Source organism: Silene latifolia, chromosome 8 (genome assembly GCF_048544455.1).
Source record: "Silene latifolia isolate original U9 population chromosome 8, ASM4854445v1, whole genome shotgun sequence".
In the NCBI taxonomy this organism is placed as follows: Eukaryota; Viridiplantae; Streptophyta; class Magnoliopsida; order Caryophyllales; family Caryophyllaceae; genus Silene; species Silene latifolia.
The window spans coordinates 74,479,743-74,551,831 of record NC_133533.1 but is presented as its reverse complement, the minus strand read 5'-3'; the positions used below and the strand labels follow the sequence as shown (position 1 = coordinate 74,551,831).

The 72,089-nt window shown below is 38.7% G+C and overlaps 2 protein-coding genes and 1 non-coding gene across 3 annotated transcripts; all 3 read right to left on the bottom strand.

Moving 5' to 3' along the window:
- Positions 1 to 10,926: 10,926 nt before the first annotated feature.
- Positions 10,927 to 11,033, bottom strand: LOC141597636 (small nucleolar RNA R71). Its single transcript, XR_012522860.1, has one exon. It is a non-coding gene; the product is annotated as a small nucleolar RNA R71 (small nucleolar RNA).
- An 18,185-nt stretch (positions 11,034 to 29,218) lies between these two features.
- LOC141595369 (uncharacterized) lies at positions 29,219 to 30,968 on the bottom strand. The gene is made up of 3 exons (XM_074415334.1): positions 30,256 to 30,968; positions 29,806 to 29,962; positions 29,219 to 29,662 (listed from the first exon to the last, which is right to left on the bottom strand). The coding sequence occupies exons 1-3, from the start codon at positions 30,966 to 30,968 to the stop codon at positions 29,219 to 29,221; spliced, it is 1,314 nt and encodes a 437-aa protein (XP_074271435.1).
- Positions 30,969 to 46,955: 15,987 nt separating this feature from the next.
- On the bottom strand, positions 46,956 to 48,708 carry LOC141594416 (uncharacterized). Its single transcript, XM_074414461.1, has 2 exons — positions 47,316 to 48,708; positions 46,956 to 47,227 (listed from the first exon to the last, which is right to left on the bottom strand). The coding sequence occupies exons 1-2, from the start codon at positions 48,217 to 48,219 to the stop codon at positions 47,184 to 47,186; spliced, it is 948 nt and encodes a 315-aa protein (XP_074270562.1). The 5' UTR covers positions 48,220 to 48,708; the 3' UTR covers positions 46,956 to 47,183.
- Positions 48,709 to 72,089: the final 23,381 nt, after the last annotated feature.

The following is a 72,089-nucleotide window of genomic DNA, read 5'->3' as shown; positions in this document are numbered from 1 at the left end:
AGGAGAAAATGTCTCCTTGTAGTCGATCCCTTCTCTTTGAGTGAACCCTTTAGCAACGAGTCTTGCTTTATGTCTCTCGATGTTGCCAAGTGAGTCTCTTTTAGTCTTAAAGACCCACTTACATCCAATGGTTTTTACACCACCAGGCAACTCGACGAGATCCCAAACTCGATTAGCCGCCATAGAGTTCATCTCATCTTTCATAGCATCCATCCATAAGTTTGAATCTGTAGAACTTATGGCTTGTGAAAATGACATAGGATCATTATCAACTCCAACATTGCAATCCGATTCTTGTAGATATACTTCATAGTCGTCAGGAATAGCCGATCTCCTCTCTCGAATAGATCTTCTTAATGGAATTTGTTCAACCTCACGGTGAACTTCTTCCTCATTGTGATCCACCCTATTTTGATCGACATTTTGTGGAATTTCGTATTTGGTTGTTGAACTTGCGGTCGATCTTCGGGACCGTGATCAATAACCAACCCGTCACTTAAAACAGAGGTGAAGCTTCATGTTGATCATTTTCGTGTTCAACTTCTATAGTACTCCCACTGATTAAGTCATTCTCTAGAAATTTTGCATTTCTAGATTCCACAATCCTGGTACTATGAGACGGACAATAGAACCTATAGCCTTTGGACTTTTCGGCATATCCAATGAAATGCCCACTAATAGTCCTTGGGTCTAGTTTCTTTTCTTGTGGGTTGTAAATTCTCACCTCAGACGGACATCCCCAAACGCGTATATGTTGCAAACTCGGTTTCCAACCTTTGAATAACTCAAAAGGCGTCTTTGAGACGGCCTTGGAAGGAACCCGATTTAATATATACGCAGCCGTCTTTAGCGCATCAACCCACAAAAATGAAGGAAATTTAATATTACTTCTCATACTACGCACCATTTCAATTAATGTCCGATTCCTTCTTTCTCGCTACACCATTCGATCCTGGAGAACTTAGGGCATAGTGTATTGGGCAACAATCCCATGCTCTTGAAGGAATTTAGCAAAAGGACCAGGTGCTTGTCCATCCTCGGTATATCTACCATAGTACTCACCACCTCTATCCGATCTCACAATTTTAATGTGCTTACCACATTGTTTCTCTACTTGACCTTAAACAATTTAAAGGCATCAAAAGCCTCGTCTTTGGAACGAAGTAAGTAGATGTACATGTATCGTGAATAATCGTCAATAAAGGTAATAAAGTATTTCGGATCATTAGCGTTCATGTCCGGACAACAAATATCCGTGTGTATGATTTCTAATAGGTCAGAACTCCTCTTAGCACCTTTCTTAGATTTGTTAGTTTGCTTTCCCTTAATGCAACTAACACAAGTATCAAAATCGGTAAAGTCTAAAGTACCAAGTACCCCTTCCTTTACCAATCTCTTAACCCTCTCAATGGAGATGTGTCCCAATCTCCTAGTGCCATAACATAGAGGACTCCTCATTCATAATACTTCTTTTTAAACCAGTATTAACATGCATAGTTTTTTGAGTGGTATCATTTTGTAAATAAAGACGATATAAATTATCGGACAAAGTACCATGACCAATAACTTTAGAATTTCGCAAATATCGAAACCAGATTCGAAAAATTAAAGGTAAATCCAAACGGTACAAGCCTTGAAATTGAAATTAAATTCGAGCAAAATTCGGAACATAAAATGTCTTTTCCAAAACCAAAACAAAACCACTACTCAAAACTAAACTGCATGTCCCTACGGCCTCCACGTTCGAGCCTATCTGGTTTCCTGAATAGATAGAGCTTTCACTTGCCACTGGTTTCCGCAGTTTGTCATACCTGCAAGGTATTCGAAACATGGATTGTAGTACCAGAGTCAATCCACCAAGTATTATGAATAACATTAACCATATTAGATTCATAACAAACAAACGCATGAAAATTACCTTTCTTTTTAAGCCAAGCCTTGAACTTTATGCGCAGCTTTCTTCATATGTCCCTTCTTTTTACAGAAGAAACATGAAGACTCCTTCTTAATGGTCGGCTCAACAGACATCTTACCCTTTCCCTTATCCTTATGGTGACCCTTCTTAGTACTAGATGATTCTTTATTAGTACTAGTAGTTAGGTTCACCTTTTCGCCCTCCTCCAACAACAACCTACCCTCCTCTTGAACACACATGGTCATTAATTCATTAAAAGACCATTTATCCTTATGTGTATTGTAAGAGATCTTAAAGGGGGCATATTGTGCTGGGAGAGAACACAAAATGAAATGTACCAGGAAAGAGTCAGACATAGTAACTTCCAATACCTTAAGTTGGGCTGCAATATCCCTCATGCGCATGATGAAATCACGCACTCCATTAGTGGCATTGAGCTTCAAAGAAGTGAATTTCATAATTAAGGTGCTTGCAAAGCCTTATCGAAGTTTCGAACTGTTCATCTATTGCTTTAAGAAGGTCTCGAACTTTAGTATCTTTGCTCGACGGAACCTCGGATACTAGCACACGCTTTTGTCTTTATGAACATCGTGCAAATATAGTTTGATTTCTCCCACTTTTCACGATGGTCTACTTCATCTGGTGTGCTAGTTTTGTTTATCTCAGCCGGTTCCTCGTGTTGTATAGCATAATCGAAACGCGTGAATCCTAAATGCAATAGAACTCTTTCCTTCCACACCTTAAAATTATCACCAGTTAATTCAGGAACGTCTATTTTGATATCAAAGGAACTTCCAGGTAAACTTGCTGCAAATTTTAAATATACATGCTTAGTAACCAAAAAATTGAGACTTAACATTATCACAACTTACCAATGTAAATTATGCTTATATGAATCTAGTGACATAAACTTGCCTGTGGGCTAAAGTCTACTCAAATTAGATGCATAAAAATAAACTTTATGATGAAACTATCAAATTATATTCATTTCTCAACTCCTGTGGGTATATTAAGAAACATAATTCAATATAACACCCTAATTAATCACACAAATATAATAAGATTCCTGTGGGTAAGTCTCATCACATTATGTATAATTAATTACAATAAAATGTCTAGTTTCCACATGTGATTTCGAATAAAATTTAATCAATTAGAGATGCTGTGGCTACTCCCTAACTAATAAATTTAAAATCACTTGACATTTAAACCATTAATCTATATACTCAACTTATGTATATATGAGAAATTATATGACCATAATAAACTTAATTGGTCTTCAACGATAGTTGTCAAAATGCGGAATAATTATCGATGCGCACAAACAAATGGAATAATACGGTACATTAAATAACATATGCAGGGATAAGGAACCCATATATCGATGCAACCAACAATTAAATAAACAAATAAGGTGATATACACTCCACTGAAGCATGCGGCAACCAAGCAACCTCAGCAGCCAACTACACAATTAAAATAATGCATGTCCCTATGTGGTGGGCAATAGAAAAAGCAAACAACAAACACGGACAAGCTGTACTCCATTTAATTAAAATAAAATGCATAAAGCACTTTCTACTTTTCCTACTTTAGCATGAGCCAAACAGACGATTAATAAATGGGCTAACTTCATCCTCTACCTTCGTCTTTCTTCATTAAACCCAGAAAAAACCCAACACAAAATTACCAGATTTTAATGGCCAAAAACGGAACAGATTTTAATCAACCCACACAACCGAGTATCAATATAAATCCCAGAATCCGACAGAAAACGAGAACATCAAATCATCACATATCAATCGACTTTAAAAATCAAGTCGGAAAATTAACAAGCAAGACAGAGGCGATAAACTCGCTCTGATACCAAATGTAAGTTCTTTATTCTTAATATGCATGTTTAAATTACTGAAATAAACAAACAATAAACTGAAAGCGGAAGCGATAAATTAAGATCGAGAATTAGCACCTCCAGCCATTGCTTATGGATTCTGAATGACTTTAAAAACCCGATTTAATAACCCGTCTCCGATGTAAACCCGTCGCCGTAAAACACCGTATGCTTTTCTGACTGATTTCGGTTCCAAACCCTCCTTTCTCACTAATTTAGATGGTGTATAGAATGCTTAAGAGAGAGTAGATTTGGTGACCTTTATCAAATGTTATCACGTTTCTTTTATCTTGTTTTTCCCATCAAAAACAGTTTCTAAGTGACTAAAGAAGTGGGTGGTGGTGGCTGTAGAATAGGAGAGGATCATGGGTTGTTACCTTGATCATGGGTAACTTCCCACATAAAATGGACCACTTAATTATCTGAAAACTGAATTTAATTATTTACTAATTAATTAAATAATAAAATATTTTAGATATTCTAACAGCTACATCAAATCTCATCCTCACGACTGTTGTTTTCGTGGGTGAAGGTCGTGGCGACGGCGGCAGCTAGACGGTGGATTGGGGCTGTCGAGGGTAGCTCGTGATTTCCCCGATGTCGTTTAGTGTGAACACAGATGTTGCTGACGTCGTTAAGGGTGATCGGAGACGTCGCCGATAACTTTTGGGCTAGATTGTGACTTCGTCGGCGTGGGTCATGGTGGTGTCGGCGACAGGTGGTTGTGGTCTTGGACTCATGGTTGTAGTCAGTGTTAGTTAGTGAGTGGTTGAGGAAAGAGTTTGGAGAGAGTGGTTGAGGAAAGAGTTTGGAGTGAGTTGTTGGGATGAAAATAAGAGACGTGCGAGTGAATTTATTAGAATCCGAGCCATTCATCTTATACCTTCATCCAAGGGTATATATGCGTTCTCACCGTTCTCACCAGATCCTAAATCTATATATATACAACACCGACTTCAACGAACCAAAATTTATTAAAAAAAATAACAGATTTTAAAGATCTGAAAAAATGGTGAAAAAAAGAGAAAAGGCGGTGGCGGTCGGTGGGCTTGGAAGAAAGGAGGTCGGAGGAGGGAGGTCGGGTGGCGTTGTTGTTGCCGTTGTTGTTGTTGGTTGCATCGGCGAGAGATGGTGGGCGTGGGGTGTCGCGGAGGTTGTGGGGCGATGGTTGTCGCTGGTTGTTGTTGGCGTTGTTGTGGTCGTTGTTGTTGTTGGTTGATGGAGGAGGGAGGTCGGGTGGTGGGCTTGGAAGAAAGGAGGTCGGATGGTGGGCGGGGAAGAAGGGAAGGAGGTCGGGTGGTGGTGGGCCGGGGATAAGGGAGGTCGGGTGGTGAGGGTGATGGAGGTGGAGTGGTTTTGTTTTAGTTTGGGTTTTTTTTTTATGAACTTGGTTTTTTTTTTGTTTAGAGAGGGTGGGAGAAAATGAGAGAGAAAGATGAATGTCAGAAATGAGAGAGGATGAGTGAATGAGGAAGTGAGTTGTGAGATTAGAATGGTGGAAGAGTTGTACAAAATTAGGTAGAGTTATACACAATTAGGGAAGGAGATTAGGGAGGGAGAATTGTGACCCTTCAATGAGATGTAATCTCATCCTTTCATCCCTTTCATCCAAGGGCTCTTATAAGGACTTAGGGCCTTATATGACATGAGGACCTTAGAAGAACTCTTCTATATATATATATATATATATATATATATATATATAGGATCCGGTGAGAACGAACACTCGGTGAGAACGAAATATAAGAACAAAATTAATTAAAACCCCTCACGTGTAACTGCCAAAAATAAAACCCAAATCTATATAGGATAAGAATACTCTCACATTCCTGATCATCACCACTAGTACCACTCCGGCAACCCCACTAACAGTAACTCCGACAGCCTCCACCGACACGCACCCTAGAATCCACCACTGACATTCACCATCGCAGCCTTCACAGTTAATTTTCACCATAACCCCTCAATCCGTAACCACCCCTCATCTTCCCCCATCATCACCTGTTGCCGCTAAGGGTGACCCGCAACGCCGGTGAACCATCAGATAACATTGACGGTGGTAGCGCAACTCCGACGACCAGCCCTGAACACTCGACTATTTCAATGCATCTACACTAACTTTTGATGTATCTCACCACTATTTTAAGTTATCTTATCATATATACACAAAATCAGTTACTCCCTCCAATTCACTGTTTTCTTCCCTATTTCCTTAAACGGATTATTCAGGTTTTCTTCCCCTTTCTTATTTTGGAAACTTTTTACTCTTATTTTATTCATTCATTTCTCCATTATCAAACCCCACCCAACTTTTACTCTTATTTTATTCATCCCTCTCTCCTATCACCATACCCCACATAACTCACAATTCCTTATTTAATTCCCAATTATTCATTCCTCTCTCCAATCTACAAACCCCACCATCTTTCTTTATTCATTTTTTAACTCCCTCCTTAATTCTTGTGCCCCAAAACAAAGGGAAGAAAACACTGAATTGGAGGGAGTATTAGGTACATTAAAATTGGATTGAGATACATTAATCAAGAAATCAGATACAGTAACTTTCGTTTAAATCAAATTGAGTTTAAAGTAACCAAAAAAAATCAAATTGAGTTTAAAGACGAGGAAGAACGTGATGGTCCCATGCCATCGAATCCAAGAGACTAGCCTTAAACACTTGCCTGCGAACTCGCCGGCGCACGCTATCCTAAGTCGTCATCGACAACAAACCACAAGGTAAGGTCTGAAACCGTCATCGACATCAACCACCATCGTGAATCTCCAACCTGTTAAATCTCCGATAAGTACACATTGCAGATCACACTTCAAACTCCAACTTCTCTAAGCCCCAATCTTCATCTGCTTCTGCCGACGGAAAACGGGTAACGAACGACGAATCTCTCATTCTCGATCACTCACTATCGGCAATTTGGGATGTGGAAAGGGATAGGTGAGATGCGGAATAGGGATGACGACGGTGGTGGTCTCTCAGCCAGCGTCTTGACAACGGCGGTCTTTAACGGAGCTCGTGTCGGCGATGGGTGGTGGACACCAGATTCTGGTAATGGTGGTAGAATGAGATTTTGGTTGGGGGGTACTGTATTGTTAATTGATTATAATGAGGTTGGTATGTCGGTGTTGTTAATAAAATGGGTAATAACGTGATAGGGTCGTTTGTTGTTTGTTAACAATGGATTAGGTAGTTTGTTCAAACCATTCTCACCGAGTGATCATTTTCACCGGATCTTGACTCTCTCTCTCTGTCTCTATACACACAGTATTGATTACTAAAAAAAAGCTTTTTTTATATTCACGATGCTAGTATTTGAGTATTTTAAGTATCTGATTCGTTGCATGTATACGTAAAATAAGAAAACTATAGAAGCAGACCTGATTATGTTTTATTAAATAAATTAATAATTTATTTACTTAAAATATGACTTCAATTTCTTACCGAAAAAATTATCTTCATGCATTGGTTTTATTTATCGGCTGTTTCTACATCGTTCTTATAATATTCTTTATTCAATTACATAGGACGAACACCAAAGAAATTATACATTCTAGATAACATATGAACTTATTCTTAATTAGATATATACTGATATTAATTAAATAAACAGTGCTTTTGTTTCATTATTTAGTCTCTTTGTGATTTCTATTAATATTACTAATATTTGGTTTTAGTACATATCTTATTCAGTGTGTAGATCAAGGTATTTCGTATTTACTAGATTGCTATTCAATATGAATCTACTCAAACACGTTGCCTCTTACTCTCGTGCAAATCAGACCCAAATGAAAAACCATTCACTTTTACCAACGGTTACTCGAAAAGGTAAATATCATTTTACCATAAACATTTACAGATTATGAAAAATTATTCGACTAATTAACAACACAACTATAAATTAAATCTCTCACTTAATCAAAATGTTTTGAACATGTTTCAAGGTTTTTGGAATCCCTCTCATCAGCCAGGCATTCTTTCGCTGCCGTCAGCTCCCTCAGAGAAATCGTGGAATCTATACATTTAGAGTCCAAGGTCAAGTGTATCATTTCATTAATGACATCTTACGACTGAAGAACGCCCTAGATATATCCAACTATATTTCTTTTACACAGACCAAGAACTATGGCATAGACTCCAGATTTCTACAGAACGTGAACAAAGTGTTGTACGTACTTTGATGAGAATTATAGCGATAAGAATCCATATACTCAATTTTTTAAATCCTTAAGGAATGTTGGCATAGATGAAGAAAGTATGAATTGTGATAAAATCGGATCTGATGTAGGATCAAAGAACGCATAATGCCCCTACGACATTGCACGTTGCAGCCATTTGGGTTGACGATGAAGATTCATCACAACCTCCTCGACAAGATGTCGTCGTATATGCTAATTCTGGAACGAGTCACCAAATATTACACTATTACGGTTTCTATGATCCGTTATAGTATCCTGTTTGGTTTCCTTTTGGCGAAACAAGATGGCATAGACGTATCTACAGAGTTAGTAGTAACCCTAGACCTCGTCCTAATCCCCTAACTTTTTCGATAAATGAAGTTCTTATACAAACTACATACGATTTACTTGATAGCGAGGACAAAGGCTTGTGCTCTTTCATATCTGCTTTATGTATTTTTACAGTAATTGATGCGACCATAATTGGCGCATATTTAGCCCCCGAATTACCATTGTTTCTATGCTTTTTAGTGCCTATTTGGGTCATTTCTTATCTTTAGTTCTTTGTTTTGCATATTCTTTGAGATTTTGATCCCTTGGTAGGAAAGGAGTAAGAATCTTGCATTTTCATGGCAAAACAAGGCTAAATTGATCATATTCAATGACCAAGCATCAAGGAGAGACAAGACTAGAAGGCCTTTGTACATAGCATAGTAGAAGAGCATTGTTGAGAAAAGGATCCTTGAGTCCCCAAGGAAATCCCCAAGGAATTCATGAAGAAAAGGGAAGAAAAAGAAGAAGGAAAGTCTGGCTTTGAACTACAATCCGAACGGATTGTAGGGAATCCGTCCGTCCTCACCAGTCCGAGCGTCCTCACCAGGAATCCGCTCGGATTCCCCATGCCCAATCCGAGCGTCTTGTTCCTTGATCCGCTCGGATCGTCCATCCTGATCCGGCCGTCCCGACTCCCGGCCGCACGGATCACAAGACAAAGACAGCTTTCGTTCTTCAAGCTACGAAATGGAGAAGCCCTTCTCTCGGACAATCCCGGAGGCTCCTTGCTCAACTTAAAAAGTGTAATTACTAGTTTAGCCCTTAGTTAACCCTAATGCATCCTCCCTAATTTCCACTATAAATACCCCATTAGTCTAATTAGAGGAGCATGTTCTTCTTATCAATAATTAGAGTAGTTAATATCAATCAAATCTCTCTTCAATATTGTAATCAAATATTAATCAAGTTCTAATCCAAGTTTTAGTTCCTTAATCTCTCTCTAGTTCTTCATTTATTTTGGGTAATTAGAAGATTATTGGGTTTATTGGGAGATTGACAACCTTCCATCAATCATCAAGTTCTTCTATTATTCTTGCTTTATTATTGGAATCATTAGTAGGTATAATCTCTTAATCCCTTTTTAATTATTGCTAATTACTTTCATTTATTCATCATGTTTCATTATGTTAGTATGATTGACAACCTTTCTAGCATGATCAATATGATAATGAGTGAGTAGTCTCTTAGTTAGGGTTTAATGGGTGATTAGGGGAAACCAACATGGGGAATGATTCATGCTTAAATTAATATGCTTTCATATCTTATTTGCTTGCTTGTTTTGATCTTAATACATGCACATGTTATATTTGATGAAATGCTAAGCCTATGAATCCTTGCATTTACTATCATCTTCTATCCTTTCAACTTGACTTGTAAGACATAACCCAACTCGAGTCTTGTTAGACCATGCATGTGTTAAGTAGGGAAGATTAAGTCGACTTGTAGGTGTTGTACAATCCAAGAGATTCGGCTCCGGACCCAAACTTTCCTAGGATTGTAAGATATAACCCAACTCAATCCATCACAACAATAATTGCTTGCTTATAATTTGAGAACATGTTTGTATGATCATATCCCATGATTCCCCTATGAACCCATGACACCCTAGTGCTTTTAATCAATTGTTTACACCCTTATTTCATTTACCTTGTTAGTTTATTTTCATTGCTATTTTAGTTTAGTGACCTTCTACATCAACCCAATTTGTGACACCCCTAGACACCACTAGTTACAATAGAATCTTCATTTCAATACCCGTCCCTTGGGATCCGACCTTTACTTGCCTCTTTACTAATTGTAGAGTTGTTTGTGAAGTATAAATTGTGTTTTGTATCGACCATTGACCAACGACCACATATGCTTAATTGTGAACACCAAATGGCTCCGATCAAAAATGGCGCCGTTCTTAGGGACGGTGTTTAATTGATTTAAGATTTCTTTTATTGTTTTTAGTTGTGTCTTTTTCACCTTGGGAAGTAAAACTCCTCAAGGTTTGTTCTAATTGTTTTCTAGTTGTTTGATATTTTGCATGTCTAGAAGGTTACAAAGAGATTTGTTACCTTTTGACCGTGAAATCGAAAGAACCTTGACGAATAATAGGAGACTTGTTAGGAGGAATTTGGGAGGTGTGGGTGAAGTTGTTCAACCCACTAGTGAGTTTGTCAATCCTTTCGCAATAGAAGGAGAAGAGAACCCATTAAACAATACCACACAAAATCCACCTACAATGCCTAAATTCTCGTCACACTCTATACCCACCGAGGAGGATCTACCAAATGGTACTCCTACCCCGCAACATCTTACCGGAAACTTTATTGCCAAGTCCGCCTTCATTCAACTAGTTGAGAGGAGCCAATTCGGGGGAATGCCTAGTGAGGACCCTCATTCTCATATGGAAACATTTTGTGATTATTGTGAAGCTATCTCTCAAACGGGCGTGACTCAAGACCAAATAAGATGGGTCTTATTTCCTTTTTCGTTAATCGGCACCGCAAAGCAATGGTTGAAGGGCCTTGATAAGGCCACCCTTGGAATAGATTCTTGGAAGAAGCTAGCTCTAGCTTTCTACAAAAAATTCTACCCACCGGAGAAGACCAATATGCTAAGAGCTCAAATTACGGGTTTTAAGCAAAGGGATGAAGAGTCTTTGTATGAAGCTTGGGAGCGGTTCAAAGGTATTTGTCGCTCATGTCCTCACCATGGACTTAGCGAATGGTTTTTAGTGCAACAATTTTGGAATGGTTTATATGAAGATTCAAGGAACATTCTCAATATGGGATCAAATGGAATGTTCACCGAAGTTGATGACAATCAAACATGGAACAAGATTGAGGAAATGGCGGTCCATAATTCGCAATATAGTAGGCCTCGCAAGGCTACTAGAGGAGGAAAGTATGAAGTGGACACCGTGACTCAATTGGGTGCTCAACTTAGTGCTCACATTGACACAATCAACTTGAAGTTTGAACAAGCTATGGCTAGACTTGAGGAAAGCTCAAAATCATCAAAGCACCATGTCAATGCCATGACGGCATCCTCATCAATCCCAAGCGGGATATGTGAGAATTGTGGAACCTTGGGTCATGACTCAAGTGAATGTAGGGGAACAACCGAACAAGTCAATGCTTTCCAAGCTTACAAAAGTGGCACCCCTTATTCAAATTTTTACAATGAAAACACCAAGTTCCACCCAAATCTCTCATACAAGAGCCAAAATGTCCAAAACCCTCAAACTACATACACTCCACCACCCATGAGAAATCAAAATCAAAGACCCTTTTTCAATCAAAACCAAGGCTACCAAAATCAAAATCCATACAATCACCACAATGACCAAAGTTTTGATGTCCAAAAAGCGGTCATTCAAATGCAAAAAAATCAACAAGAATTCTTCACCCAAATGCAAAAGGATAGCCAAGCAAAGGATACCACCATCAACAACATTCTAGCTCACACCAAGATGTTGGAAACACAATTGACCCAACTAGCATCTTCAAGCTCATCAAGACAAAAGGGGCAATTACCACCTCAAGGTAATCCCCTAGACATGAAACGGTTAGTGCCATTCACTTGAGAAGTGGTACAAGATATGAAGCAATCAAGAAGCAAGTTGAGGATGAAGTTGTGAGAGCTAGTGAGAATGAAGTTGTGGTGCAAGGTCCCAACGAAGGGGAATCATCAAAAGAAGAAAGTTCAAAGAAAAATGAAGACAAAACCAAAGAAAAGGAGCCCATTGTGATTAGACTTCCTTTTCCAAGTCGTCAAGCCAAGCCCAAATTTGATGATCAACTTGGAAAGTTCATGGAAATTGTGAAGAACTTAGAAGTCTCAATTCCTTTCACGGAATTAATCAATCACGTTCCGGCCTATGCAAAGTACATGAAAAATATCCTCACAAAGAAGAAGTCAATCCGGAAACTTGAGACTATCGCCTTCACTAAGGTGAGTAGTGCAATTCTTCAAGGGAGTTCACCTCCAAAGTTAAAGGATCCGGGAAGCTTCTCAATACCGTGTACCATTGGCGACACAACGATCAACAAAGCCTTATGTGATCTAGGGGCTAGTGTGAGTGTCATGCCGTACTCGGTAAGTAAAAGGTTGGGAATGGGAGAGCTTAAATGTACCAACATCACTCTTCAAATGGTCGATAGATCGACGAAGACACCGCTAGGGATATGGGAAGATGTCCCCGTGCGAATTGGGAAGTTTTTCATCCCGGTGGACTTTGTCATTGTTGATATGGAGGAAGATTCCAACATTCCAATCATCTTAGGAAGACCTTTCCTACACACCGCGGGTGCGGTGATTGATGTGAAACATGGAGAGCTCACTCTAGAAGTGGGAGATGAAAGCATAACTTTTAATCTTGACAAGACCATGAGAGCTCCTCGTTTGCATGAACCATGTTTCATGATTGATCATTATAGCCGGAAAGATGAAAAGAAGAAATCGGAACTCCAATGGAAGAAGAAAGTTGAAGATGCTCCATTCAAAGAGCAAGTGAATTGTGAAAAGGAGAGCTTGCAAAGCTCATCAAAATCAACCAAGGAAGAAGATGATGGCCTCATTGGCCAAGAGAAGAAATTGGGAGAGTTGTCTCCATCCAAGCAAGAGATTTTCAATGATCAACTCAATGAAGTTTGTGGTCTTTGGGACGACGAATTTAAAGGGATCTTTAATCCCTACATTGGGCATGCCATCGATCATGATCAAAAACAAGGGCCACGGTCTATTGAGGACCTCTACCACAACAATGAACAAGCTTTTAATTACTTCTTCGAGGTGTTGAGCAACATCAACAACACCTTGAACATGCCCCCTTGACATCTCATCAAGAATGAGAGTTTGGTGGAGTCCTCCCTAAACCACCACTTGTAAATATTTCTAACTCCCTAACTTACATTTTAATTTTTGTATTGCATTTTTGTCATTTTTGGATTTCATTTACTTTGATCAAAATAATTGTCATGAAAAAAGAGAAGTGAGGGAGGGACTAATGATTTTAATTGATGTGTAGTGCTTTACCTTAGTGTGGGGATGGCAATTGCCTAGGCTATTCATGCCTTAGTAGTGCCCCCGCAATGAAGAACACAAGATTTGAAAGAAAGAAAGAATGATAAGGGAATGCGTTGGTGCACGGATGGAATCAATCCGTGTACACAAGGACCAATCCGAGCGGATTCCGAGAATCCGCCCGTCTGCAGAGGGATCCGAGCGTCTGGCGAGAAGACGCCCGTCTTGGGCTGGGCTGAAAACCGCAAATTCTTGATCGTTGAAGAATCCGAGCGGATTTCTGGAAAGACGCCGTCTCTCGAAATCCGTCCGTCTTGTGATCAATCCGCCCGTCTTGCGGCCAAGAAAAACAAAGAAAAATCTCGGATAAGAATCCGTCCGTCCCGTTTAAATCCGCCCGTCTCATCAAAAAAGAATCCGAGCGGATTCTCCAGAATCCGCCCGTCTCTAGGCGGGATTTTTTGAAAATTTGAAGTCAAGAATCCGAGCGGATTGCGCCTAATCCGCACGGATTGTCCCCGCAATCGAAAATGTCGAGTTCTTTAAATACCCACCCCACCTTCATTCATTCATTCATTCACTCATAAACACTACCCATAACATCAAAACCCTCATCCTCTCCATCTCAAAAACAAAAACCCTCAACAAAACTCACCAAAATCAAATCAAACCATCTTTCAAATAACAAATCAATCACTCCATCTTCATTAACAATCAAAACCAAGCACAAAATCTTCACCTTTGAATTGATTTTTGTTCTCATAAAGGCAAAGCCTTTCACCTTCAAAATCAATTTGGGCATTCTACAAATTGAAGATTTTTGATCTTTTTCTTGGTTAGCTCATCAAATGGCAAGAACAAAGGGAGCAACAAAAGCAAAAGCAAAGGCACCAAAGACTACAACTCTCTCTCAAAGGCAAAAAGCTCTACAAATGAAGAAAGCTTTGGCAATGGTGGTATCAACACCAAGCTTGGAAGTGCAACCACCTCAACAAATTTCTATGGAAGCATCACCCTCTACTCCGGTAATTAATCAACTCTTGCATTACCCGGAGGTAACATTCATTTCCGATTCTCATAGAAATACATTTGTCAAGTTTGCTATGAAACAAATTCAATCCACCAAATTCATATGTCAAGATGCTTTAGAGAAGTTGGGTGTTCTTGAACAAACAAGAGTCTTTTTCAATGCCATGGGTTTAAAGAAATTGTTTGAAATGAAGGAAGTAACATACCCCTCCCTTGTCTTGGAATTCTTAAGTTCTTTAAAAGTGACAAAAGTTGAGAATAGGGAAAATATTGAGTTTCGTCTAGCTAACACTAGTAGACGCATTACCTTTCCTAATTGGGTAAAATTTTGGGTCTTAGCGATGAACATAAATTCTATAAGCAATATGGGAAGTATGATCCCGAGCCTCTTTGGGAGGCAATCTCCGGGAAGAAATTTGAAGATTTTAAAGCTTGTCGTGCTCTTTTGGTCCATCATCCGGGCATAAGAATATGGCACAAAGTTGTGGGAAATACCATAATTGCTAGGAAAGACACCAATCATTTTACGGGACTCGATTTTATTCTCCTTGAATCGACTTTGAATATTGGAAGAATTCACACCAAGCCTTACAATTCTTTGAGGCTATTGGTTGATAGATGGCTCCATGTAGATAGTGGGAAGAAGGGTCAAACCGTAATTGTTAATGGCGGCCTTGTCACGGTCCTAGCCAAGCACTTTGATCCTAATTTCAATAAGGATAGCAAGTACAAGGCTAAGGATGGTGGCCATCTTATTGATATGTCCACCTTGATTAACAAGTTTAAGTGGGTTGCTCACAATCCCCTTGATACCAAGTATGGGTGGCTTACAAGTGAGGCTCGATCATTCACTCTACCCGCAAAGATTTGCCGTCTTAGTGTCCACCGGACCAACTATTTACTTCCCCTATCCACGGAAGCCGAGTACATCATTCAACAACAAAAGGGTGATCATGAAACTCCCTCCTCTTCCATTGTTATACCACCTTACCCCTATGATTATGAAGAGTTCAAACCGCAAGGAGTTGAAATTGGAAAAGATTATGTCACTCTTCTAATGCAAGCCATGCACAAGCAAGCTTATGAAGATCGGAAGAATGCTTATTTGGCTCAATATCCTCCCCTCCTACATCTAGCTAGGCAAGGACTCCTTGATCCATCTTGTCCTTTGCCTAGTTGGGCGGATAGAGAAGCCTTATTTCCGGGTGCATCTAGGGACGTGGTGGAAGGCAATGAGGTTGTTGGAAATGATGAGGAATTTGATGATAACATTGAGGATGAAGATAATGATGGTGAAGATAATGATGAGGAAGATGGTGATGAGGAAATCAAAGAAGAAAGTGCCAAGGAAAGTGGCAATGTGACCACTTCTCATGAGGGAAGTGATGATGATAGTAGCATGATGGAAGACTAGCCTTGGAGATTCCTACTCTCCCACGGTTTGTCTATATCTCTTTGTATTTTATTTCATTTTGATCATTGTTGGTTTAGTCCTAGCAACATCAAAGGACTCGCACCTCGGTTCCTTTGAGGTATTCTTTATTGTTCCCACTTTTGTAAAATCCAAAATGACAATTTAGTCTCATGCATAGCATAGCATGTGCATGAACTCCCCCATGCTTTGACATTAGCAATAGTGTCTTACTTGGTTTGGGGAAGTTAATGCATACGCAACGGGAGGTAATTTAAATTATCCTCTCCGTCATAACAAAAACCATGCATCATGTAGTATAGTTTAGTGTAGAATTGCATTTAGTATAGAAAATCATGCATCATCCTTGCATAATTTCCATCATTTTGGCCATTGAGGACAATGCCCATATTAGTGTGGGGATGGGAATTCTAACACTTAACTTTTATTCAAAAACCATAAAAATTGAAAAAATTTCAAAAATCATAAAAATTGAAAAAATTGAAAAACCAAAAACAAGTTCATTTCCCTTGTATATATTGTCTTGTATATATTGTGTTTGTTTCATCCTTGTTCACTTTGATTGACTACGCCACATCCGAGACATGAGGATATTGAAGACCGCATGGTATGATCTTTCCAATCTCCTTTTTCCTCTTCATGTTAATGACTATGTGGCTTTATTTTGATTGATGCGGTATAACAATGTGAACTTAGGATTGCATCTAGTTTATTTGGCATACTAGTTGGTAGAATCATTTGCATTAGGATGTTTATATGTTAGTTGCATCGTGGCATATAGTTGCATGTTAGAAAATTTTGCGAAACCGTCTACTTGGGAAGCTTGACAAGTATATATAGGCCCTAGTAGATGCTTTTTGTTCTTAAGACTTTGCTTGTTAGAATATTTGTAAAACACCCTAGGATGTGTCATGCTAGTATCCTTTGACCCATGGATTAAGGCCTAGTCAAGAGTACCTTGTGGTGTGATAACTCCTTGGCTACCGTTTATTCCAAGGTGACCCTTGAAACCATGCATACTTCTATCATTCATCCATGCTCTACCACATTTTGTCATCAAAGGGAATGGGCACAAAAAGAAATCAATTTGAGTTCAATGAAATGAAAAGTGAAAGAAAGTTTGCAAAAATGCATCAAAAGAAAAGAGGAGCAAAAATAAACTCCTAAAGCTTCAAATACAAGGCACCCTCGTTACTAATTGGGGTGACTTTGAAAATGTTCAAAAAGAAATGCAAAAAAGTTGTCAAGTATTGAAATGCCAAAAACCAAAAAGAAATGGCAAGAAAGTGTTCTCAAAAAGTCAAATGCCACAAGAAATTGGGGGGAAAAACAAAAACAAAAGCAAACTCCCAAAGTGAAACTCAATATCTATTGATCCCTTTATCCATCGTATCCATTTTTGTGCATGGTAGAGAGGGGACGACCCTTCTTCTTGTCTAGGCAAGAGGGGGAATTCCGCGATCCTCCAGTGTTTCTAACACCATAGGGAGTCTACTCTTGACAAAAGCATTTAACGATTGAGGACAAAGGTACCCTAGCTTGACACCTTTTGGAGGTGATTTATTGGTATCCTTCTAGGCTTAGTAGTTTGAAGAAATTGCATCTATGAAGGATTGCGTACCCTTGAATTGCTTCCCTTGTAGATAATTTCCGCCACTTAGATGAGGAAAGTGGCTATTCTTTTGTAGATGCATCCATTATGTGTTTTTGTGTGCTTAATGTTTGGATGTGTCGCCATTTTGGCAAGACCCACCTTGCCTTGCAAGAAGGCATCCTACCTCATGGTTGTCTTGTTGTGAGTTGAAGGGGCGGAGTGAGACCCGCTAATTGTCTCATATCGGCTATTATTATTAGGTTAGGTTAGTATTGGTCCTAGTCTTTGTCACCTCTTTACTCGGGACGAGCAAAGGTTCGGTTTGGGGATATTTGATGCGACCATAATTGGCGCATATTTAGCCCCCGAATTACCATTGTTTCTATGCTTTTTAGTGCCTATTTGGGTCATTTCTTATCTTTAGTTCTTTGTTTTGCATATTCTTTGAGATTTTGATCCCTTGGTAGGAAAGGAGTAAGAATCTTGCATTTTCATGGCAAAACAAGGCTAAATTGATCATATTCAATGACCAAGCATCAAGGAGAGACAAGACTAGAAGGCCTTTGTACATAGCATAGTAGAAGAGCATTGTTGAGAAAAGGATCCTTGAGTCCCCAAGGAAATCCCCAAGGAATTCATGAAGAAAAGGGAAGAAAAAAAGGAAAGTTGGCGAACTACAATCCGAACGGATTGTAGGGAATCCGTCCGTCCTCACCAGTCCGAGCGTCCTCACCAGGAATCCGCTCGGATTCCCCATGCCCAGTCCGAGCGTCTTGTTCCTTGATCCGCTCGGATCGTCCATCCTGATCCGGCCGTCCGACTCCCGGCCGCACGGATCACAAAGACAAAGACAGTTTCGTTCTTCAAGCTACGAAATGGAGAAGCCCTTCTCTCGGACAATCCCGGAGGCTCCTTGCTCAACTTAAAAGTGTAATTACTAGTTTAGCCCTTAGTTAACCCTAATGCATCCTCCCTAATTTCCACTATAAATACCCCATTAGTCTAATTAGAGGAGCATGTTCTTCTTATCAATAATTAGAGTAGTTAATATCAATCAAATCTCTCTTCAATATTGTAATCAAATATTAATCAAGTTCTAATCCAAGTTTTAGTTCCTTAATCTCTCTCTAGTTCTTCATTTATTTTGGGTAATTAGAAGATTATTGGGTTTATTGGGAGATTGACAACCTTCCATCAATCATCAAGTTCTTCTATTATTCTTGCTTTATTATTGGAATCATTAGTAGGTATAATCTCTTAATCCCTTTTTAATTATTGCTAATTACTTTCATTTATTCATCATGTTTCATTATGTTAGTATGATTGACAACCTTTCTAGCATGATCAATATGATAATGAGTGAGTAGTCTCTTAGCTAGGGTTTAATGGGTGATTAGGGAAACCAACATGGGGAATGATTCATGCTTAAATTAATATGCTTTCATATCTTATTTGCTTGCTTGTTTTGATCTTAATACATGCACATGTTATATTTGATGAAATGCTAAGCCTATGAATCCTTGCATTTACTATCATCTTCTATCCTTTCAACTTGACTTGTAAGACATAACCCAACTCGAGTCTTGTTAGACCATGCATGTGTTAAGTAGGGAAGATTAAGTCGACTTGTAGGTGTTGTACAATCCAAGAGATTCGGCTCCGGGACCCAAACTTTCCTAGGATTGTAAGATATAACCCAACTCAATCCATCACAACAATAATTGCTTGCTTATAATTTGAGAACATGTTTGTATGATCATATCCCATGATTCCCCTATGAACCCATGACACCCTAGTGCTTTTAATCAATTGTTTACACCCTTATTTCATTTACCTTGTTAGTTTATTTTCATTGCTATTTTAGTTTAGTGACCTTCTACATCAACCCAATTTGTGACACCCCTAGACACCACTAGTTACAATAGAATCTTCATTTCAATACCCGTCCCTTGGGATCCGACCTTTACTTGCCTCTTTACTAATTGTAGAGTTGTTTGTGAAGTATAAATTGCGTTTTGTATCGACCATTGACCAACGACCACATATGCTTAATTGTGAACACCAAATGGCTCCGATCAGTAATATAATAGCTTTAACATCGTTTAGCTTGCAGTTACAGGTACTTATTAGTCAGAGAAAAAAGTATCATGTAGAGAGTACTATTTCTATCGCTTAAAGATTCGCACAACTAACTCTTCGATATTGTTAAGAAGCGGATGACTTCTCCAACAATATATAGTAGATATGTATATCAAAACTGAGACAACTCGACTTGATTACATAATAAATAATCAAAATATTATTCGTGCTGATTTGTACCAAGGTGTTATTGACACTTAAGCTGCTGGACAGATACGTGGCGATAAAATCGGTCGATTGTTTATACTACCGGCTAGCTTCATCGGCTACGATCGTGACTTCCGCCGTCGCTATCTTTCTTCAATGACGATTATACAACATTACGGAAAGCCCAATATATTCCTTACCATAACGTGCAACCCACGTTCGCCGAAAATTGAGAGAGAACTAACGCCTTTTGAGGAAGCACAGAACAAATCTGATCTTGTTTCTTGAGTTTTTCGCGCAAAACTTCTTAAACTAAAGAAAGACATATGTGTGCATAAGGTATTTGGCAATGTTTCAGGTTACGTTTATGTTGTAGAATTTCAAAAGAGTGGTTAACCCCATGCACATTTTCTAATCATTTTGGATTTAGATAGTAAAATATGTACACCTAACCAATATGACGAATTCGTTTGTGCGGAACTGCCTAATGCTGCTGAAAATCCTTGCTTTTTTTTTCTACGGTCGTTCGTCACATGATGCATGGTCCTTGTGGTAGAGACAACCCTACGTGCATGAAAAATAGTCGTTGTAAAAACCATTATCCTCGTGAGTTTGTTGTTACAACAACCAATGGTAGCGATTCATATCCATACAACCTTTTGTTATTAGCAAAACATGACTGCCATCTAAGCGTAGAAATTTGTTCAACAATTAAAGCGATTAAGTATATGTATAAGTACGTATATAAGGGACATGATCGTGTGTCATTTCCTGTAACTGATTCTAACGATCAATCTTCGTTTGACGAGATCACAGCATACCAATCCGCTCGCTGGATTTTACCACCGGAAGCAACATGGAGAATATTTGGATTCCATATGAATGAAATAGATTCAATGCTGTCTCTTTACATGTACACTTACGAAACATGCAAATTGTGAGTTTTTATCCTTGGGAAAACCTTGGAAATGTTTTGGACGACGAAGCTCATAAGAAAACAATGTTAACGATTTTTTTCAAGCAAAAAAACTGATACTTTCTCTTAGACGTTGTTATCCAGTCAACTTTCAGAATATTACGTTTGGCATAATCGAAGGAAGGACAAATTTTGCTCTCTGAGAAATTTTTTTTGCCTTTGGCCACTTAGTTTATGCAAAACCTTCTGAATGAGAAAGATATTACTTACGTCTTCTACTCTCAATCGTTCGTGGTCCCAGGTCTTTTGATGACCTTCTTTTAGCAAACGGTGTAATGTGTAGTTTATTTCAAGAGGAAGTCGTACGCTACCAAATGCCAGCAGCGCTTCGTTGATTATTTGCAACTTTGCTCATTTTCTATCAGCGTAGGAGTCCTAGATTACCGTGGATAAATATTACGTTGCGCTTTCGGGAGACTATGCCTACAATTATCCTTCGCAACGACATAAGGTATTACAAATCACTCTTGGAAATATTTCTTACATACTTGAATCGATGGGCAAGAGTTTCAGTACCTTTGATTTTGGCAACCGGAAATTGGATAACGTTTACTTAGGTCATTCAAAAACGAAAAAGATTGAAGAAGAGCTTAGTATTCCAGTAAATTCTGAAGATATAAATGATGTAAACATGTTAAATGGAGAGCAAAGTTATGCTTATGATACAATTTACATAAGAGTTATAGAGAACGGTAGAAGTTCTTTTTTTCTTAAACGGACAAGGAGGCATGGGAAAAACTTTTTTTGTACACAAAACACTACTTGCAAGTCTCAGAGTTAGGGGAATTATTTGTCTTGCTGTTGCAAGTTCAGGTATTCCAGGTGGCAGAAGGACAAATTATCGATTCAAGATCCCTCTTTATATAGAAGAAAACCAGAGTTATCAAATTTCTAAACAAAGTTCTTTGGCAGAACTCATTCGTGCATGTAAGTTAATTATTTGAGATGAAGTCCTATGACAAAACGACAGTCAATAAAATACTTTGAAAACACTATGCGTGACGTTTTTCAACTAACCTACTGTTTGGCAGCAAAATAGTTGTATTTGGGGGAGATTTCCGGCAAGTACTACCTGTTATACCTAAAAGTACATTACAAGAAGCACTCAATGCGAGTTTTGTTATGTCTCCATTGTGGCAAGAACTTGAAAAAATAAATTTGACTGTAAATATAAGGGCTCTGCGTGATCATGATTTTAGCGAATCTGTTCTACGCGTTGGTGATGGTTCCCATTCTTATGAAAATGGAAAGGATATCAAATTACCAAGATCTATTGTCATATCTGGAACAGAAGAAAATGTACTAATTGATTAACTCATTGATGCGATTTATTCGGATATACAACTAATTACTACGAATCCATCGCTGATGACAACAAGAGTTGTTTTAATGTAAAAAAATGATGATACAGAGGCAATAAATTCCATATTAGTTTCTCGACAAGAAGGTGAAGCATTTACTTACAAAAGCTTTGACGAAGCCGCGGATGTGGCAACAGAGCAGTATCCGATGGAATTTCTTAATACACTGCAGCCTAGCGGTCTTCCACCACATGAATTGGTCCTGAAAATAAATAGTCCCGTAATTTTGTTGAGGAACTTAGACCCAACTTCTGGCCTTTGTAACGGTACACGACTCATCTGCAGAGCCTTTGCCAGAAATTTTATAGATGCCGAAATTGTTGTGGGTAATCATAAGGGAGTTAAAGTTTTCATACCTAGAATTCCACATCAGACATCTCCTGCCGACAAATTTCATTTTCACTTCAGAAGAAAACAATTCTCTATTAAATAAAGTTTTGGGATGACTATTAACAAGGCACAAGGACAAACAATTAATAGAGTAGGCGTAGATCTGCCACGCCTTGTTTTCTCGCATGGTAAATTATATGAAGCACTTTCTAGAGCAACACAAAGCTTGGCAGCACGGTTGTTGTCTTTTCGCATTGTACTTTAAATGATAGTTGGAGACGTACTAAAAACATTGTATGTTACGAAGTACTAAATACTGCAAGATAAACCTAAATGCATATGTAAACAATATTATTTTGTTTACGTTAAGTAACTTTAATATATATACTTTTTACTGCTTATTACCTTATTGTTTATCTTTTTTTGGGGTATGTTTTTTCAAAATACCTATTAAATTAAAGACTACGATGACTATTAACAAAGCGCAAGGACATACACTTAATAGAATAGGCTTATATCCAACACGTTATGTATTCTCGCATGGTCAAATATATGTATCACTTTCTAGTGCAACACAACCCTCTGACATCTCGGTTGCTATCATAAAGCATTCTGCTGTAACTGATAGTTGGAGACGTACTAGAAATATTGTATGTTACAAAGTACAAAATAATGCAAGATAAAGCTAAATTCGTCTGTCAACAATATTATTTTGCTTTCATAAAGTAACGCTAATATATATACTTTTTCGTGCTTACTACCTTATTGTTTTCCTTTTTTTGAGTGTGTACTTTTTTCAATTATTAAATAAATCAGTATTTCGATACATGATATTCCTAATAAATACTAGAAAAAATCTTATTGCAGCCACCACATTATTTTTACTTTCATGAATAAATTTTGGCATGACTTTTACAGACATACTAGAAACGTCGTATATTGTTAAGTTTTGAAAAAAAAAAAAATTATGAGCTAAAAACATTTATCTAAAATATTTATATGTTTTTCTGTGTGACTGGTTTTAATATGATATTAATGTCTATGTTCTCATAAATTGCTCGCTTTACTTTTTCTTAAAACATTTCTAGGATATAATCCATGTCTTACATTAGCACTCCATACTTTCCAGTATATAATGGCTCTCCCAAGAGTACCACTTGACTCAGCAGCAGACCGTAGCAAGAACTTTATTGTTGTTGTGAGACTTGCATCTAGAAAATCATTTTGCGGAGATCAAACACTTCAAAATTTACCGTTTACTGATAAAGAGGTATTACAATATTAAGAAAGTATAATTACAAAAATTAAATATTTATAAGTATTTATTTTCTATCTGTAATTATGAAACAGGGAACAAAAATGCTCGGTGTAATCTGTGAAAAAGATGTTGCCGATTTTAAAAATATTTTACACGAAGGGCACGAATATGAGATTAAAAATCCAATTGTGAAAGTTATTCCTGAACAGCTTAGATTCGACAATCAAATTTACCAAATGCAATTAAGAGGAAGTTTGCAGATGATTGACCTTGCTCCTACAGAGAGTACAAAAACGTATTGGATACCAGTGAATTCAATAGATGATAATTTCGACTGCCGTCATATACTTGGTACATATTTGTGCAATTACTTTCACCTACTATCTTCTTCAGTTTATAGGCAATTCCTTGATCAGTTGTTTCTTTTCTTTGTTGATTTATCGCTTATTACAATTTGTGTTCCATCCTTGAGACCAACTATAAATAGAACAACATGTGAGCAATACGATGCAAGAGATCCTGTAATCTTTGATCACGTGTAAGCAAAAAATGCAATATAGTGTACAACCACACAAACCTTGAAGTTACAACGAAAGTGCATAAAGTTACACGGGATTGTCTTGAAGGTACACATGAACAGTAAAAGTTACACATTATCTGGATTGAAGTTACACTTGACCAATTTGAGTTTTACAATATTTTTTTTATTTGTATTTTTGAAATATTCACTTTCTTGTAACTTTAGTATTTTACGAGTGTAACTTCAGTCTTTTACGAGTGCAACTTTACTCATTTAAGGCCATTTTAAATCCGGATTCGTTAATATCGACGACGTTTTAGTAAACGTCGACGACGTTTTTCATAAAAAAGACGACCTTGCCCCTGCTATCTCACTTCACCATTTCTCTCTATTCTCTCTAACATTCAACTTCCACCAACACTCAACTTCCACCAACATTCAACTTCCACCAACATTCAATCCATTCGTCAACCACCACTACCACACCCCGCTTGCTTTGCTACCACCACGCCACTGCTACCACCACGGCCTGCTACCACCACGCCCACTGCACAAGCTACAAACAAAGGTAAGTAACGTTTTTTTTTTTTTTGTTAAACTAGTTTAGAAATTGAATGTAATTGAATTAAACTATGAAAAATTAAATTGTTTTGTTTCCTTTATTGTTATTGTTAATCGATTAAATTGATTAGATTTTGTTTTAGAATTAAAATTAGGTTATGTGTTAGGTTTTTATTAAATTTAGAAATTGATAGTTTTTCTATTAAAATTCATGTTAATTAGTTGTTATTATGTAAATTTTGGTATTGTTATATGTTGTTTGCGAAATATAGTTGATTGGGATTGATTTTTGAGTCGAAATTTGTTGTTGTTAATCGGATTGGGAGTGAATTTGTTGCGTTTTAGGGCCGAAACCACGGCCAAACGTTGGAAATGGACGTTTGGGCCGTGGTGAAACGTTGAATTCCAACGTGAGACGGCAGAGCAACGTGGGATTTGGAGGTTTGGCCGCGGTCAAACGTTTAATTCTCACGTTTGACCGTGGTCAAACGTTGGAAAAAATTGTTTGGCCGTGGTCAAACATCCATTTTCGTTGTTTGGCCGCGGTTAAAAAAAAAAAAAAATGTTTGCCCGCGGTTAAAAAAAAAAATTGTTTAGCCACCGTCAACTAAGGGATTTTTTTGTTCAACCGCGGTCAAAGAAGGGGTTTGTTTTGTTAGTCCGCGGTAAATTAATTTTTTTTTTTTAAAAACCGTGTTTTATGCTATTATTTGCCGATTTTTGTTACTTTATATGATATTTAGTCGATTAACGTGTTTTCTAACAACTTCCAATTTCCTAATGCAGATGGCAGATCGAAATGAGAGAGGAAAGGCAATCATGAACGCTCCGCCTCCGCCTAACATACACGACCGTACAACAGGCGTTATGTTACGAGCTCGAGCGTCGTTCTGCGAGTTAAGCGAGCCCACAAGCAGCCACCCCCACTTCGAGAGACGTCTGGTATGGTTATGATGCCTACTCCCGGTCACGTCGTTAGTGAGTCGGAGGAGGCGAGGTCTCGGGAGGTTGCTGGTAGTTACCAGCATGATAGAGATGATGAGCCGTCGGATGACGGTTCCGGGGAGGAGGAGGAGGATGTTGGAGAGTATGTGGTCCAACCGAACCCTGCACCGCCGAGAGTGTTGAGTCTGAAGTTGGGCCGGGATAGGAGTGGACGTTATTCGAGTGTTAGAGAGTCCTCTAGCACCGATAGGTCGAGGAGGCCGAGGAAGGATAGTTCTTGGATCTTGAGAGAGCCCGTTCCTGGTGGTCCTAGGAACATTAGCACCCTACGGAGTTTTGGTGGTCACGTTGCGTTCAACAGTTGGTCGGACCCTAACCCGGAGAATATGAGGTCGTGGATCAAGCTCTACGAGAGGCCGAAAGTCTGCGAGGGAGATTAGGAACATGGTTCTCACCGAGGGTGTTGCGGCTAGGGTACAAAGTAGCGGGCTTGGGGTTTTGAAGGAGTGTTTTACCACCGGTCTAGATGATAACCTCCTTAGTGCTTTTATCGAGAGGTGGCACCCGGATACTAACACTTTCCATATGCCTTTTGGAGAGATTAGTATCATGCTCCATGATGTCCAAAGATATTCTTGGGATACCTGTTAGTGGTGATCGGGTTCTTGTGGCCGGTTCGGGCGAGGATGATGACAAAGTGGTTTGCGGGGCAAGATTGCGAGGTTTTTGGATTTCCGAGTCCGATGTTGTACCACCGCTCTACAAGAATGGCGGTATACTAACATCGGAGTTGAGGCAGGTTGTTTACCTAGGGAACGAGCATGACTCGTTACGGGCTTACCTCTTGATGTTACTGGGTCAGACTCTTTTCATGGATAAGAGTGGTGATAGGGTGTCCGCTCAGTTGTTGCCCTTGTTTGATAGTCTTGAGCGGGTTGGTTCATATGCTTGGGGTGCGGCTTGTTTGGCTTACTTGTACCGACAAACTAGGGGATAGCATCGCGCCGAGATAGTCTTTGGTGTTAGTGGGTGTCTACCGTTACTCCAGGCGTGGATATCTGAGTACTTTCCCAGTTCCGACCCGGTCTTTGGATTCTTTTTGAGGACCGTCCTCTTGTTGAGGGTTGGGCCAACTTGCCTCGGAGTAAAGGCGAGTCTCGTACTTTTCATTGTATCGTCATACTTTGGACGATCTTAGGGGCGAGCATGTCCGATGGTTGCCTTACGGAACCGTCCTCGGGAGCTTGCAGAGTATCGCTTTACTCGGGTTTTATCAGACATCTTGATATAGTAGAGCCGTACCAGCCGGATCGGTGCATGCGTCAGTTTGGGTACCGTCAGGATGTCCCGGTCTCGATGCCTATTGCGGTGAATGAGTATCGGCCCGCGAACGCGCCTTACAGGTTGGACTTCGGGCAAGAGCCCGATAGGACATGGATGTCCGAGATATCCATCATACACCTCCGAAACCTGTCAAAGAAAGCATATTTGCCTTTCGAGTGTACTAAGGGATACATGTCTTGGTATGCAGAGCATTCACACCCCTACCTTTATCCCCCTCACACCGCGTCCATTTTCGGTCCTGTCGAGTTTCATGAGGAGCCTAAGTCGCCCTAGCTGTTAGTCGTAAGTTGAAGAATGTCTTCCAAAGAAGATGATGAGGAGACCGAGAGAGAGACTCTAGAGGATTTGTTTGCGGGGATGCGTCCTTACTATGCATACGTGTATGATGACTAGTTTCTTTTTATATTCATATGTTTTTCTATTTCGTTGGATTATGTATGTTTGGATGATGTTTGTATGGTTTTTTTAGTATCTTTGTATGGATAATTTTTATGTTTTATTTTTATTATTGTTTGGAGACGGTATTTAAGTAAATGCAACGATATTTAATTAAATGACTTTAAACATAATTTAATTAAAACATTCATTAATTGAAATACAACGACATTACATAAAGCACTTAAAATATGATTAAAACATAAACCACTTAAAACATAAATTCAAAACTAACAAGAACACCCCATTCCCTAAACCCTAAACCCTAAACCCTAAACCCCATACCCTAAACCCTAAACCCTAAACCCCAAACCATAAACGATTATTACTTAAAACATAACATAATTAAATAACTATCGAACTTAATTATCTTCCGATGATGAAGACGACGATTCCTTATCTTCTTCATGGTCATGAACCTCAATTTCTTCAGGTTGGGTAGACATATATTCAGTCAACAAATCATTCAAGTAGAGATATAGAATTCCTTGGCCCGGCACTCTACCAGCACATAAGTCTGATAGTCTTGGGTAATCGATCACGGTGAGAATGCGCTCAAAATATGTTAAGATGTCACTTTTTAACCTACGAAACTCCCACATCTTCTCGGTTAATGCTTCATCGTAGACAACCTCATCTCGTAATTCTGGAGTTAGCACATCTTCTCGGTTTCCTTGTAAAATTATACAAAGGCTACCAATTGGAGGCTCTTCAAGCATGTGCCATACAAAGTGGCACCGGGAACCACGATTCAAGACGCTCAATTAGAATTGGTAAATTTTGAACAATTAGGTCGATTCTTATTTGATAAACTCTGGTTTTTTGTGCATTTGTGAGATCCATTTTAGTATTGTATGTTGTGAATAGAATTGGATGTCGTGATTAGAATTGGATGTTGTGATTAGAATCTCAATGTTCTCGGAGTTTCTAACATGAACGCTTGCCAAATCTCAATGTTATGTTGGTACAAAGTCTCTAGGTGAACGACACTGGGATCTCGGAAGGTCAACCAAGCGGGATCAATTGGCGGCATAGGGAGACTCTCAAGGGGGCTGCTAGAATGCAACCGCATCCAATGGCTATGATGTAGGACAAACCACAAAATACCACACGGTACTCGGCCTTCAACTCGGGTCTTCAATGGCATGATAGTTTTGCAACTTCCTTCCCAAACATTCTTCCCGTCTCGCAGTGTATGACCAATCACACATATCGTCCAGTTGAACATCGTTGCAAAAACTAGCAAATCGTCGCTACACATCCAATGGTCCCGCCCACACCAAATCTGAAAAAAACTCAACTCGTCGAAGTGCTAAATCTAACCCGACATACCGAGTGGTGATAGAAAACCTCCATATAACTCTGCGTAGATAGAGTCGGTCCTCATCTCCCTCGAACACCATTCCCGCATAACTATATAATCTGTCTCTCGGCCTCGCTGGGCGTGCGATATTACCCGGAATCCACAATGACCGTCATCTCCAACATCCACCCAACCATCGAAGTGGCCCCACAAAACCTCAGGTATACCCCACCGTTTGACCCATGTTGATATAAAGCCAATGGTAAAGTTCCTTCCCAAAGGAGCACCGGAGTTCCCGATTCAAATCACCAATTCTTTGTTGAACCTCTGCATTTGTTGAGCAGTGAGTACTTGGTGTCCCGAACTTCCTTTCGCATGCTCAAAACCCGACTGTTTCTAGTGGTTGAACCTCTTGGACGACCTTTCGGGTGCTCATTAATAGGGGTGGCAAAATCTCTTGGTCCTCCGGTCTTTGGAAATCACGCAACAAGTCTATGGCCGCCCTTAGTTTAACCGGTCATCATGCCTCATATCATTCGCTAATTCATCCCATAAATCACCGTCATTTTTCGGCATTTGTTGAGGAATATCATACACCAATGTCTTCCAAAACACATGAATATCCTCGAGATGGACCCTCCTACCTTTTCCGTGCAAAGATACCAAATTGCATGCACAAGGTAATCCATGAGTCGTTCGCATCACGTGTCGGCATCGATCATTCAATCCGATACCCAAACCAAGGCCTCTAGTAAGTTCTTTCTCCATTAACTCTATGGCCTTAGTAGACACGTTTCCTTGCAATAAGGAGAAAGTACGAGATGTTCTCCTAGGTTTGCTCATTTCATCTTCGAGTTCTTTCTTAATCTTCGAGTGTTGACTTTCAAGCATGCCGTGGATACGGGACCACATGGAGTCAAGTGTGAGATGCTTTGACTTCAACCAAGCCTTCAATAGAGAATGTGTTGACTCAACACGGGAAGTTGTCGTGTTACCAAAATGTAAGATCTCGTTTGTATAGCATAAAACGAACTTCCCTGCGTGTTGACCCCAAGTTGTCCGTACATAATCCTCCATTTGTGGCCACTTACGTTGGAAACACCGCCACGCACGCCAAACGATTCCTCGGTGGTTGAATTGATCACCCTAAACCAACCATCTTCATCATTTGAGATGACAAATTTCCTCATACTTTCAGTTTTGAATGTTGTCAAGGCTCTTGCATTGACGGCTTTGTTCACATGCCATCTACACAAAGAAAATGCTCACCGGAAATACTTGCTCAAGAGCGCGATTAAACCCAATTCGGTCGGTGACAAATACAAAATAGGGGACGCAACTCCGGTGGCATCTACAATCGCAGACTAACTTTCTCAACAGACCACTTGTAATTCACGCTCGGACTCGGAAGGAATCATCGCACATGCAATTAAGAAGGACGATCCCGTGGGTGTCACACCAACCATCTCAATGAGTGGATTACGGTAAATGTTGGTTTTATAAGTCGAATCCATGAGGACCACATAAGGATAAGCCCTAACAACTTAATCGCTTCAGGATGAGCCATGAAAATGTGAGTCAACGCTTTTGACTCCTCGGAATCAATCTCGTAGAAGTGGACGTATTTCGTTGCCGCCACCGCTAGAGCCAACATTTGTTGAGCGGTGTTTCTTTCACCCATTTCTTCTTTCTTAATTTTCCTTGTTTCATTATACGATTGAGTGCTTGACGGTTGAGGTTTATCAGGGGATCTCAAATGAAGACCATTTTTAATATCCCTCGGTTGAACCCCGGCCAATGTTTGTTGCCTAACATATGCCTTCTCTTCCGCGTCCAATCCCGCAAAGTGCCGATCCCCGTCCTTATAAACGGCTACGTTGTGGTTGTGTAGTCCACCACCCTCGGAGGTTAGAATGTTCCACACCACCGCCTCTTTATCATTTTTAGACACGAAATTTTGAACGACACGAATACGAAACTTGCATGAACACTTCTGCGACCTCCTTGGCTTTTCAAGATCGTCCGTTTCTTTTGGTTTACCATGTCTTTTACACCGAAAATAACTTGCCAACAACCCGTTCTTTTTCCTATTTTTAGCTCCGTTATTTGCTTTAACCAAAGCAAACCCATTCTCGAATGCGATTTTCTGAGCCCAATTGAAAGCATCGTCACGCGTTTCGAAATCTATAGTGGTCTCGAACAACGGGTTGTAATCAATTGGATTCTCGCCAAAATCCTCCCACGATTCCCTCATTACAAGCAATAAGGACTATAGTAAGACAATAAAAAGGATTAATAAACAACATAAGTTGCGTAAAACGAAAGAAAAACATGTAAAAACGAGTAATTCATGCCTAAAACATTGAATTCCAACGAGACTCAATAAACGATCACGACAAAACATTACTTTCCATCGATCAACCGCGGACGAACAACGAAAACCAACTTTAATCCGCGGCCAAACAATGAAAATCAACATTTGACCACGGCCAAACAACGAAATCAACGTTTGACCACGGCCAAACATTGAATTCCAACGTTTGACCGCGGCCAAACATTGAAATCCAACGTTGGACCATGGCCAAACGTTGAAATCCAATGTTGGACCATGGCCAAACGCGTTGGAAATCAATGTTTGGTCCGTGGCAAAACGCTGGTTTCAACGCTTTGGGCCGTGGTCAACGCTTGGTTTCCAACTTTGGCCATGGTTCATCTTTCTGGGGACATTTTTCGATTACGAACAAATTCTAACATTCGCTACTATTAAGTTAATACGTCAATTAATTCAACTATCGAATAGAATGAACGATGCGCAAAAAAAATTGAAAAATTAAGCAAATGATTAAGTTGTTTACATACCGTCAATTGAATCGAGATCCGACATATTGTTAATTGTTGTTGTTGTTGTTGTTGTTGTTTTTGGTTTTTTATTTAGTTGAATTTGAGAGAATTTTTTTTAGAGAGATAAAGTCAAAAGGGCATTCATCGTCTTTTTTATGAAAAACGTCGTCGATATTTACTAAAACGTCGTCGATATAAATCAGTCCCCTTTTAAATATAAAAAATTGAAATTATGTAATACAATGTGTTTTTGAATATATTAATTTGAATTTAAGTAATTTTAAGACCAATTTATATAACTTTAGTCCAACTTTATATAATTTTAGTATTTTATGAGTGTAACTTTAAACTTTTAGGTTATTTTGTACATAAAAATTTAAATTTATCTGATTTTAAGACAAGTTTATGAAATTTTAGAGTTTTGCGAGTGTAATTTTAGCCATTGGAGGTGTAACTTTAGCCATTAGATGTATAACTTTAGTCCTTAGAGGGCAACCTATGTCCTCGAATGCGTAAATTTTGTCCTTGGATGTATAACTTTAACCCCACAACCAACCAAAACCACCCAATAATGCTATTTTGAATAATATTAATTTGAATTTATACAATTTTAAGACAATTTTATGTAACTTTTGTCCAACTTAGAGTGCAACCTTTGTCCTCGAATGCGGAAATTTTGTCCTTGGATGTATAACTTTAACCCCACAACCAACCAAAACCACCCAATAATGCTATTTTGAATAATATTAATTTGAATTTATACAATTTTAAGACAATTTTATGTAACTTTTGTCCAACTTTACGTAACTTTAGTCTTATGTGGGCGTAACTTTTACCCTTGATATTATAACTTTATACTAATATAGGTAATTTTGTACATTACTTTGAATTTACGTAATTTTAGTAGTAAGTTTATATAAATTTAACGATTCAAGGGTGTAACTTAAGTCGTTAATAGGCTAACTTCACTCGAATATAAATTTTAAACACCACCAACAACGACCACTACAACCATGGACATCATTCACCTACGAATCCTTTCTCGCTGAACCACCACCACACACTCACCACCAACAACCAAAAAAGCCAGATCTGAAAAATAAAGACCCAACCACCTATAACCAATATACTACCGCCGCAACAACCAACAACAACAACCACCACTAGCTTTTACCTTAGATCTGGAAAAACAATAAGAAGGGGAGGGAGGTGGCAACAACCCTCTCCTTTGTCTCCACCAGCCGCACCACCCTCTCCTTCACAAGCCACAACAACCAGTAACACAACACCAAGCCGCCACCACGACAACTGTTAGTTATAGATCTGGCGGTTTTTGTGATTTATTTTTAAGTTTTATCTTGTCTTTTATTTTTATCAAAATATTAGATATACTAAAAATACAATTAATTTATAAAAATCAATCATATAAATACAACCCTTATAAAATTTCGATTCAAATTGAGATGCAAACAAATTGAAATTGAAATGTCGGCGTTGGTGGGTGTGGTGGTGTTGTAGTGGGGTTGGTGGTGGTTCGGCAAGAAAGGAGAGAGGGAAAAAAAGAGAGATGGATGTGGTGGGGAGGTGGAGAGAGGCCGATGAGAGAGACGTACGTGGGTGGCGGAGGCAAGGTGGTTGTGGTAGTAGGGTGGTGGGGATGGTGGTGGTTGGGCGAGAAAGGAAAGTGGAAGAGCCGTGAGAGAGATGGATGTGGTGGGGAGGTAGAAGGACGCCGTTGAGAGAGATGACGGCATGTTGGAAGGGGGCGGCAGGTGGCAGTGGTGTGTGGGCCGACGTGGGGGTGGTTGTGGTGTATTTTGTTTTTGTTTGGTTTTGGGCTGTTTTTTTAGAGAAAAATGAGAAAGAGTGAGTCATTGAGGGAAGCTGTGAAAATGAAAAGAATGGAGCAATTTGTTGGTTTTTAAAGGGTCATTCTAAGCCTTATCTTTTCCTCTAATCTCATCCCTTCATTCCTCTCTTTAATCTAATCTTGTCCATTCATATCTCTCATCCAAAGGTCTTTAGTAAAACTTATGGACTCATATATACTAAGAGGACTCACTTTTAAATAAACTATGTATGCATTAAGAGACCGGTCATGGTAACTACATGGCGCACGCTTGCTCTATAACCGGTTGAAAACGTTGCCGGGGCAATAGAGTCACTACCCGTTATTCAGATAAGTCATATTAGGCGTCCACATATAGAGGTATATATACATATTATGAAATAATTTAAATTTTAGAAAAACATATGATAACCATTTACTTACACATGTGGCTTCTGGGGGTACGACACAGTTTTCTACTCTAAGATTAAATAGTACTGCCCCAGCCGCAGAAGAACTACGCATGTGGTTCTTTTTTTTTTCTAAATACATTTGTAGTTCGCATTCAAAATTATCAAAATGTAACCTAAATATAGGGTAACAAACATGATGCGGTTGTAAAAAGCGCACTTTTAACCCCATATTAGACCTCGTTTCACATGCTTTCTTGTACTTATTAGGGTCATTTTGGCGTTTTTCGCTTCCTATTTGCTTTTCTATTGGATTTTAGCTCTTTTGTAGGAAAGGAAGCAAATTGGGCGAAAATCATGCATAAATGGAGCATTTAGTAGCCTAATTGATGGTACTAATGACCAAGCATGAAGAGGAGATGGAAACCAAAGACTTATATCAAGTCTTAAATGCAAATTAAACAAAGCCCCCCCCTACCTAGAAGGATCCCCACGGATTCTAGGGCAGCGAAAGAAGAAGAAGCCAAAGAACAGTCCAATCCGGGCGGGCTGACGGAGGACCCGAGCGGATTCTTCTAATCCGGGCGATCGCCTGGAGGACCCAGGCGGATTCCACGGCAGGGATCACATGAGCAAATACCAATTCGGGCGGCTCCCTAGCCAATCCGGGCGCCTCCCTTGCCTTCTAAGCTTTAAAATATCTAATTAACCTCTAATTCTTATATTAGTATAAATACCCTCATTCCCCATTAGGGAGAAGATACTTGATTAGAGGGTTAATTAGGAATTATTTACCTTAATCACATTTAATTACTTTAATCTATTTTTAATTGTTCTTTAATCTTTCCACATTCAAGCTTAGATATAGTCTTATTGTTGAAGAATTCTTGGGTTGTATTTGAAGAAGGTGACAATTCTTCATTAATTAAAGGGTTTATTCTTTATTTCTTTCATTATTGTTATTCATCTCCTTAAAGTTGGTACAATTCTTTACTCTTTTTCTCTTTTACTTAATTACTTGTTAATCCTTGTTAATTACTTTTCTTTGTTCATCATGTTTCCTCTTGCTTTGAAGTTTGAAACCATTAATTGTATGTCCTCCATGATAATGAATTAGTAGTCTTCTAGCTAGGGTAAATAGAGGATTAGGGGATGATTAAAGGGTAGATCCATCTTACAATAAGTTTACTTGGTTGGTTAAATTGTGTTATTGTAGTTCTAGCTTTAGTGCACATGTTATGTTTGATGAAATACATGATTGATGACCTTGCATGGTTCTTTGACTTTTCAACAACCCTTGTAAGATATAAACCAACTCGAGGATTGTTAGACCATGCACTAAGACTAGTAGGGATACAGGTGTACGCCAGAAGCTAACCAAACACAACCTATGAGCCGTAGGACCAAAAATTCCAGCCCTATTCTACCATGACTTTGACCAAATAACCAAACTCATTCCCTTGGATCTATTACTTGATTACCCCTATGATCCCATGACCCCCTATTGTCTTTAATCATTTGTTTACACCCATATTTACATACTTGCTTTGTTTTCTTTCATTAACATTTATTTGCTAGTAGTTGTTAGTTGATCTCTTACCCTACCAATCAATCAAGACACCCCTTAGCTTGTTACTACTTTAAACACTCCATAACTTGCATAATACAAAGCTACCGTCCTTTGGGTTCGACCTCTAGTGACTGCTTTACTAGTTTGTTGAGTACAAATATTGTTTTTATAGTCTAACGACTCCCATCAAAACAACAAAGAAGAGTTTCAACATCTTAGTAAAAGTTTTCAAACAAACGTCTTTGGAGAAGTTCAACTCAGCCGAGTATGTCAAGTGAAAGCCTAGAAACGATTTTGCCTATTAAATCTTCTGAATCAAGAGGTAATCCTTACATAAATATATACAGTTGTTCAATTTGTCAAATTCTATCTTTCATATATGTTTAATTTTTTTTAACCAATTTGTAGGCAAAAAAAACTATACTGATAAAAAGAAAGATAAAATCTATCACAAATCCCGATACTTTTGTAATACTACAATTTTCTGTACTGTTGGGTACTCTATCGAGTAGGGCTTACTCTGTCGATCAAGTGAGTTTAGTTTCGAAACAGTGTTCTGCTGATGGGTACTCGATCGAGTAAATGTGTTACTCGATCGAGTAAGGGGCACTCGATCGAGTAAGTGACGTACTCGATCGAGTAAGTTGGTTCTACGGGTATTTTTGCCGGGTTTTGTTAGCAATGCGAGATTGATATTTAAACACTTCCGTCAGTTCTTTTTCACTTTTTACCTTTTTCTAAATCTCTCAAAAACCTAAACAAAGTTACGTTGCTTTCCTCTTCGCGTTGCTATCAAATCGTAAGGGCTAGAGTTGTCGGATTGTTGTGTTCTTTACGCCATTGAGTTCATCGTTTTGTGGGTAAGATCCTTGTACAGTTTTTATGTCTTTTCGTTGATTTTGTTTAAAAGCCTAATTGGGTATTTTGGGGGATTTTGGGAGTATGATGTGTATTTGATAGTAATTATATGATTGTGTGGTTATAGGAGGTGATTTCGTAGAGGAGCAGTTTTGAATAGCTGATTGTGACGGTCTTGGTGATTTTACTTATTCCAGGTAGGGTTTCTCTACTCGTTATTGATTACATAGTTGATTGGTGATGGTTGTGATGTTAATCTTTATCATGTTGGTATTGTAATTGGTTTGTTGTTGTATAATGTGGTTGGTTGTGTTTGTCTGTGGTTCGCGAGGCGCGTCCTCGGCTAAGTGGAGTCACTTGCGGGAGTGGCTTCACGCCCTTGATTCGCCCTCTGTGGAACCCGCCACAAGAGGAGATGTGCACATTAAGGAACTTGGGTTTTCGCTCGGAATAGATGAGCGGTGGGGTACGACTGCGGTCTCCTACTGGCGGCGTGGAATATCTGTTGCGATGGGTATTCTGGCAGGACTACATGATATGCTTTAGTGTGTAGTCAGGTGTATGGAGATATGACGGAGTTGGGTGATCTATGTGTTGTATCTTGTGTATCTTGTTTTATGTAATCAGTAACTGACCCCGTTTAAATGTTTTGAAAATTGTGGTGATCCATTCGGGGATGGTGAGCAGTTATTGAGCAGGTATGAGATGGCTTGTGCGACGGATAGCTGGGATGGAGTCATCACGTGTCACTAGAGTCTTCCGCTGTGTCTTGAACTCGTTTTCATTTAGCGGGTTTTGGTTTTGGAACATTTGTATTTCATTTATCAGTTTTGGGAATTTGATGATTGTAAACACTTAAACTCATTTACTTAATTCAGTACCTTTCTTTATGGTCAATTTGATATACATTGCCTCGGGCAACCGAGATGGTAGCACTTCCATGTATTAGGTGGTCTTGGTAAGGCACTTTGGTGTATGTGGGTGTTACAAAGTGGTATCAGAGCGATGATTTTGGAACCTGTAACTAATGAACCCAATGAATCTAGAGAGTCAAACTAAAATAAACCCGGGTAGGAGTTGTTAGGAGCTAATGCAAAGGTTTGGGAGACATCTTAAAGTCACGAACTCGCCCTACAACTTTGAACCGGCCACAATGGGGTGTTATGGGATCGCTATGTGCTTATTAATGTCCTATTGCATAAATATTGAATGATGTGTTGTATGAATTGTTAGATAAATAAATGTGGAGAATGGAGGATGTGGTAGAAAAGGTGAAGTAGATTATATGATTATAAGTTGTTGTGAATAATGAAGTTGCATGATGGTGATTTATATCGTGGATTTATAGAAACATGTGAATAACTCGATCAAGTGGGTTTAGTTGCTCGATAGAGTGTGGTTTCTACAGGTTATATACGCGTTGAGCCGTGGGATGTGTGTTTATGTTTGCCTCTTCTCTTATATAGTTCAAAGATGCCGCCAAAAAGATCCGCTTTGTATGCTAAGGCTGAGTTGATGAGTGTAGATAAAGTTGCCAAGATGCTTGAGCATCAAGAGTCGCTTACTGAGGCCTTAAAGAAGTTTGGGAAAGATAAAGAGGCTGGGGTAAACTTCGCTAAGATGAGCACTACCATAGCTCGTTTCAATCCAAAGGAATATATGGGTACCGCTGCGCCAATTTTGCTCGACAATTGGCATAGGGAGATGGAGAATATCTTGAATGTGGTTCACTGTCCCGAGGACTTCAAAGTGGAACAAGTTGCGTTCTACTTGAGAGATGCTTTGGGAGAGTGGTGGGATAAGTTAAGGGAGAGTGCCCTAGATTTATATGTGAGGCAAGGGAAGTCGCCTATACCATGAAGTGAGTTTAAGAGAGCTATGCACCGAGTGTTTGTGCCTGAGCACGTTTGTAGTAAGCTGAGGGAGGAGTTTGATGATTTTAAGATGACTTCGGATATGACCGTGGCTGAGTACTATCATAAGTTTAATGAGAAGTCTAGGTATGCAGAGGATATGGGGTTGAACCAGGAGAACTTGGCGCTGAGGTTTGAGAAGGGCTGGACCTACAAGATAATGGAGAAGCTACCGGTTGGAGTCCTTACAGATGTTAAGGAAGTGTATGAGCGAGCAGGGAGAGATGAGAGATTGGTCGAAATGGCCCAGGAGAATAGGGAGAGGGGTCCCGAGAAGAGGAAGACTGAGAGTGAGGGTGGTGGTCAGTCCAGTTACAAGAGGGGCAACCATAACCAAGCGAGGGCTTACTCATCGGGATCGGGTTTTAGTAGTGGAGCTTCCTATGGGCGTGGTCGTGGTGGTGGTAGTAGCAGCTGGGGTATATCTTGCTACAACTATGGCGGTATGGGCCACAAGAGACATGAGTGTAATAGTGCCGTGGGAAGGGGTTTTTAGAGGCCATCACAGGGGAGTTTGTCACAGGATCCGTCTCAGAGTTATGCTAGCAACAGGCCGGCTGAGTCATGGAACAACCAAGGTGGTCAGAGTAATTAAAACGGTGGATCTAACCGCAATGGCGGTAACTCTTATCAGAAATCGACAGCTCACAACAACCAGGGGTCGGCTGCCAAGCCATCTACTTCTACTAGTACAGTCCAGGGAGGTGGACAGAAGACCAGTGGCAAGTTATTCATGATGGACAAGAAAGCTGCTGAGGACGATGCTCACGTGATCACGGGTACCTTTCTTGTTAATGGTATTTTTACCTTTGTTATGTTTGATTCGGAGGCGTCACACTCTTTTATACTGTCGAGTCATGCTAAGCTTTGGGGTTTGTAACGCCGAGTCATGATAGTTGGGCTGGTTGAACTTCCAGTGGGTTCGTTAGAGTTTCCTATGGATGGTTTTGAGATGATAGTTTACACGGCTGTCGCAACCCTATCAAAAATAAAACCAACCGGTCTCTATAAAATGTAGTAGAGGCAGTCGGGTATCGTACCCACAAGGAGATGGGAATTATGTATGTTAACTAACTTTGCCTAGGTAACTGTTTCTTGGGGGTTGATTGTGGAGATATAGAGAAAAGGAACAGTAAAAAAACAAGCAATAAGTTCTAATGAAATTACCAGAAAGACAGAAACAGCTAGGATAGGCGGTTCACCATGGTTTTCTAGGGATCCAATCTAGGGTCAAAGGTCGACATAAACTTGGTCTGTAGGGTAGTGAAAAGGTCCTTCCGGTCCGCTTTTCATCCTAAAACATTACTAACTTAGCTTCCGCCCTCATTAGAATGTCCTAATGTTCACTGCAGGTCTTACCCCTCCCAATCTTCCGATCTAGGTCAAGGTGTATCAAATCAACTAGCTAAATGCGTCCACTCAAGCAGCTAATTGCTATTAATTGCGGTGATTAACAACACAAACCTAATTCTAGCCAAGCCTAATTACCTAATATTAAACTCCCTAATTACCATGGCTCCCCTATGTCCTAGCATAAGAAGATTAGCTATGCATAATGAAAGTTAAGAAATTAATAACAACAAACGAAACAATTAACTTGAACATGTTAATAAAGAGATAAATCATGAACCCTAATACTATAAATTAATTGCTAGAGAAGACAAGAACCAAAGCAATAGAGGAAAGAGATGGCAAACAAGAACAATTGCAATACTAATTGAGATTCAGAATGGAAAATAACCAATACAATGAATTCAAGGAACTAGAGTTTTTTAGGTCTCAGGAGTAAAAAGCTAGAGAGAGTGTTCTGCCTACCGTCCTCTAATTTATTCTAATATAAAATTAAAATACCCAAGTGGTAAATCTTAAAGTTTGCATAAAAATATTCTAGCGTTAAAACCACTCGATCGAGCAAAAATAAACTACTCGATCGAGCATAATAAAGGTCAAATCCCTCGACCGAGCAAAGCAAGTACTCGATCGAGAAACTCATCATACATCCCTCTCGATTGAACGTAAGAATCCTCTCGATCGAAGGTTATCAGCACAAAAGGGCACTCGATCGACCAGTTTTAGCAGTCAACTTAGTCGATCGAGTTAGCTACCACTGCGTCAGCACGAATGAACTCAAAACACCTTCCGAAGCCACTTCACGCATCCCTAAGTGACAAATTCCAAGCTCCAATTCTTCTATCTCCAAAATGCATGCAAACGGGACATGTTCTGGCTTGGTTTAGCTCATTTCAGGTCCAACCCTGCAAGTAACACCGAAAAAAACAAATTAGACTATTCGGGGGCATTTGTAGCTAGATGCTACATAAATAACATAGAAATACGTGTAAATATAGGATAAAAACCTTATATAAAATGCACGCATCAAACTTCCCCAAACCAAACCTTTGCTTGTCCCCAAGCAAACTATAAATGCAACTAAAAATAACTAGTGGAACGAGACCAGCTTACCAGCTACAAATTGTCCACCCAAACCAATTTAATGCAACAAATATACAATGTGGCAATGAGTCAAATACAAACGAGTTAAATCAATGTTTGAAACTACTGAACCGTCGACCTTTCAAGACTAATTTATATCGGACTCTCACGGGTCGCTCATCACACAGATCAAGCCCAAGTTGAGTATAATTTTGTGAGATAGAAAGAAATAAAGCCGCTCACCTAACTTCGACCTATAAGAACATGCCTGCAGTCTAACATGAATCCGATTTCCACCGACCGTACGTATGCATTCCAACCAATCAGGACCAAGACACATGCCGAGGACTTACATATAATGTGAGGTGAAGTAATTGGGTCAGAAGGGGCAAAACAATTTGGATAAGTGGAGGCAAAGCCAAGCAAGTACAACCGTAACCAAATAATGAACTCATTCCACTTCACTACTCAACATACAAGACATAAAATCGTGCCATTGTGGCAAAACATCACTCACACCATCAATAGACTCCCCATGAAAAATAATAACAAGCATGGGAGTAATATTCAGCAATCTTTTTCATATGTTTCATTTTTTTTCTTCTTCTTTCAACTTTCTTTCATCATTTTTTCATTTTTTTAATCTTTTCCATTTCACTTTTTCCTTTTCATTCTCCTCATCTTCTTTATTCAAGACAAAACACCAAATTGATAATCACAACATACCCAAAATAACTGCTAAACTAGCTTGACTAGGGTAGGCTAAATTTAGAATCGTAGTTAAATAATGGGTCAAGACATGTCAATTTGGCTATGTGAGGCTCATGGGTAGAAATAAAAGAAGGGGTCGTAAGTTATCTCTCCACGTGTGTCACCGCCACAAACCCGAATGCATACAGGTACTAAGAAAAGAGTGTCATGTTTGTGCAATTTGATGTTACATGTCTTATAAGGAGTACTACACACATCCTAAATGAAACCGGTCATGAATGTCACTAGTTTATCAAGCTCTAAATCTTAGAATGTATATGTAGTTTGCCAATATTAGAGTCAAGTCTATTTGTTCGACTAAATTTAAACAAAAACTCGTAGATTATGTAAATAACTATGCCAATAAAAATTTTAAAAATGGCAAGGCAAGGGTAAAAAGACTCAATGTAGCATAAAAGTCTCACCGTTCCGATTCAACCTATATGCAAAAATAAACGTGAATTTTTTTTTATATTTCCAAATTTTTTATTTTTTATAAGATTTTTGAATTTTGAAATTGAAATAAACAATGCATGCAAAAACAAACGTGCACAAATAAGGACTGAAAAGAAGAGTGTACCCTTGGAAAACTCACAAGATAACGCGAAGTAAGGACCTCCCCAAACTAGCCAGCAACAAGGGAGGTCGTAAATAGCCCCAGAACAACATCACCGGACGTGAGTCAAAACAAGCGAACTCAATCGAAGCATGGGGCTCTCGATCGAGTATAATAGGACTGCGGAAGTGCTCGATCGAGAGATGAAAAGACTAGATCGAGAAGTCATCTTCTAAGGGTGCTCGATCGAGAAAGGAAGGTGCTCGATCGAGAAAGGAAAGTGCTCGATCGAGAAACCTGCAAACACGTAGAAAACCACCTACAGAACTAACAAAACAAGTCCAAACGTTCCAGTCTATGCCTGTGAAAACTAACTACTAAAGCACACAAAACGAACTAAATGTTTTAAGAAAAGTACAATAAATTACAAGCCGGGTTGCCTCCCGGATAGCGCAGGTTTAAGAGGTCCCGCACGACCTTTTGGCTTCGATTGTCTTGCTCATCTAGGTGGTTGAAGTAGAACACTTCAACGTTGCCAACAAAATCATTTGTTCCATAGTAATGCTTCACATGATGGCCATTCAATTTAAATCTTCTGCCCTCGGAATTCTCTAACTCAACGGACCCAAACTTGGTGACACCAATCATTGTATAAGGGCCACTCCACATGGACTTCAGCTTACCAGCAATTTAGTGCAGTCGGGCATTAAACAGCAGCACCTTCTGCCCGACATGGAATTCTCGTGGTATGATACTTTTGTCGTGCCATCTCTTCGTTTTCTCCTTGTAGATGCGCGAGCTGTCATAGACATTTAGCCTAAACTCTTCTTGCTCATCTAGCTATAATAAACGTTTCTCACCACAGAACTTAGAATCATAATTCAATTCACGTATGGCCCACCAAGACTTATATTCTAGTTCAACAGATAAATGACAAGACTTCCCGTAAACCAACCGATATGGTGATGCACCAATCGGTGTTTTAAAGGCAGTCCGATATGCCCATAATGTGTCATCTAATTTTAAGCTCTAATCCTTCCGTGATTTAGAAACTGTTAGGTTCATATACCTATTATTAGACTCCTCTAATAGTGAACTAATTAACTTGTTAATTATTTGTTCTTTAGATCTAGTGCATGTATAACAAAATGAAAGATTTATAAGGAAAAACAATGTTCCTTACATTGTAGATTGGTTCGAAAATTTGGGCACAAGTAAGGTCACCTTCCTTCACTTGTTCTTGAGCTTATAATGATGGATGATCCTCCTAAGACTCCAAGTTTAGAAGCCACTCCAATAAATTGCACCCAAGATGAATCCCAAAAATCTCTACTAATATTAACTAGATATGTAGTAGAAATATTACCTTAATAATACTAATATTCTTATATTACTACTTCTAGTAATAGATTTGGTGTATTAGTATTTATTGAGAGGTTGTAAGAATTTTGCATGTGAGAAAGCTAGAGAGATATGAGGATTTTCAAGCAAAAACACAAGTAGTGATAAAATGAGCAACCAAATGCCCATTTTATCAAGCCAAAACCGGTTGGCATGGGACAAAGAAAGAATCTTTTGCCTTTTGTTTTTACCCTTTGTTTGTGTAGGTAGTGTGTAGGCTTTAAGCTTTGTAAGACATGTCATGGATAAGTCACTATCACACATCTTTATAACAAAAAGAACAAGACAAAACAAGAGCATCTCTTGCTCTCATTTTGGCCGAAATAATGGACCCTTTATGGTCTATTTTTGCCTTTTGTCATTTGTCCCACAAATGCTTATAAGTCATATGTTTAACTATCTTACATATTTAATTATTAATGTAATCATTTAACACTTAAATATTACAATTAATAATATAATATACACTCCACTTTTTGAGTAGTATACTACCATTATATCAATATATAATGGGTCCCATAATTACTAGTTAGTTAAAATTACAACTTCTTGTAACTTTAAATAACTAATTACCTCTACCTCAAAACTTATATTAATATCTCAACTAATTTAGTAATATAACACTTAATTACTAAATTTAATCTTTATTTAATCACATTAAAATAAGACGCAAAATTACACTCCCATAATTAAGGAATTAATTAATCTGTATCGCATACAATTAATTAAATATCTATTTGGGCCTCATCCTATAGGTGTGACCTAAAGGGATCAATCACCACCACCGTCCACACGAGAATGTCAAACTCTAGTTAGCCAATCATTACCGATTAATGACGGTCGATCGTGTAAAGAATCATCCCTCACGTATTATTAATTTGAGATTTAATTATGATATTTAAATCATGTGATCGCACTATTGTTGAGGACACATTTCCCAACAATCTCCCACTTGTCCTCGACAAGTGTGCGTCACCAATTCTCTTGTCCTATTACAATCTCCCACTCAATGCAAGGTGTCTTGCAGGTCGTACTTACATTTGATCATATCTTGAGTGGTTTTCTCGATCTGGAGATTAACTATCTGACCGGAATTATCTATCATAGATACCTTCCGAGCGTGGCCACGCATTTCCAGTTAACTACTCCTCGAGTGGCCTTGAGATTTCAAACAACCCTGACAAGGGGTGGACAATTCCTATCGCCCTATTCCCTTCGTTCAGCCACAGTCCATCATAACCCAAAATATACCCAGTTTGACCTCGTTTAAGAAATCATAGAGTATAAATCAAAGCTAATCAGAAGTTGTGCCAACTTGGGCGAATAGTCTCTAGTCAAAAGAATTGACTCATAAGAATACTATAGTAGCTCTTGCCACGACCAGGCTTTATGAATTACTGAACTCTCTATAAGCGGTCACGCCCCGACGATTGTCCCATACATCCGCCTATGTGATCGACTAGTCATCCCATATGACTCTATGGCACTTGAACTTGCCATCAATCGCATCACACTCTAGTCACTTCGAGACGTCACCTCATATAAATAACTAGGGGCGAATACCATGTCAATCCAGTTCACTTTAATGGGGTTCAATTTGTCTCTACAACCCATTCGGATACGACAAGGTAGCGTGTGAGTTTAATAAAACTCAAACGATAAATGTGATTATCACATATGAATAGTCAATACACTATTACTACTTCATATTCTTTAATCTCTAGTGTATTAAAACACTAGTTAAAATGCAATACAAGCTTGGCAAGTGGATATACCCGATATCCATATATTCCAACTTTATTAATTGCTATTTCCTTCCATTTAATGTCATCTCTAATGATATGAATTTCTCTAAGTATATGTCTAGACTTCATACTAGATCTGAGTTCTTTATCTTGAAAGAAGCTCCCACTGTTATCACATAACATATGATAAAGTCATTTGTAGAGGGATTCACTCTTCATCCCTACGTTGGCCATTTTATCACAACTTACTTAGATTCCTTTTGTGGAATTTGCAATGCGCGAAACTAAAACACATTTCTTAGTTTCTTACTCCTTTGTCAATAACATTTGCTTAGGATTTCATCAAATCCTTTTAAGCTTGGAAACTAAAGTTGGTGCAACCCTTCAACACTTTAACTTAGTTTATCATCCAAACATGTGTACAAGTCATCAATTGTACTTTAAGGCTTTCACAAGCCCATCTTATGAATTAACTTATTATTGACTTATATGCACCTAGCATATGGTACATCACAGCACGTGCGTCTGTTGGCATACATAATCGTTCTAATGGCGGAAACATTAGCAATCGATTTCATGTAATCAACAACTTAATAGGTTCAGTGAACGACTATGATTCCATCATAGTAATTCCACTTTCATCATCATGAATAAGCCATTTTGAATCTGTTGATGTTAAACAGATACGAAAGAACTTATCTTCATAAGACTCTCAACTCTATGCCAATTTACTCTCACATAGATTCAAAATCTAGAATACTTTGCATCCCTTTCCAAGTCTTCCAATTACTCTTACCAGAAGAGATCATTGGTATATTATTCTCAATAAGTAATATGTTATCAACATATATGACATGGAGAAACAATTCTAGCTCCCACTTAACTTCATGTATATCATGATTCTTCAATCATGTGAATGAAACAATTCACTATAATCATATGAACGAAAAGTATAATCCTTTAATGCTAGCTTAAGATCATCTTGTGATCACTTAAGATAGCTACGCATAATATGTTAGGATTCTTAGATCTTCATCTAATGTTTTGTATTTTAAACACTTCCTTCTCTAAATTCCCATTTTAGAAAAGCGAAATTTTATTTGCCATTCTTCATTTAATGAAATGTGGCAATCCCTAACACAATTTATCTTGATCAACATCTTCATGTAAATCTTATGCACTTAAGTACTCAAAAGCTCTATTCGATTTAAGGAGACACTTTCCTTTAAGTAAATCTACTTTCGAGTAACAATTTTCGGATTGTAATGCTTCGGCTCAAATGTAACATGGTCATAATACTATCACTTTCACAAAGTAATATTTTTAAACAATAAAGACATGTACGATAAACTCCCACTGAACTATGCTCTCAATCTATCTTCATAGACTATAGTTCAATACCAACTCCCACTCTATAATACTATTACTTTCACAAAGTAACATTTCAACTATAAGAGATGTTTGTGACGATACAATCTTCTCCCACTCTATCTCTCAGAAATACACCTAATTTCTTGAGAGATAGCTTTGTGAGTCACAAACATATTTTAACGGAGTATTAGGAGTTTTCTAAGACTATATATTAACTTTCAAAAGGCCATCCTAACATGGCAGCTAGATAATATACGAGTCTTATCCATGTCATCTGTTTAATAGACTCTTTATTCTAGGTATCTCACGGTTGACCATCCAATTTAGAATAATATGTCCATATGGTATCGTGAATTCCCTACTTGATGAATTCAAAAACTCACTACAACTCTAAGAATTGATCTTATATAAGTAAGTTGTTACTTTAAGTAACAAATACATAAGGAGAATCAGATTCATAGCTTATGGACATATAATGATCCCATCATCATAATCGTCTACTTGATCAATTTGAGTTGTTTATCTAATGTTTCTATACGCAAGTAATCAATGATGATGATTTTAGAACAAACAACATAATAAAACAAGTGATTTGGGTTGAAAACCAAATCACCAATATCCAAAATACAACCCGTGTTTAAAGGATACAAACCAATTTCCAAGTCACACAAGGAAATCAAAATAGTTCTAAAAACATGAAATTCATCATAAAATTAAAGACAAAGCAAATTAAAAGCCAAGCTTCTATTGATCCATCATCATGGTCGGCTACTCTAGCTTCCCTCGTGATCCTCTAGACTTGCTTCTCCTTGCCTTTGTCCTTGCTAGGAGGGGGCCCTATTTACAATAAAAAGGGTAATCATCACAACTTGTATCACATACTAATTGAGATTGAAACATAAAAGATAGGGATAGTCATATATACCTACTGGAGTAACTTTTCCAGCTTTGATGTCGCCAAGATACTTGGAACAGTTTCTCTTCCAATGTCCAACTCCACAACAATAGTGGCACTTGTCCCCGGAGGGGGCACTGTACTTGGGCTTGGAGGTGCTTGCTTCATAAGTCTTAGCTATGTTCCTGTTGGGAGTTCGCTTCTTTCCCTTTTTCCCGCTTTTCTTGAAAGTTCCCTTGCTCTTTTGATTAACATTGAGCACATCTTTGGTGGTGCTAACACTTAGCCCCATGTCCCTTTCGGCTTGCACAAGCATTTTGTGCAACTCATCAAGAGAAACTTTCTTATCTTGCATATTAAAATTCACCCGGAATTGAACATATGCTTTGATTTTGCTTAGGGAATGAAGAATTCGATCAATCACGAGTTCATCGGGAATTTCCACCTTATGCATTTTCAAGGTCTCAACATGCTCCATCAACTTGAGCACATGTGGACTCACCTTTTGGCCCTCTTTGATGTTAAGATCAAAGAATGCGGAAGCCGCCTCATATTGAATGACCCTAGGAGCTCGTGAAAACATGTTCACAAGCTTCATGTAGATCTCATGAGCGGTGCTAATCTTTATAGCACTTCGTTGGAGTTCGGCCTCCATAGCAAAGATCAATACATTTTTCATTGCGGCCGACTCCTTTTGGTAATCCTCATAGGCTTGCCTAGCGGCGGACCTAGTATTAGGTGGTTCGGTGGGAGATGCCTCGGTAAGGTAACGAAGCTTGTCGTCACCTTGCGCGGCCAAGCGAAGTTGTGCATCCCAATCGGCCAAATTGGACCCATTCTTTTCTAACTTACATCGATCCATGAAGGATCGGAGCCATGACACATTGGAAAGCGGGGTGGAACTAGTGGATGCGGACGCGTTTGAAGTTGCCATTGCAGTTGATTAAAACAAATTTTGACTACAAAATAGGAAATGAAGGAATTTAATTATCATCTATCGTTTTAATAATACTCGTTAATTTAACTACAAGTATTGCATTTATATAGTGACCTCCACCCAACTACATAAATGATTCCGAGATCCAAATTCATATTAACTTGGGCACGGTGAGCCGATTCATCCCTTATTAATATAACTCGGTAGATTAACCTTTTAATCGATTCTACTTTTAGAACTCTCGGTCGATAAAAATTACTCTAATTCTCATCTTTAGCCCGGAACACATGCGACTACGGTCAACAATACTTCCGTTGAGCTCAATCCAAATTTCGATGTAATAACATTTTACTACCCCACTTCGCCAACGTAACAAGGTTTGTATTACGGTGAAGCCGGATTAACTCCCTTGTGAAATTGGTACTTCATGAGTTTCTACTATTTGGTAAGGCTTTATCTCAATTTTTAATATGTGAGAGGTCTTGTCAATTTATTATCTATCACGTTTTTAAGTGAACTAAAGCGGTGAACTATGATAATTATAATTGACATGGTCGATGACTCGATTAGATATGCATGTGTTGTTATGGCGATTTGGCAATGCATGCAACATATTAAAAGAAATGCAAAGCAATAAATAAAATTCCTAGTATGGCCTTCCTAAAAATAGAAAATCAAATAATCTATTACATATTCGGAAACCAACTCCTTTGGTCCCTTGATTCTTCAAATGTCACGCCTCCCAAGACACCGTCTTTGTCGGATCACCCTTCCGAATGGCACCGTCTTTGAGGATGCTCCATAATTACAAATAATAATAAAAATACAAAGCTATTCCTATTATACATTTGTAAAATGAAAAACTAATGAAATAAAAATAAAAGTGATACGAGATCACATTAAATTACAACCGAATCAATATTCCCTTTCATTACGGGTAATATTGATTAAAACTAAGGCCATACTAAGATAAAATTACATAATTCAAAATTATATAAATAAATGACATTCAACAATTGAAATATGCAGCATTATAATATGTACCTATCATGCAAAATCATGTGCCAAATCGCCCTATTTAACTTATGTCGTACATATAACCCGGTTTCATGGAAATGCGTGATAATAATCTTTTAAAATCACTAATTAACACTTAAATCACATCTAAGCTCAAGTTAATTATCCTAACACATTTTAGGACTCAAAAATCAGTCAACACTAAATTTTTGACAATAATTCAACTTGATTTAATTTTATGCTCATTTTTGACCTTGAAAACACAATATTTATGAAATAAATCCAAATTAAATCATAAAAGTTTCAAAATTTGAATTTTAAATTTTTGAACATTCTGGAATAATTCCATGACCCTCATAATGTCAAAAAACATGGTTAAAATTTTCGAATTAATTTTGAGAAAATATAGTTGCATTTTATCGGTTTTATCTCATAAAATACATAAAGTATCCAAAAATTACTCCAATAATTTTTACAACTTTAGATCTGATTAGTGGGATATTAATGCAACTTAAAATAATTTTCTCAAGCCATGCAATACGTTTTAGCTAATTTTTGCTAAAATAGTCACTATTTATGCCATTTTTACTCAAAAATCCATAAATCATGCTAAAGAAGATATTTAAATCTAGAAATTTACATACTCTCTGTAAATCTTGCATGTGACATCATATTAAAAGATCATGGCTTAATTCGAAATTTAACTAATTTTAACCATTTAACCTCTTTTAATCCATCTTTATCTCATAAAAATCATAAATCATGCAAAATTAATCAAATTAACTCGTCCTTTTACACACAACTTGTAAAATATGCATGTGAGTTCATATAAATTATTCAAGGTCAGAAACAAAATTTAACTATTTTTAGCATTTTAATTCCCATTTTAGTCATAAAAATGTAATAAAATGACCAAAAATCCTTAAAATGAGCAATAAATTTCCATGAATCATAAAAATGACCTAAAAACATTTTAGGACCAGAATATATAACATGCATGGTGATTTCGTGTCTTATACTTATAAATCACAAATTTTTTAAGTTTTATATGTTAACCTTTTAACTCGGAAAAACAATAACCGATTATGCATGCAACATCCTTATGCTCTGATACCACTTGTTAGGTTCATATACCTATTATTAGACTCCTCTAATAGTGAACTAATTAACTTGTTAATTATTTGTTCTTTAGATCTAGTGCATGCATAACAAAATGAAAGATTTATAAGGAAAAACAATGTTCCTTACATTGTAGATTGGTTCGAAAATTTGGGCACAAGTAAGGTCACCTTCCTTCACTTGTTCTTGAGCTTATAATGATGGATGATCCTCCTAAGACTCCAAGTTTAGAAGCCACTCCAATAAATTGCACCCAAGATGAATCCCAAAAATCTCTACTAATATTAACTAGATATGTAGTAGAAATATTACCTTAATAATACTAATATTCTTATATTACTACTTCTAGTAATAGATTTGGTGTATTAGTATTTATTGAGAGGTTGTAAGAATTTTGCATGTGAGAAAGCTAGAGAGATATGAGGATTTTCAAGCAAAAACACAAGTAGTGATAAAATGAGCAACCAAATGCCCATTTTATCAAGCCAAAACCGGTTGGCATGGGACAAAGAAAGAATCTTTTGCCTTTTGTTTTTACCCTTTGTAATTGTGTAGGTAGTGTGTATGCTTAAGCTTTGTAAGACATGTCATGGATAAGTCACTATCACACATCTTTATAACAAAAAGAACAAGACAAACAAGAGCATCTCTTGCTCTCATTTTGGCCGAAATAATGGACCCTTTATGGTCTATTTTTGCCTTTTGTCATTTGTCCCACAAATGCTTATAAGTCATATGTTTAACTATCTTACATATTTAATTATTAATGTAATCATTTAACACTTAAATATTACAATTAATAATATAATATACACTCCACTTTTTGAGTAGTATACTACCATTATATCAATATATAATGGGTCCCATAATTACTAGTTAGTTAAAATTACAACTTCTTGTAACTTTAAATAACTAATTACCTCTACCTCAAAACTTATATTAATATCTCAACTAATTTAGTAATATAACACTTAATTACTAAATTTAATCTTTATTTAATCACATTAAAATAAGACGCAAAATTACACTCCCATAATTAAGGAATTAATTAATCTGTATCGCATACAATTAATTAAATATCTATTTGGGCCTCATCCTATAGGTGTGACCTAAAGGGATCAACTGACCACCACCGTCACACGACAGTAATGTCAAACTCTAGTTAGCCAATCATTACCGATTAATGACGGTCAGTCGACTGTATAAAGAATCATCCCTCACATATTATTAATTTGAGATTTAATTATGATATTTAAATCATGTGATCGCACTATTGTTGAGGACACATTTCCCAACAGAAACAACTTTAGCCAAAATCTCCTTTAGTTCCTTATTAGAGACCTCAAGCTGCCCACTGGTTTGGGGATGATACCCCAGACCTCGACGATGTTGGACACCGACTTTAGACAATAAAGCTGTAAGTTTCTTTTCTTTAAAATGCATACCCCCATCACTAATGACGACCCTAGGGACACCAAATCGGGGGAAAATAATCTTTTTAAACAGTTTAATCACGGTCTTGGCATCAAAGTTAGGTGAGGCAACAGCCTCTACCCACTTAGACACATAGTCTACAGCTACTAGAATATACCTGTTACCTTTACTGGACGGAAAAAGTCCTTGGAAATCAATTCCCCAGACATCAAAAACCTCGACCTCTAGGATGCCATTTTAGGGCATCTCATGTCTCCTAGAAATATTTCCCAAGCGATGGCAAGCATCACAAGTCGAAACAAACACTTTAGCATCGGCAAACAAAGTAGGCCAGAAAAAACCAGCCTGAAGTACCTTGGTCACGGTTCGCGATGGACCGTGGTGACCGCCAGAAAAGGAAGAATGACATCCCTCTAGGATTGCTCTGGTCTCCCACTGCGGAATACACCATCTATAAAGACCATCAACACACTCCTTAAATAAATAAGGATCATTCCAGAAATATCACTTCACATCATGAAGAAATCGCTTCCTCTGCTGATAAGACAGGTTAGGTGGCATCTCACCACCTACAACGTAGTTGGAAAAATCTGCATACCACGGATCAACACTTGTGTTAGTAGCAATCGCAAATAAAGTATCATCAGGAAAAGAATCATCAATAGGTAAAGGATCCTCTCCCTCCTGTTGCGGCAATCGCGACACGTGATCAGCTACTACATTCTCGGCGCCCGTCTTGTCTTTGATTTGCAAATAAAATTCCTGGAAGAGGAGTATCCACCTTAACAATCGTGGTTTAGCTTCCTTCTTAGCAATAGGGTGTTTCAGCGCTGCATGGTCCGTAAAAACAGTAACTTGCGAACCTATCAAATAAGATCAAAATTACTCCAGCGCATAAACCACAGCTAACAACTCCTTCTCAGTGGTAGTATACTTCACTTGATCCTCATCCAGAGTTCGGCTCGCATAGTAAATCGCACTCAAAGCTTTGTCTTTCTGCTGGCCCAAAACCGCTCCTAATGCATAATCACTAGCATCACACATAATCTCAAATGGAAGCTCCCAGTCGGAAGGCTGGATAATCGATGCTGAGATCAAGGCCTGTTTCAACTTGTTAAAAGCGGAAAGACACTCATCAGTAAATACAAATGGGGCATCCTTTAGTAACAAGTGTGTAAGTGGTTTAACAATTTTTGAAAAGCCCTTGATGAACCGGCGATAAAAGCCAGCATGTCCAAGGAAACTCCTCACTCCTTTAACATTAACAGGAGGAGGTAATTGCTTAATCCCTTACACTTTTGCTTTATCGACCTCGATGCCCCTATCAGAAACTAAATGCCCTAAGACAACTCCCTTATTGACCATGAAGTGACACTTTTCCCAGTTAAGCACAAGATTAACCTTAATGCAGCGCTGCAACACTTTGTCAAGGTTAGACAAACAGTTATCAAAATCACTCCTATAGACACTGAAATTGTCCATAAAGACCTCCATAATAGACTCTATATACTCAGAAAATATCCCCATCGCACCTTTGAAAGGTAGCTGGGGCATTGCACAAACCAAAAGGCATTCTACGATAAGCAAAAACACCTTGAGGGCAAGTAAAAGTAGTCTTTTCCTGATCATCCGGTTGAATAGGGGTCTGAAAGAACCCTGAGTACCCATCTAAATAACAAAAAAAATTATAAGAGGCTAACCTTTCTACCATCTGATCAATAAAAGAAAGGGGGAAATGATCCTTGTTTGTGGCGGCATTCAGTTATCTATAGTCTATACACATCCGCCAACCAGTCATAACTCTAGTAGGTATCAACTCATTTTTATCATTCTGAACCACGGTAGTTCCTCCTTTCTTAGGAACGACCTGAACTGGACTCACCCATTTAGAATGACCAACATAATAGATGATACCTGCATCAAGTAGCTTCATTACCTCAGCCATCATAACATCCTGCATCTTCTGATTCAGCCTGCGTTGACCTTGTCTACAAGGCTTGTGATCTTCCTCTGCTCAATCCTGTGCATGAAAATATCAGAGCTGATGCCCTGAATATCATCCAAAGAATAACCCATGGCTTTTCTATTTTTCTTAAGAACAGCTAACAAAGCAGTTAGCTGGTTATCATCAATCTTAACACTAACAATGATTGGATACTGCTCAGTATCATCTAAAAATGCATATTTAAGATGAGACGGAAGAGGCTTATGCTCAGGTACCTTTACCTCAATAGCGCAAGAAGTGTTTACCAACTGTTTTACCTTCTCTCCCTCAGCGTTGATGAGTTCACGCTCATCTATTGCAGTTTCAAGCAAATCCAACACATCATCATTGTTCTCCGGGTTATCTGCACACTCATCTAGCAACATCAAAGCTTCCAGTGGATCCCTTATCAGGGAATCCGACCACACCTCATAAACAGACTCATCAATGATATCAACTGAATAGCAAGTATCCTCTATCATTGGTCTAGCAAGTGTATCAGGCAAACTGAAAGTGAGAGGGTCATCCCCCATCGCAAGAGTCAAACGCCCTTGTTTGACATCTATAATAGCCCCAGCTGTACACAAGAATGGCCTTCCCAATATAATCGATGTCCGGGCATCCTCAGCTATGTCTAAGACAATGAAATCTACGGGGATAAAAAACTTGCCTACCTTGACAGGCATGTCTTCTAGGATACCTAAGGGTCGTCTGACCGATCTATCAGCCATCTGGAGTGTGATATTGGTCATTTTAAGATGACCCATATTAAGTTTCTTGCAAACAGAGTAAGGCCTGACACTGACACTGGCTCCTAGATCACAAAGAGCCTTTTCTATCACTTCATTTCCTATTATACGGGTAATAAAAAAACTACATGGGTCTTTAAGTTTGGGTGGAGCCTTAGTAAGAATTAAATTGCTAGACTCTTCCATGAAAGCAACAGTCTCAAACTCACTAAGCTCTCTCTTACGCGTTAAAATATCTTTCATAAATTTCGCATAAGAAGGTACCTGGGTTATTAGCTCGATAAAAGGAAGGGTCACCTGAAGGTTCTTGACCACTTCCACGAACTTGTCTAACTGTCGCTCAACCTTAGAATCCTTCAGTCATCCTGGATAAGGAACTCTGGTAACAATGAGCATGTCTGCGACTTTCTCTTTACCTTTGTCTAAACTTGGCATCTCCATAGCAAAGGAAGATGATCCACCGGCGTGTTTAGACGTCAAAACAGCGTCTTCGCCATTACGTGCATTTGATCGAGTAACCTTACCACTCGATCGAGCACTTTGCTCATGGGATCTGGACGATCGAGGAGCACAACCTTATCGATCGAACTCGTCATTTTCGAGGGTGTTCGATCGAGCACTTTCAAAGGGAGAACTGCTCGATCGAGTACACAAATCACTCGATCGAGCACTTTGACGAGGTTCAGCAGCGTCAACGTCAAATTGCTCTCCCAAAACAGTTTCCGGATTTTCATCAACAGGTATATAGGCATTTTCCAGTATTATTGGTCTGTCATAAGTAAGACCGCTTCGGAGATTAATTGCATTAATCGGGTCGCAATAAGGTGATCGATTTGTTTCATTGATTTGCTCGGATGCAAATTGTGTGAATTGATCTTTCAACTTCTTTATAGAATTCTCATTGTCTTGCACATTTTTCTGCACTTGATGTGCCAAAGATAGCATCAAGGATTTCAACTCCGCTATTTCTGTATTTGTAGAAGAAGAATTATCTTGTTGCGGCATTGAATTAACAGGACTAGAAATACTTGATATGGCTACATCTTCATAAAATTTGGAGAACGGAATTCCTTGCTTATATTGTTGGTAAGCACGAACTCTCTCTAATTCTGCCATACTAGTAATAGGATCATGTTCTTCCGCTCCATATCTACCACAAAACACCTCTTGCTCAATCATAGAATCGACCTGCTGTTGATCACTCAAAATTGTCGGACTCTCTGACTTGTCACACCTAGCATTTAGAACTTCTAATTCAGCTACAAGGGATTCACCATCTCTTTTGCTCACTCGCCTACCTCCTCTGAGATTCCCATACTCAGCTACATAAATGGCCATGTCTTCAATAAGATGCCATCCCATATTGTCTTCAATATTTTTCTGAGACCTTCCTTTAGCTGCAACATCTAATACGACTCTTTGATCGCCATACAACCCATTGTAAAATTGGTTGCAAGGGAGCCATTGTTGGAAGCCATGATGAGGTACAGAGCGACCTAGCTTCTTGAACCTAGTCGAAGATTCACTCAAATCTTCAGTGGCCAATTGTGTGAAATTAGTGATTTGGCCTCTTAATGCGTTGGTGTGCTATGGTGGAAAGTACCTTCTGTAAAAGGCTAATGCCAGAGAATTCTAGTCAGACACACCAGTAGCTTCCCTATCCAGATCTCTCAACCAATCCCGGGCGTCATCAATCAAGGAAAAAGGAAAAAGAATTTCTTTGACCCTATCTTGTGTCACCCCAGCAACTAAAGTAATGACGGAGCAGTAATTAGTGAACACCTCCATATGCTTGCCCGGATCCTCACCAACTACTCCCTTGAAAATGATTCTTCTCAACCAACTGAATGTAAGATGAATGAATTCCAAAGGTACCAACATCTTTAGTAGGAAGTAGGAAACCTTTGGGTAAAGAATCTATAGTAGGTTCCAAGTGACTAGCTATGTTAGGCATTTTAGCAAATGAAATTGTAAGAATAGCAGATCTTTCAGTCTCCTCATCTACGACGGATCACCTGCAAAACAACTATAGCACTAGAGAAAAATATGAGAACTGTCTCAAGGAATAAATTCCTTGAGACTAGCGACAAACTTAATATGAAGCAAACAAAACAACACCATCTCCCCGGCAACGGCGCCAAAATTTGACACGGCTGTTGCAACCCTATCAAAAATAAAACCAATCGCTCTCTATAAAATGTAGTAGAGGCAGTCGGGTATCGTATCCACAGGGAGATGGGAATTATGTATGGTAACTAAGTCTGCCTAGGTAACCATTTCTTGGGGATTGATTGTTTGATTCTAACTACGGAGATATAGAGAAAAGGAACCGTAAAGAAACAAGCAATAAGTTCTAATGAAATTACCAGAAAGACAGAAACAGCTTGGACAGTCGTTTTACCATGGTTTTCTAGGGATCCAATCTAGGGTCAAAGGTCGGCATAAACTCGGTCTGCTGGATAGTGAAAAGGTCCTTCCAGTCCGCTTTTCGCCCTAAAACATTACTAACTTAGCTTCCGTCCTCATTAGAATGTCCTAATGTTCACTGCAGGTCTTACCCCTCCCAATCTTCCGATCTAAGTCAAGGTGTATCAAATCAACTAGCTAAATGCGTCGACTCAAGCAGCTAATTGTTATTAATTGCGGTGATTAACAACACAAACCTAATTCTAGCCAAGCCTAATCGCCTAATCTTAACCTCCCTAATTACCGTGGCTCCCCTATGTCCTAGCATAAGGAGAGTAGCTATGCATAATGAAAATTGAGAAATTAATTACAACAAACGAAACAATTAACTTGAACATGTTAATAAAGAGATAAATCATGAACCCTAATACTAGAAATTAATTGCTAGAGACGACAAGAACCAAAGCAATAGAGGAAAGAGATGACAAACAAGAACAATTGCAATACTAATTAAGATTCAGAATGAAAAATACCCAATACAATGAATTCGAGGAACTAAAGTTTGCGTAAAAATATTCTAGCGTTAAAACCACTCAATCGAGCAAAAACAAACTACTCGATCGAGCATAATAAAGGTCAAATCCCTCGATCGAGCAAAGCAAGTACTCTATCGAGGAACTCATCATACACCCCTCTCCATCGAACGTAAGCATCCTCTCGATCGAGGGTTATCAGCACAAAAGGGCACTCGATCGACCAGTTTTAGCAGTCAACTTAGTCGATCGAGTTAGCTACCACTGGGTCAGCATGAATGAACTCAAAACACCTTCCGAAGCCACCTCACGCATCCCTAAGTGACAAATTCCAAGCTCTAATTCTTGTATCTACAAAATGCATGCATACGGGACAGGTTCAGGCTTGATTTAGCTCATTTCAGGTCCAACCCTACGAGTAACGCCGAACAAAACAAAGTAAACTATTCGGGGGAATTTGTAGCTAGATGCTACATAAATACCATAGAAATGCGTGTAAATATAGGATAAAAACCTTATATAAAATTCACACATCAATAGTTGGGGTGGATTGGCTGGGTAAGTACAAGGCTAGAATAGATTATCACCAAAAGAGAGTCTCTTTGAGAGGTCTTAAGGGAGTTAGTGTGTCTTATCGTGGGTTTGTTTTTAAACCCAAAGTCAAAGTGAGTGCAGCGGTGACATTGAAGTCTTATTTGAGGAAAGGGTGTCCGTTGATTCTATGCCATGTGAAAGACCATAGTAAGGTGAGTTCAACCGCTGATCAGATACCAGTAGGGGGGAGTTTCCAGATGTTTTTCCGGAGCAGATATTAGGTTTCCCACCAAAGAGGGATATAGATTTCAGCGTGGAGCTGAAACCAGGGACGGGACCAATCTCTAAGGCCCCATACCGTATGGGTCTTAAGGAGTTGGAGGAGCTGAAGAAACAGCTGGATGATTTGATAGATAAGGGATACATTCGACTTAGTGTATCACTGTGGGGAGCACCAGTTCTATTTGTGAAGAAGAAAGATGGGAGTTTGAGGTTGTGTATCGACTACAAAGAGTTGAATAGGATTACAGTGAAGAACAAGTATCCTTTGCCAAGGATAATTGACATGTTTGACCAGTTGAGTGGGGCAGAAGTCTTTTCAAAGATTAATTTGAGATCAGGTTACCATCAGGTGAGGATTCGGGATGAGGACATACCAAAGACAGCTTTTCGATCGAGGTATGGTCACTATGATTATGTGGTGATGTCGTTTGGGTTGTCTAATGCACCAGCAGTGTTTATGGATTTAATGAACTGGGTCTTCAGTCAGTTTTTAGATAGGTTTGTGGTGGTGTTCATAGATGATATCTTAGTCTATTCAAAGACTAAGGAAGAGCATGAAGAGCACTTGAGGTTTGTGTTACAAACTTTGCGTGACAATCAGCTGTATGCAAAGTTGTCTAAGTGTGAGTTATGGCTCGAGGAAGTTGCCTTTCTGGGGCATGTGATTTCCAAGGATGGTGTAGTTGTGGATCCAACAAAGATAGAAGCAGTGTCTAAGTGGGAAGCACCGAAGAATGTGGCAGAGATCAGGAGTTTCTTGGGTTTGGCAGGGTACTATCGTCGGTTCGTGAAAGACTTTTCAAAGATCACCAGACCTATGACAGCGTTGATGAGGAAAGAGAACAGGTTTTGTTGGGATGGAAGTTGTGAGACGACGTTCCAAACATTAAAGGAGCGTTTGACCACAGCTCCAGTCTTAGCTTTACCCGAAGGGTGTGAGAACTTTGAGGTATATACAGATGCTTCAAAGAATGGGTTAGGATGTGTGTTGATGCAGAATGGAAAAGTAATTGCCAATGCTTCTAGACAATTGAAGCCTTACGAGGAGAACTATCCGACACATGATCTAGAGTTGGGTGCAGTTGTGTTTGCTCTCAAGATTTGGAGACACTATCTTTATGGAGCGACCTTTAAAGTGTTTTCAGATCACAAGAGTCACAAGTACATCTTTTACTCAAAAGGAGTTGAACATGAGACATAGGAGGTTGATGGAGCTGATAGGGGACTATGACATGGATATCATATTGATGTGGGTGATGTCGTCGGGTCTCCCAATCAAACACATTTATAATACTCAACAAACAACTAGCTAGTGGTAAGTCGAGGTCGATCCATGGGACGATGTGCTTTGGGTTCTAAGTCTATCTATCTCAATTTATGCTAGTGTCACAATTTGTTTGGGTTTGTAGTTGTGTTCTAAACTAATGCAAGCAATAAAGTAAAGCAAACAATGAACTAAGAAATGTAAACAAATGACTAAAAGCACTAGGATGTCATGGGGTCATAGAGGATTCATGGTGTTGATCATACAAACATGTTTACAAAGTTGCAAGCAATTAATGTTGTAAAGGAACCGAGTTGGTTTATGTCTTACGGTTCATAAGAAGAGTTGGGTCCCGGAGCCGAATCGATTAGATTGTACAACACCTACAAGTCGACTTACTTTCCTCCTATTCAAATTCTATGCATGGTCTAACAAGACTCGAGTTGGTTTATTTCTTACAAGTCAAGTTGAATAGATAAGAGATGGTAAAAATGCAAGGATTCATAGGCTTAGCATTTCATCAAACATAACATGTGCATAGAGTTGAGATCACAACAAGCAAGCAATTTAATTATGAAAACATATTAGATTAAGCATGACTAATCCCATGTTGGTTTCTACTAATTACCCACTAATCCTAGCTAAAAGTCTACTCACTTATTATCATGGTAAACATGTCATTAATGGTGTCAATCATCACAACAAGTGTAAACATGATAAGAGAATGAGGAAATAAATAATAAAGAGTAAAGAGTAAAGGAATTATACCAAACTTGAGATGATTCCAAATAATAAAGCAAAGAATAAAAGAAGAGAACTTGATTGATTGATGAAGGGTTGTCAATCCTCCAATAATAACCCAATAATCTTCAATTACCCAAAAGTAACAAACTTGAACAATAGTTAAGGAGAGATTAATGTGTAATTTGTGGAAAGATTAAAGAGTAATTTATTCTAATCTATCCCTAATCTAATCTAAGAGGAATTTCTAATGTGGAGGCTTTTTACTTTAAAAACTTCATGCTTTGATTATTTACAAATGGGGTATTTATACTAGGGATTCATTAGGTTAACTAAGGCTAAATTAGTAATTAACATTTGTGAGTTCTAAGCAGGGAATTGCTAGTCTTTTCGGAGAGATGAGCATCTCAGCTGAAGACGCCACGATCCGCTCGTCCAGGAGGGGAATCCGCTCGGATTGTTGCAGAGGTGGACGAGCGTCCAGGAGGGGAATCCGCTCGGATTGTAGCAAGGGAATCCGAGCGTCTTCAAGGGTGGGACGCTCAGATTCTGCTTCAGAATCCTTCTCTTCACTTTCTTCTTATTCTTGTGAAATTAGTCTTTAGTTCTTGCCTCCTATTCATACTAGCCCATCTAATATCATCAATAAGCTTCCAAATATGCATGAAAGACGGGAATTTCCACCTTATTATCTCCTTTTCTACAAAACATATGAAATGCGCTAGAAAAGCAAATAGGAAGGTTTTGACGGATAAAATGGCCATAAAATGTTATAATAATATGCAAAATAGGCTCAATTAGGGGACTAAATGTGCGCAAATACGAGTCACATCAAATATCCCCAAACCGAACCTTTACTCGTCCCGAGTAAAGAGGTGACTAAAACTAGACCTTTATTTAAACTAACCTACTAATATAGCCGATATGAGACAATTAGAGGGTCTCACTCTGCCCCTTCAACTCACAACAAGACAACCATGAGGTAGGATGCCTTCTTGCAAGGCAAGGTGGGTCTTGCCAAAATGGCGATACATCCAAGCATTAAAGCACACAAAATCAAGTAATGGATGCATCTACAAAAGAATAGCCACTTTCCTCATCTAAGTGGCGGAAATTATTTAAAGGGGAAGCAATTCAAGGGTACACACTCCTTCATAGATACAATTTCTTCAAACTACTAAGCCTAGAAGGATACCAATAAATCACCTCCAAGTTGTGTCAAGCTAGGGTACCTTTGTCCTCAATCGTTAAATGCTTTTGTCAAGAATAGACTCCCTATGGTGTTAGAAACACTGGAGGATCGCGGAATTCCCCTTCTTGCCTAGACAAGAAGAAGGGTCGTCCCCTCTCTACCATGCACAAAAGTGGATGCGATGGATAAAGGGATCGATAGATATTTGAGTTTTATTTGGGAGTTTGCTTTTGTTGTTGTTTTTCCTCCCAATTTCTTTGTGGCATTTGACATTTGAGAACATTTTCTTTTTGACATTTCTTTTGATTTTTGGCATTTCCAATACTTGACAACTTTTCAACTTTTTGCATTTTCTTTTGAGCATTTTCAAAGTCACCCCATATGTAGTGAGGGTGCCTATATTTGAAGCATAGGAGTTTTCATTTTTGTTACTCCTCTTTTCTTTTGATGCAATTTTGCAAACTTTTTCCTTTCTTTTCTTTTCATTTCTTGAACTCAAATTTTGAATAATTTCTTGTTGTGCCCATTCCCTTTGATGACAAAAATGTATGGTAGAACATGGATGAATGATGGTTGCATGGTTTCAAGGGTCATCTTGGAATAAACGGTAGCCAAGGAGTTATCCCACCACAAGGTACTCTTGACTAGGCCTTAATCCATGGGCCAAACACTACTACAGATACAGGCTATAACAACGGTAAAAAACCGTTGTTATATAAAAAAGCGGACGTTGTTAAAGCGTCCGTTGTAGAAGGTTTTAACAACAGTTGGTTTACTTAAGGAAACCGTTGTTAAAACTATTAACCACGGTTTTATGTATAAAAACCCGTTGTGGAAAGTGTGACTCAATTTTGGGGGGAAAGTTATAACAACGGGTTTTAATATACAAAACCGTTGTTATAACTAAATACAACGGGTTGTTTTAAAATAACCGTTGTTGTTTGTTCTTAAAAAATAAAAAAAAATTAAATTAAATATTACTAGATGCATGCATAATTACGGCCTGTTAGAATTCCGATGCATGCATTATTACTTACATCACTGTACATATGAACGGATAATATGGAATGAGAAGGGTTAGTAATAGGATTTGAAGCAACATTATTGAGAGATATGATGATGATTATGGCACAACTTCCTAACATATATATTAATTAAAAAGCAATTAACTCAACCCACACATTGCTTAGTATAAATATATTGCATATCTCAACTAACATTTCCATTATCTCATATATTCATCTCCAAACTCTAACTGCTAAAACAAACTCTACTTAATCTTTCAAATCAAACTAAAAAAACTCCAACAAAATGAATGATTTCATCCTTAAGACTCTTACCATGATCGAGAACAACAACAACTTCATCCGCCGGTTCCTCCATATTGAGGAAAGTTTCAGAGCTACCTTGCGGATGCTCGATCCGCATCAAAGCACGCCAAAGAAGATGGCTTGACGGAGAAGCGGCGGCGATTGCGGCTATATGACGATATAGCAATCACGAACTAAACCTCCAAATAGCCAAGGAGGAGAGGACGGATACGATAGAGCAGAATAAGATCCTCTATGAAAATATAAGAATTGCATTTTTACATATGTAATTTGTTTTTTTAATTTATGTATTTATAAATATATATATATATATATATATATATATATATATATATATTAATTATGTTTATCTTACTTCTTCATCTTGCTTCTTCATTGTTTTACTAACTAATTATGCGAACAATACTTAAACAAATAACATAATGGTCGATAAAAACACATACATGCAAAAGAAATAAATAGAAAAAGAAAATAATGACGATGAAACTAACAAAGGATGGCGGCGAGATTTACCTGATAAATACAGAACGTAATAGACGATGAAATCACAGTGACGGCGAGAAGATAAAGCGACGATGAGAAAGAGAGAAATAAAGAAAGAGAGAAAGAGAGTGTGTATGTGTTTTGTGTTTGTTTGTCTGTTGTGTTTGTGTATTAAGGGTTGTGTTTTGTGGCTGCAGCAGACTTCTGTTTGTGTGGTTTATAGTATGGAAGGTATTGACAACGGTTATTAAACAACAACCGTTGTGAAATAAGTTTTAACAACGGTTGTAAAAAACACCCGTTGTTAAATAAGGTTTAACAACGGGTTTCAAAAATAACCGTTGTGATTACTTTTCACTAACTTTGCGCCAATTTTGCGCCAAATAATTAACAACGGTTGTGAATGTGTGACCCGTTGTTAAAACTAATAACAACGGTTTTTATAACAATACCCGTTGTAATTTATTTTAGTAAAATTCGCGCCATACATTCTACAACGTCTATTGTGATTTTCGTGAATAATCGTTGTTAAAGGGGCGTTGTAGTTGCCTGGATTTGTAGTAGTGAAAGGATACTAGCATGACACATCCTAGGGTGTTTTACAAGTATTCTAACAAGCAAAGTCTTGAGAAGAAAAAGCATCTACTAGGGCCTATATACACTTGTCAAGCTTCCCAAGTAGACGGTTTCACAAAATTTTTCTAACATGCAAACTACATGCCATGATACAACTAACATTTATACATCCTAATGCATATGCTTCTACTAACTAATATGCCATATAAACTAAATGCAATCCTAAATTCACATTGTTTTTACCGCATCAATCAAAATAAAGCCACATAGTCATTAACATAAAGAGGAAAAAGGAGATTGGAAAGATCATACCATGCAGTCTTCAATATCCTCATGTCTCGGATGTGGCGTAGTCGATAAATGTGAAAAAGGATGAACAAACACAATATATACAAACAATATATACAAGACTATACTATAAAGGAAATGAACTTGTTTTTGATTTTTTCAATTTTTCAATTTTTTATGGTTTTTGATTTTATGAAATTAAAAGACATATTTTTGTGATTTTTCGAAATTTTTCATTTTTTATGCATTTTGGAATATAAATTCCCATCCCCCACTTTATTTTGGACATTGTCCTCAATGTACATGTAGGAGTAGGAATAAAAAGGAAAACATGTTTTTGGATTTTTTAATTTTATGGAAATTGAAGTACAAATGCAATGATATGATATGATATGATATGAATGAATGCATGCTCTAACTAAATGCAATTCTATATGACATATATAACAAATGAAAGCAATCTAAACTATATTATATGATGCATGATTTCTAGTAAATTATGGTCACCTATGATCAAACCTCCCCAAACCGATTTAAACACTATTTCTAGTGTAGAAATGAATAGGTTTGGCCATTAGTGACTATGCATGAATTCTAGTCTATATGCAACTATCTACATGAATAATGTGAGATATAATACAATGCAACTATACTATATGAACTAACTAATGTAATTGCAATATGAAATATAATACAAATGCAAGTGAAAGCTAAACTAAATGCAATGTATATACAAAAGAGAGAGGGAGAGAAAAGTATCATACAAATGGAGGTGATGAGGTAGGCATCTTTCACTCGTCATCATCATTTTAAGGATAGCCATACCGGTGAGAACTTCCTCCTTGGTCATACCCTCCTCCTTGGATAGAATGCCCTCCACCTTGGCCACCAAGATTCCAGGCTTGGTCCCCTTGATTAGGGAACAAAAGGTGCGGTTGGGCCCAAGAGGGTCGAGGGCCATTAGGGTCAATATACCCTTATTGAGCCATTTGATAGTATTGGGGATAAAGGGCCATGTAGTTATCGACCCTCCCTTCATGTACCCCGAGGTCAACTCTATTCATAAGGTTCATCAGGTCATTAATGCCCAGGGTATTGGGGATCTCCGGTCGGAATTGTGTATAAGGAGTAGGGTATGGTGGGATAGGCACGTAGGAAGGTGGGGGAATAGGCCTTGCCGGTATCCCACGAGGTATTTGTTGTTGGCGGGGTGCCTCTTCCCTTTGAGGGGGATTGCCGATGATTTGAATGTCGAGGAGGTAGCTCGGCCTAGGCGAATACGGGCTCAATCTTGGGTCGGTGCCCGGTATATTCCACCCCGAAAGAATAATGGAGGTGCACCCTTTTGTGAACCATTCTACAGTCCCGTCTTGAGTGTAAGGACACCACCGGTGATGGTTGAAGACGGTGTCCTCATCAATCAAAGTACTCCCCTCAAGAGGAGCATAAGTCTCACGGGAGTTGAACCCGGGGAAAAGGAAGTTAGCCAAAATAGTTATTAGACCTCCCATCACGAAGGTCTTGAGTTGGGTGCTTGCTTGAGAAAAGTCATAGAACCTTGTAAGCATCTCAAGGGGGGTATTGAAGTTGTATCGCCTTGTCCCCCGAAAATTTAGATAGGACTCAAGGAATGTTAAATAAATGAGAGTGCACCTATCTTATTCATACCTCCCATTGATGGTGCCGGCTACAAAACGTTCGGTGATCCGAATCACCGGGCGTTGGACAACGAAGGTATAACACTGTTTTTGATGGATAAAATCCCTCCCGGAAATAGCCTTCCAAAGTAGGTCCACATCAAAATCGGCGGGTTTATCGGTATAGTAGGTTGGTACAACAAGACCGAAAATGTGAGCAAATTGATCAAGTGTAAGGCTATGGTCTAGGTTGCACAACCTAAACTCCATGCTCATATTGGTTCGAGTGTTCGTGAAAATACGAAGGCTACTAAAAAATTCCAGGGTGAGACTAAGCTACATCTCCTCATGGGCATAGAATAGTTTTCCAATCCCTAAGCCATCGAAAAACATCTCGGTTTGGTACCTTATCCCAAGGGTTTCTAACACGCTAGTATCGATAAATTGAGTGGGTTCAAAGTTCTTACCTAGCAACTCGACAAACTTATTACGGTGGGCATCGGAGGTGAAGAGTACCTCCGGGAAGTACTCAAGTTGCTCTATCCCTCCTCTCATGATGGGGCGGAAGTTCCTTGGCGGCATCATCTCTTGTGGGGATGAAGAGGATGAACCCTTGCGTTTCCTAGTGGCGGATTCAACAAGTTTCTTAGCCTTGCCCTTGAGATTCATCATCTTGAATTGGGAGATTGGGGTTTTTGTTGGCTTTTATTGTGAGGGGAGTGTTTTTGGGGATGAAGATGAGTGATTTAGGGTTAGATAAGGTGAGGAAATGAGGGAGAAAGGGGGTGTTTTTATAGAAAAAGGGGGAAGACGAGCGGACACGGGTGGGGCCTGGGCGGATAATTCGAGAAAGACGCCAGAATCCGAGCGGCTTCCTTGCGGGACGAGCGTCTTGCCTCTGCAGAATCTGAGCGTCTTACAGAAAATCCGCTCGGATTTCGTGACAGGAACTTTGCATTTTCTGAAGTAGGCGGAAGACGAGCGTCTTCTGTCTTAGACGAGCGTCTGACATTGGACGAGCGGCTTCTCAAAAATCCGCTCGGATTTTGATACAGTTCCAAAACTTTTCTTCAGTTGCCTTTCAGGACGAGTGTCCAAAAGGCAATCCGAGCGTCTTCTCTATGTATGAGCGTCTTTTGCCATATCCGCTCGGATTCCGATACAGCGCTGAACAATACCCTGATGAAGGCTTTGGACGAGCGTCCAACCCTCGGGACGAGCGTCTTTTCGCTGTTTTTATTCATTTTCTTTCTTTTCTTTGCAAAATCATACCCTTACACCAATTTGTTGTTCCTCCTTATCTTTTTTCTGAAATTGTGCTCAATAAAAATGTAAGAAAACTTTCTCTCACTACTCTCATGCAAGAAATTAAATAAGAATGCAAAAATGTACAATATTATACAAAGTAGAATTTCATGAAATATCTTACAAATGGTGGTTTGAGATAGGATTCCACCAAACTAGTTCAAATTGTAGAAATTCTTGTCCATAGAGCTCAAGGCTCTTAGAAGAAGATCAAAAGCTTGTGAACAAGTTCCAAATAAGCATAAGTATGGGTTGCTCCATTTGAACATGAAATTTGGCCAAGGAAGCTTGTCATAAGTTCTTTCTTTCACCTTGTCCTTGGCACTAGAGCTTTTCCAATGCTTCCAATAATTAAGCCCATGATTCTTGTCAACACTAGGTATGAAGTATGGTTCATTTTCATCCGTAGACTTCCACTCACCAACTTCTTCTTCAATTTTGGTGACGGTAATAGCATTTTGATTTTTCAATCCTTCCAAGGTGGAGGGAGAATTGTCATGGCTTTGATGATCAAGTTCCTTAGAAGTTGGCATCGTGGGTGCCAAATTTCCGCAAGTAGCTTCACGTGCAAGTTTTTCTTTGAGCTTTTCTACCAAGTAACTTTTGTATGATGCTTTGACCTTTTGAAGAAGGTCCACCATATCCTCTTCAACAATCATAGGTTCCATGGTAGATGCGAAAAGGTCTTCATGGTTAATAGGGAAGGGACATTCATCTTCATGATAGGATATCTCAAATGTCTCAAGGATAGGTTCCTCATGCAAGGTGATATTACAAGTCCATCCCTCTCGGTCCTTGCAAGGCACATATTATTCATAGGCCCTTTTTATGGTCTCATCATCATTGCTATCTTCATATGAATCATGAACGGGGGCTTCATTCTTCTTCATTAATTCTTCCTCAAACATCTCAATGTTCACATCAAAAGACACACCCTCATACTTACAAAGGCTAAGAGTACTTGGCTTACTCAACCTCATATCTTCTTCATCAAATACCACACTTTCATACTCACAAGAGCTCAAGGATATTGGCTCTTCCCATTCTTCATTTTCCATGTCAAAAGTTACTACTTAAAATTCACATTCATGATCAATATCCAAAGAATGGTGGGGAGTGATTGCTTGGGATTCTTTCATTTGGGCAATTTGAATCTCCAATTCCTCACCTTGGGTAACAATGCCTTGAAGAACATTGTCCCTCTTTTGGCTTTCCTCTAGCATTTATTTGAAGAAGTTTTGTTGATCTCCCATCATTTAGAGAACCATATCTTGAATGTCAAAGTTGGGCTCATTTTCTTGTTGTGGGTGGGTGTGAAAGTGCTCATATTGTGGCATTTGGAATTGGTTGTAAAGTGGGTTTTGGGTGGGTGGTTGTTGTGGATATTAGATGTGGGGATTTTGGTGGGAAAAATTGGGGTAGTAGTTAGGATTTTCATTGTATGAGTAATAAGGTAGGTTTGTGTTGAATTGCTCCTCAAACTCCCCATACCCATAGTCATACTCAAAAGATCCACCACATACTCCATATGTCAAGTCTTGAGTCATCATCATGGTTAAGACAAGGAAACAACTACAAGCATGGAAACTACAATAAAACGGTAAAAACAATCCTTGAGGAAGAAGTTCCTCAAGGTGAAAGCACAATTAAAATAGACAAACAAGTAAGAACTTAATCACATAACACCGTCCCCGGCAACGGCGCCATTTTGATGTGGGTGATGTCGTCGGGTCTCCCAATCAAACACATTTATAATACTCAACAAACAACTAGCTAGTGGTAAGTCGAGGTCGATCCATGGGACGGTGTGCTTTGGGTTCTAAGTCTATCTATCTCAATTTATGCTAGTGCCACAATTTGTTTGGGTTTGTAGTTGTGTTCTAAACTAATGCAAGCAATAAAGTAAAGCAAACAATGAACTAAGAAATGTAAACAAATGACTAAAAGCACTAGGATGTCATGGGGTCATAGGGGATTCATGGTGTTGATCATACAAACATGTTTACAAAGTTGCAAGCAATTAATGTTGTAAAGGAACCGAGTTGGTTTATGTCTTACGGTTCATAGGAAGAGTTGGGTCCCGGAGCCGAATCGATTAGATTGTACAACACCTACAAGTCGACTTACTTTCCTCCTACTCAACTTCTATGCATGGTCTAACAAGACTCGAGTTGGTTTATTTCTTACAAGTCAAGTTGAATAGATAAGAGATGGTAAAAATGCAAGGATTCATAGGCTAAGCATTTCATCAAACATAACATGTGCATAGAGTTGAGATCACAACAAGCAAGCAATTTAATTAAGAAAACATATTAGATTAAGCATGACTAATCCCATGTTGGTTTCCCCTAATTACCCACTAATCCTAGCTAAAAGACTACTCACTTATTATCATGGTAAACATGTCATTAATGGTGTCAATCATCACAACAAGTGTAAATATGATAAGAGAATGAGGAAATAAACAATAAAGAGTAAAGAGTAAAGGAATTATACCAAACTTGAGATGATTCCAAATAATAAAGCAAAGAATAAAAGAAGAGAATTTGATTTATTGATTGATGAAGGGTTGTCAATCCTCCAATAATAACCCAATAATCTTCAATTACCCAAAAGTAACAAACTTGAACAATAGTTAAGGAGAGATTAATGTGTAATTTGTGGAAAGATTAAAGAGTAATTTATTCTAATCTATCCCTAATCTAATCTAAGAGGAATTTCTAATGTGGAGGCTTTTTACTTTAAAAACTTCATGCTTTGATTATTTACAAATGGGGTATTTATACTAGGGATTCATTAGGTTAACTAAGGCTAAATTAGTAATTAACATTTGTGAGTTCTAAGCAGGGAATTGCTAGTCTTTTCGGAGAGATGAGCATCTCAGCTGAAGACGCCACGATCCGCTCGTCCAGGAGGGGAATCCGCTCGGATTGTTTCAGAGGTGGGCGAGCGTCTATGGGCTAATCCGCTCGGATTGTAGCAAGGGAATCCGAGCGTCTTCAAGGGTTGGACGCTCGGATTCTGCTTCAGAATCCTTCTCTTCACTTTCTTCTTATTCTTGTGAAATTAGTCTTTAGTTCTTGCCTCCTCTTCATACTAGCCCATCTAATATCATCAATAAGCTTCCAAATATGCATGAAAGACGGGAATTTCCGCCTTATTATCTCCTTTTCTACAAAATATATGAAATGCGCTAGAAAAGCAAATAGGAAGGTTTTGACGGATAAAATGGCCATAAAATGTTATAATAGTATGCCAAATAGGCTCAATTAGAGGACTAAATGTGCGCAAATACGAGTCACATCACATATACCATGAAGGGAAAGCAAACGTGATTGTCGATGCGTTGAGCAGGAAGAGTGTGTATTCTCTATGCAGAACTATGTCTTTGATGAGGTTGAGAGATGAGGTGGGGAATATGGGGATACATGTGATACAAAAAAGGGATGCTAGAGGGGACTTGAAAGTGGAGCCAGATGTTTATGATGATATTCACAGGAAGCAGACTCTTGATCCTAAGATTAAGGAATGGAGAGCTGGAGTAGAGAAAAGGACAGTATCTCGGTTCTCTATTCATACAGATGGAAGTGTTCGGCTTGATGGGAGATGGTGTGTTCCTAGTGATGCGGAGTTGAAAAAGATAATCACAACAGAGGCTCATTGCACACCATATTCAGTACATCCAGGTGGTGACAAGTTGTATAGAGATTTGAAGAAGACTTTCTGGAGGCCTGGGATGAGAAGGGAAACAGCCGAGTTCGTGGCTCGATTTTTGACATGTCAAAGGGTTAAGGAAGAGCAACGACGACCACAAGGTAAGATACAGTCTCTTGAGGTACCTGAGTGGAAATGGGAATCTATCTCTATGGACTTTATATGGGTGATAGTTGATTGTCTGACTAAGTCAGCTCACTTTATTCCTATGAAAGATACATGGAGTAAGGTTCAGTTGGCTAATGGGTACAGGAAACACGTGGTGCGGTTACATGGAGTCCCTAAGGACATTGTGTCAGATCGGAATGCGAGGTTTATTTCTCAGTTTTGGCAAGAGTTGCAGGGGATGATGGGAACTACCTTGAAGATGAGTACTGCTTTTCATCCTGCAACAGATGGGCAGACAGAGAGGACTATCAAGACTTTGGAGGAAATGTTGAGGGCTTGTGTGATGGAGTTCGGTGGTAGCTGGGAAGCTAGGTTGGATCTCATCGAGTTTTCTTATAACAACAGCTACCATACGAGTATTGGGATGGCACCGCTTGAGGCTTTGTATGGGAGGAGGTGTAGGAGTCCGATTTGCTGGGATGATAGAGCTCAGGAAGTAGTTTTAGGACCACAGATGGTACAGGAGATGATAAAACAGGTTAAGGTGATTCGGCAAAAGATGAAAGCGGCCCAGGATCGACAAAAGAGTTATGCAGACCTACATCGCCAGGACATAGAGTTTCAGGTTGGGGATAAAGTTCTTTTGAAAGTATCTCCAATGCATGGGGTTAAGAGGTTTGGTAAGAAAGGGAAGCTGAGCCAGAAGTTCATCGAACCATATGAGATTTTGGATCGTGTGGGAGAGGTTGCTTACCGGATAGCGTTACCAACTTCTTTTGATCGGTTGCATAATGTGTTTCATGTGTCTCAGTTACAGAGGTATGTGAGTGATCCTGTAACACCCCCATCTACGAAGGAGTCTTAACAAGACCTTCCCTAGCAGATAAGGGCGTTACCATCTCGGTTGCCCGAGGACAGTAATAATCAAATGTCGATAAAAGAACGGTTATATTAAATTATATGTGATTTAAACCAAACAAACGATACAAAAGATACAACTCGTGATAACTATCCCTAGGTGAAACTATTTCCGCCAAGACTCGTGGTAGACTCGTCCCTCTAAGCACCCAGCTATGATCCACACATCAACCTACTAAGACTAAGACTGACTGCTCACCATAGTGGATCACGGTAGACACAACACAAGAAGACAACACAACAACACCACAT

Bases quoted from the DNA above. Each gene is read 5' to 3' on its own strand.
- LOC141595369 (XM_074415334.1), bottom strand. From the start codon at position 30,968: ATGAGGGAATCGTGGGAGGATTTTGGCGAGAATCCAATTGATTACAAC. The intron at 29,963-30,255 runs GTTAGGGCTTAT...TTCTTTGTGTAG, and splicing joins CATCCTGAAGCGATTAAGTT to ATGGCATGTGAACAAAGCCG. The intron at 29,663-29,805 runs GTAAGTGGCCAC...TCTCTATTGAAG, and splicing joins TGCGTGGCGGTGTTTCCAAC to GCTTGGTTGAAGTCAAAGCA.
- LOC141594416 (XM_074414461.1), bottom strand. From the start codon at position 48,219: ATGGCAACTTCAAACGCGTCCGCATCCACTAGTTCCACCCCGCTTTCC. The intron at 47,228-47,315 runs GTATATATGACT...TATTGTAAATAG, and splicing joins TGGAAAAGTTACTCCAGTAG to GGCCCCCTCCTAGCAAGGAC.